Source organism: Benincasa hispida, chromosome 5, assembly GCF_027475165.1.
Source record: "Benincasa hispida cultivar pf3 chromosome 5, pf3_genome.v1.1, whole genome shotgun sequence".
NCBI lineage: Eukaryota > Viridiplantae > Streptophyta > Magnoliopsida > Cucurbitales > Cucurbitaceae > Benincasa > Benincasa hispida.
The window spans coordinates 2,417,480-2,489,568 of NC_143482.1; the positions used below are offsets into that span (position 1 = coordinate 2,417,480).

At 34.9% G+C, this 72,089-nt stretch overlaps 3 protein-coding genes and 1 long non-coding RNA gene across 8 annotated transcripts; all 4 read left to right on the forward strand.

The window, feature by feature from the left end:
• The first annotated feature begins 226 nt into the window (after positions 1–226).
• On the forward strand, positions 227–25,223 carry LOC120077917 (sterol 3-beta-glucosyltransferase UGT80A2-like). Of its 2 annotated transcripts, none has more exons than XM_039032020.2 (14): positions 227–760; positions 7,341–7,525; positions 10,241–10,480; positions 15,853–15,964; positions 16,685–16,855; positions 17,608–17,671; positions 17,861–17,918; positions 18,080–18,257; positions 18,434–18,564; positions 21,883–21,985; positions 22,141–22,217; positions 23,628–23,675; positions 23,775–23,924; positions 24,839–25,223. In XM_039032020.2, the coding sequence occupies exons 2-14, from the start codon at positions 7,376–7,378 to the stop codon at positions 25,004–25,006; spliced, it is 1,650 nt and encodes a 549-aa protein (XP_038887948.1). In that variant the 5' UTR covers positions 227–760; positions 7,341–7,375; the 3' UTR covers positions 25,007–25,223. The 2 variants fall into 2 exon arrangements, with proteins under 2 accessions (XP_038887948.1, XP_038887947.1); XM_039032019.2 differs by having other exon boundaries at positions 227–752.
• A 5,557-nt stretch (positions 25,224–30,780) lies between these two features.
• LOC150035838 (uncharacterized) lies at positions 30,781–32,651 on the forward strand. Its single transcript, XR_016529515.1, has 3 exons — positions 30,781–31,578; positions 31,733–31,820; positions 31,894–32,651. It is a non-coding gene; the product is annotated as an uncharacterized LOC150035838 (long non-coding RNA).
• A 22,902-nt stretch (positions 32,652–55,553) lies between these two features.
• On the forward strand, positions 55,554–61,173 carry RAP74 (transcription initiation factor IIF subunit alpha RAP74). 4 transcript variants are annotated; one of them, XM_039032115.2, is made up of 11 exons: positions 55,568–55,742; positions 55,863–56,134; positions 56,220–56,419; positions 56,511–56,749; positions 57,462–57,607; positions 57,787–58,163; positions 58,701–58,816; positions 59,349–59,483; positions 59,943–60,155; positions 60,270–60,467; positions 60,678–61,173. In XM_039032115.2, exons 4-11 carry the CDS (start codon positions 56,648–56,650, stop codon positions 60,774–60,776), a joined length of 1,386 nt encoding a protein of 461 aa, XP_038888043.1. In that variant the 5' UTR covers positions 55,568–55,742; positions 55,863–56,134; positions 56,220–56,419; positions 56,511–56,647; the 3' UTR covers positions 60,777–61,173. The 4 variants fall into 4 exon arrangements, with proteins under 4 accessions (XP_038888042.1, XP_038888043.1, XP_090169789.1 ...); XM_090313663.1 differs by having other exon boundaries at positions 56,591–56,749; XM_039032114.2 differs by lacking the exon at positions 55,863–56,134 and having other exon boundaries at positions 55,554–55,742; positions 56,591–56,749.
• Positions 61,174–63,128: 1,955 nt separating this feature from the next.
• LOC120078711 (uncharacterized) lies at positions 63,129–71,926 on the forward strand. The gene is given in 4 exon segments (XM_090313958.1): positions 63,129–63,525; positions 69,823–70,366; positions 70,453–70,499; positions 70,502–71,926. Coding segments are annotated over 4 exon segments (1,170 nt in total). The 3' UTR covers positions 70,684–71,926.
• The last annotated feature ends 163 nt before the right edge of the window (positions 71,927–72,089 follow it).

Consider the following 72,089-nt stretch of genomic DNA (forward strand, 5'->3'; position numbering starts at 1 on the left):
AAAGTGATATAACACAAGAAGTTTATGGACATAAATTAATATTATTTTAAAATTAAATAATAACCAAAGAGGTTCAAAATAGATCAAACATAACCTAAAGTCTCACAAATTTAAGAACATATGGATTAAATTGTTGCAAATGAGAGTAAATCGTAATTTACGTAAAAGATTGAGGGTGAAAAAGTGATTTTGATAAAATGAGAGGGCAAAGGCAAAAGGCAAAGGCGAAGGCAACCGAACCCGCCGCCAAGTCTCGCCGAGTCGCAACCGTCAAAGACAGCGGAAGACGACAGAAGAAAGAAAAAGTGAAAAAGAAAAGAAAGGGAAAAGAAATAACGTGCCACGTATCAAATCCGCCGTTACGGATTTACCACATCATTCCATTTCTTCCATCCACCACAGCTCCCAACTCGCCGATGAACAACGTGCCGTCACTCCTCTAAGAAAGAAAAGGCAAATCAAACCAACAACAACAACAGCAAAAAAGCGAGAAAGATTCGTCTTCTCAACTCAATTATTTCCTCAGAATCCAACTTTTTTTTTCTTCTGAATCGTTGGATCTGAATTTCCCTTGCTTCTTCCGGCGCCGATGGGGGAGACGGTCGACAAGCATCCGAGCTCCTCCTTGAGTTCCTCTGAAGTTGTTGGCATCGAGTTTGATGCGAGGAGGGAGAATGGTAGTGGTAGTACTGCCACTGATGCAATGGCGAGCAGGGAAGTTGGAATTGATGACGGTGGAGATTGCTCTCCAGGTTTGTAGGTTGTTGCTTTAACATTTTTTTTTTTTTTTTTACGGTTTCTATTTTGTTTGCTTTGTGTTGGCTTGCTAGGACTTTGCAGATGGATCTGTTTTGTTTTGTTTTTTTTTTGTTTTTGTTTTTTTTTGGTTAGGAGCACTTGATATGCTTTTTGATTGATGTTGGATGATAGACGGTAATCTTGGTAGAAAGGTTGGGGTGGGAGTGAACTTGGGGTTGACGGTAATCTTGGTAAAAGGTTGGGACGGGAGTGAACTTGGGGTTGTGTTTTGCGCTGTTACTTCATACGTATATTATTTTACGAATCTTTTTGGTATTGTCTCCTGTTTAATAGCGTCTGCTCCCATTGCTATTTCACTCTGATCCATTTACCATATTATTAGCCAACTGCCGCCATTATCTCTTGCCTTGATAATTGCTGAATGTTGCGACTGTGACCAGTTGCAATTGAACCTAAACGAGGATGAAGATCCTCTATCCCTGATTAAGATCAAGTGTTGATTCCGAATGGAGCCATCGAGAATTATAGGGTGAGGAAGAAGGAAAGGGTCATTCTCAAGATTGATTTTGAGAAAGTTTATGACTATGTGGACGGGGTTTCTTGGATAAGGTGTTGGCTTTTATATGCAATAAGGGTTTTAGGTTCAAGTGGAGAGTCTAGATTTGGAATAGCATTTGGTTGGCAAACTTTTCCATCTTCGTCAATGGAAGGCTCGGGGTGAAGATTCTGGTGATGAGAGGTTTTAGGCTAGGTGACCCTATTTCTCCCTTTTTGTTTAAATTGGTGGTGGATGTTCTTAGTTGGTTAATGTTACTGGAGAGGAGAAGGGGATGGTGGAGGGTTTTTATTGTGGGAGCCGATGGTGATCAGGTGTAGCACCTTCCATTTGTGCTGATTGGAGAGGAGTTTCGTAGCCATTCTTACCCTTTTGTAAATGTAGTTACGTGAATGAAATGATTCTATATCCATCCCCCCAAAAGGAAGAAAATTGCTTGATTTAGAAGGAATGCATCATTTTCAAGATAAGACTTCAAGAAGCTTATCTCTAATTGGATTTCCTTTTCTAACTGGATTTTATTCTGCCTGTGACTAGATGAGTTGGGATTTTTCTGACAAGATATCGTGAAAAAAAAAAAAAGGTTTTGGTTGCAAATGAAGAACATAGCTGGTGAATTGTTAGCGGTCAACTTGTTTATGGGAAGATTTATGCACATTTTGACACTTTTATTTGGCTTTTAATTTAATATTTTTGGTAGGACACTTTAGTAAAACTAAAATTTATAATTAATTAGGGTGTTTTCAAATATAACAATCAGAGACAAAATATTTACAAATATAGCAAAACCTCAAAATATTAATCTAGCCCAGGTAAATTGTGAAAAAAGCCCATGCACAATAGTAATCCACTCGTCCATCATGCTCCACGCATGTACCGACTTGTAAAAAACCTGATTCGCTCGTGCGACCCACGATTAATCGCCACAATGATAGATGTCTATCAGTGTCTATCTCACTGATAGAATGTCTATCATGTTTATCACTTATAGACAATAATAGACTACTATCACTGTCTATCTGTGAAGAAGGAGGAGGAGAAGCCTCATAATTTTTGTATTTAGGTAGTAGCCTAGCCAAGTAGAATGGAAGAATCTGAAGGCCATAGCAACGAGCTTCATGAACTTTTGGTTCTAGGTTCTCCATGGGTATTACTTGCTCTCCAATCCCAATTCTTAAACCAATTCATTTCCTTAAACCATCCCTTTCCAATCTCCCCCTTCTCCAATTCCTCTCTTCCTATGCTGAATCCACCCAAGCCTTGCTCATCCCTGGCGGCTGCCTCCAACTCACCTCCACTGTCTTCGATTGCCTCCCAGTGCTCAAGCTTGTCGTAACTACCAGCACCAGCTTCGATCACCTTGATTTGTCGGAATTATGACATTGTTAGATTTGCCGGAATTATGATGGTGTTAGGAGGTACCAATAATCTCTTGCCATGTTGATAATTATCTCAATTGCCTCTTGGAATCGCAAGCCGATCTCAGTTGCCTCTTGGAATCGATCTTTTTGTGAAGATATCATTCGATTTTTGGTGAGGAACAAAAGAAATCGGTGATGAAAAGGCCAGTTTGGGTATTAAAAAAATGCCCAGTTTGCATTAACGTGCCTAGTTTGAAAAATCTCCCCCTTTTTTCTTTATTTAAAAATACTTCCATATTTTTTGTCATTTAAAACAATTTCCCTAATTAATTCAAGTTCTTTATTATTTTATTATTATTATTATTATTTTACTAATGTAAACACCCTTCCCTTTATTTTCAATATTAACATACAGTTAGTGTTATTTTGTGAAGTCTTTGTATGCCTCTTGGGTTGGCCTACCTCACTACTCATACTAACATCAGATCTGATATCATGAACAATTGGAGAGGAGATAGTATCCTTAGTTTAAGAAGAGCCTAAAAATCTTTGGTTGAAGTAACATTTGATGTTAGAGGAGTGATCACTGTGAAAGGTTGTGAAAGAGGTTGCTGCAACTTCAGTGAGAAAGTGATGAGTCGAACACAAGTTTCTTCCCATATATTTGCATTAATCTCTGAATTTTCAGGAAAACCAGAATGGTCTTTCTTTCGAGTATAAGGTTGGAATGGGAGTGAACTAGCGATTGTGTTTTGCTCTGTTACTTCATATGCATCTTGTTTTACGAATCTTCTTGGTGTTGTACTCCTATTTAATAGCGTCTGCTCCCATTGCTATTTCACTTTGATCCATTTACTAAATTATTAGTCAAATGTGCCATTATCCTTGCCTTGATAATTACCGAATGGAGTGTAAAATGTTGCGACTGACGACCAGTTGAAACTGAAGTTGAACGAGGATGAAGATCCTCTATCCCTAATTAAGATCAAAGGTTGATTCCAAATGAAGCCATCGAGAATTATTATAGGGTGAGGAAGAAGGGGAGGGTCGTTCTCAAGATTGATTTCGAGAAAGGTTATGACTATATGGACAGGGTTTCTTGGTAAGGTGTGTCGACTTGACTCTTGTGCAATAAAGGTTTTGTGTTCAAGTGGAAAGTCTAGATTTGGAATAGCATTCGATCAACAAACTTTTCTTTGTCAATGGAAGGCTCAGAGGTCTAGGCGATCCTATTTCTCCCTTTCTGTTTAAATTGGAAGTGGACGTTCTTAGTACTTAATGTATACTTGAGTGGAGAAGGGGGTGGTGGAAGGTTCTTATTGTGGGAGCTGATGGAGATCAAGTGTCGCATCTTCAATTTGTGCTAATTGGGGAGGATTTTCATAGCCACTCTTATCCTTTTATAAATGTAGTTACATCCCCCCACCCCCACGACCACCACCACGAAGAAAATTACCTGATTGAGAAGAAATGCATCATTTTTAAGATTAGACTTTGAGAAGACCTGTGATTAGATGAGTTGGAATTCTTTGACAAGATATCATGAAAAGAGGCTTTGGTTGCAAATGAAGAATGTGGCTAGCAAATTGTTTGTGGTCACCGGTAACTAGTTTGTGGTTGGAAGATTTATGCACATTTTGACACTTCTATTTGGCTTTTAATTCAATTTTTTTGGTAGGACCTATTAAGTTAAAATTTGCATTTCATTCATTCTTCCTTTTCTTTTTCTTTTTTTTTAAAAATTTATTTATAAAATGTAAAAACATTTTATTTTCAATATTAACACAGTCTTTGTACGCCTCTTGGACAATTGGAGAGGATATAGCATCCTTAGTTGAAGAAGAAGAGCTTAAAAAATCTTTGGTTAAAGAAACATTTGATCCTGGAGGAGAGAGTGATCATTGAATGGGTGTATGAGATGAAAGGTTATGGAAGAGGTTACTGCAACTTCGGTGAGAAAGTGATAAGTCAAACACAAGTTTTTTCCTAACTTTGGTGTATGAGATGAAAGTTTGTGAAAGTGGTTGCTCCAGACATTTGGTATGATGTGTGCTTGTCATAAAGATGTTGGAGATACGATCGAGGAGTTCCTCCTCAATTCGCTGTTTGGGGAGAGGGGCCAATTTCTCTGGCTTGCTAGTGTTTGTGCTATCTTTTGGGTGATGTGGGGTGAGAGGAATAGCATGGTGTTTAAGAGGGGGGAGGGGGGAGATTGAGAGGGATGCTAGAGAAATTTGGCCCTCAATGGGTGTATGATATGAAAGGTTACGGAAGAGGTTGCTGCAACTTTGGTGGGAAAGTGATAAGTCAAACACAAGTTTTTTTCCCAACTTTGGTGTATGAGATGAAAGGTTGTGAAAGAGGTTGCTCCAGACGTTTGGTGTGATGTGTGCTTGTCTCAGAGATGTTGGAGATACGATGGAGAAGTTCCTCCTCAATTCACTGTTTGGGGAGAGGGGTCAGTTTCTCTGGCTTGCTAGTGTTTGTGCTATTTGTTGTGGGTGAGAGGAATAGTAGGGTGTTCCGGGGGGTTGAGAGGGATGCTAGAGAAATTTGGCCTCTGGTTCGTTTTCATGTTTCTTAGTGGGCTTTGATTTCGAAGGTTTTCTGTAATTTATCTTTGGACTTGATCTTGTATAGTTGGAGTCCCTTCTTGTAGGGGGAGTCCCTTTTTTGTGCGCTTTTTTTTTTTGTATGTCCGTATATGTTTTCATTTTTTCTCGAATGAAAGTAGTTGTTCTTATCCCCCCAAAAAAAGCACAATTTTCTTCCCAAATATCTGAATTAATCTCTGAATTTTTAGGAAAACAAGAATGGGGTTTCTTTTGAGTATGATGAGGAGGGTAAGCTTCAACAAATGTGTTTTTCATTTTAGAGGCATGAAGTGTAGGTTTGGAAACGTAAAAGACAACTAAGAAGACCGGGCATAATTTGAAGAAAGCTGTGTAGCCTGAAGGCCATCTTGAGAAAAGAGACGTCGATTTCTGCGACAGATCTTGCACAGGAATAGAATTAAAATCAACATCTTTGCCCTTAAATTTCTCAAATGGCAAAGTAAAGCCTTCATTTATCATAACTTGATTTATTCTTTGAAGATCCACCGAGTTTGTAAAATAAAAAATTGACAAATCCCCATGATCAGCTCGTGGAGGATCTAAAGGATATATATCCCCAAATGAAAAGAAAAATTACTGAATTTCCAATGTGTGATCTGAATCTCAATCTATGCTAGAATGAAGCTACAAATATTTTTCTTTTGGTCAACTATAGTAACTGTACAATCAATATAATTAAGAGTATGGGAAGAGATACTTGACCTAACCTCCAGAATGCTGGTCAGTTGCTTCAAAACAAGAACCTTCCCAATAAGGAAAAGGTAAGTTCTTGAAAGAAATCCAACTTCCATATCCCTTAGTTAACTTTGGATGAATGTTTATCTTGGGACCATTTCTCTATCTTTAGGTGAAAATTTCCAAGTTTCCTCCACTTGCCATCAAATTCCAATTAGAAAAAAAAAACCACCACTCAATTTCAATGACGCTTTGTAGCTTATTCCTTGGACCAAACAGATAATAAGATTTCAACTTTGAGATTTTCTCCAAGAATTGGTCTTCATCAGGGGTTTAGTAGAAATATTGGATTGAAAATAAACCTCTAAAGTACTATGACTGTTCAACTAAGAGTTGTTAGCTAGCGGTCTAGAAATCACCAAGATAGAACTGAATTTCATTTCCTCTACTCTTTGTTTCCTCACCCAAAAAGTAGAAGCATATGGTCTCTTCTTTTGTACCACTCCCGCATAATGGTTATGGATACAACAACTCATCTTTTCCATGGAAATTGAAAAGGCTAGGCGTGTTGCCTGCTGGTTGATGACAAAACAAAAGGGGGAGTAGGGAAAATAGTGGGTTAGGCGACAGGAAGAAAAGAAGGGGAAAAGGAAAAAGTAGGGGAGACAAATCTGATAAACCTGTGGCCGGCGACTGTACGGACAATGACGAAGTAGATGAGCGACGGATGATGGCGGTGTTTACAGTAGAATAAACGGTGATGCATGACTATTGAAACTAGCCCATCGAGTTGAAAAAAAACCTTTTGAGTGCAAAAATGGAGAAGATGAGATTGTGAACAGGATTGGCGGTGATGTGGCTATGTCTGATGACAACGAATGGACGACGATGATATGACTATGTCCGACGACAATGGCAGCTAGGGTTAGGTTGGAAGCTGTATTGGGAAGATCGCACTATCTGGGAGAGAATTTTTTCTTGTGCTTTGTTTATGTGTACCCTTATTTATTTCAATGAATCGAATATTAGAGTTATTATAGATATAGAAACGTCAATCTGTCAGTCGTCATGTTATTGATATAGCATTTCCCCATTCACTTCCTTTTGGATATAATTTTTTTACAAGGATACAGGACTTTTCATTGAGGAAATGCAAAGAGACTAATGCTCTAAAATACAAATAATAAAGTAGCAAAATTGATTAAACGACCAAGATGCACAACTTTCAGATACAGTTGTGCCTCTTATTTTTCTTCTTCTTATTGTAACTATGACATGTTCATCCAAATACCAACACTATGGGAGAAACTATGCTTTCAGGTTAAATTAAGAAGCAACAAACGACTGATATAGATGAATTTTCTCTTAATTCAGGTATCTCTGGCAAGACTCTTCTTAAAGTCAACACCATGCCAATACAGACATCAAATATTGACCAGTTGGAATCTGATTCGAGTCAGCATAAATTAGAAAGATCAAAGACTGAGGTGCAGAAACATAAGTTTCTTGCTGAAGAGGCAGCTAAAATTTTTGATGACAAGATTCCTGTTCATAGGAAGGTATAATACTGCGGAAACAAATTATTTTGCCTAAAGTAAGGTATAATGCAGTTTACAATTTAGTCATGCCAGGCTGCACCTAGATATTTTATATTGTTCTCTTTTTCATTCTTCTAATCACCAATCAAAAGTCCGAACATTTTATTTTTCCTGATTATTCTTTCTTAACACAATTTCATTTAGATTACTCTTTTTCAGGTAGATTGGAAGATATCTTTTTGGTGCAAACAATGTATTTTAATGGGAAATTTTCACCAATAGAAAAAATGTCAAATTATTTACAGAAATAGCAAAAAAGAAAACACTGATAGACACTGATAGGCTTCTACCAGCGTCTATCGGTGATAGATTTCTATTAGTTTCTATCACTGATAGACATTGATAGACTTCTATCAGCCTCTATCAAAGAAGATTAAAATTTTGCTATTTTGTGTAAATAGTTTCCCTTATTTTTCTATTTTTGAAAATCCCCAATTTTAATTACTGCTTCATAAACTGATCACTCCTTGATTAATGAATCTAACTGATCTCATTTAGATGCTTTATAAACTTTGCAGTATAATATACCTCCTATGCTTTGTATAGTCTTTTTTTGTCAAGAGAATTTCAAGGATCACTCCAAAAGAATTTAGGCTAAATTATAGAAAATACTCCCGAACTTAGTATTTTGTTTAAAAAACACCCCTGAACTTTTGAAAGCTTCAATTGTACCCTTAAACTTGAAAAAATTAAAAAAATAAAAAATAAATAAAAATATCATCATCCCATGTACTCTAAAAAGTTCCATTAATATCCTTAAAAATACATTTCCTGTTAGTATATGGACGGAAACTATTAGTGTCTCGTTTCAAAAATACCATTGAACTTTCAAATGTTGCATTAGTACTCTTAACCTTTGGAAAAAAAAGTTAAAAAAACCTTTATAGTTACCATTAATATATGGACAGAAATTGTTTATCAAATACCCCATTGCCTCCCTCTTCCATTTCCTCTATCTCTTCTACTTCAATCTATGGCCTAAGACTTCCTCATTTGTCATTTTTTTTCCTCCACTTTTTCAATACTCTCTTAATCCCCTTCTTTCGTTCACCAATCTTTAAAACTTCTCTCATTTCTCCTTTTTCCCCATCTTCTTAAATATCATAACTTTATGTAAACAATAAATTTCAATACTAGAGCAATCAAATTCTTTGAAGTTATCTTGAGTTGGGAAAGAACCAATTTGAAAACAACTCATATAGATACCCTCATTTTCATTTTTATATAGATACTTCCATTTCCCCCCTCAGCTGTCCAATTCTTACAACAATTTCCTCAACAGGACCCAAAATCCCTCAGAATTATAAAGTCTCAAAATCAAAATCTTCCCTCAAAATTCAGCAAAATGACGAATTGCCTAATACCAAATACAAAAATGATGAATTGCCAAATGCCAAATACAAAAGGTCAACAAAAGAATTTCATCTTCAATCATGGGGAACCTTTGACCACAATAAATTGACTAACTTGAACGGTAAAAAGGGTCAACAAAATTGCCATCTACAAATTTGGTAATGCACGTGTTTTCTTTCTTTTTCCCTTCAACTGGTTGTCTGCAAAATTATGACCCAAATTCTCAACCTGTCTCTTTTTGTGCATTAAATCCAAATGTATTAATTCACATTCAACTAGTAGATGGTTTGTTGTGCTTCAATGGCAGTGAGAAAAAGATGGTGCATCAATGGCATCGAGGAGGTTCAAATTTTGGATATCTACTTTTTTTGGCTACACGAGGGTGAGGGTGAGGGTGAGGGTGAGGGTAGGGGAGACAAAACAGAAATGAGAAGAAAACTAGAAATTGAAGAGAGAGGAGGGATGTTGGGGTGGCGAGAGGGGAACAAATGACTAGAGAAAGGGAAAAAGTAATGGGAGGAGAGAGGTGATGGGAGCGAGAAAATAGAATAAAAAAGCCACATAATAAAATTTTAATATAAAATTATTAAATTTTGCCTTCTTATTTCAAACGATAAAAGTCAGCAAAGCCTATTTGTCATGTCATATCTCTGTTAAGTTAACTAACCCTTTAGTCAAATGGGGGACGATTTAAAACTATTTGCCACCTTGAAACCTTACGGACTATTTTCATTAAAAAAGGGAAAAAAAGGAGTAGGTAGAAAATTTCCGCTTCATCCTTCTGAATATGCTTCTTATTGGACATCTTTTAAGGACAGAGAGATTTTGTGGACTTTCATCATCAAAGCCTATCTGACTCATTTGGAACGAGAGGAATCATCACATCTTTGAAGATAAAAAATCAGATTTCACACATCTTTTTAACATCTTTTGTATACATCTCTTCCTTGGTGTAAATTCACTTCCTATTTTTGTGATTAGAATCTTACATCTCTCATTCACAGTGGAATAGCGTTATGTAATCCTTCACAGCACATGTTGCCTGTTGTAATTTCATACTATTAATTTCTCATTAATTTTGTGATTACAATCTTACATCTCTCATTCACAGTGGAAGAACATATTGCCTTTTGTAATTTCATACTATTGATTTCTCATTAAAAAAGAAAAAAGACTAGATAGAAATTTCAAACCTAAGAAACCAAAAGTGTAAATTGTCAAAAGATTATTTTATATAAATTTTAGTAACAGACACTTTCATATTAATTGACGGAAAATTCCTAGAATAAGGTGTTCCTAAACTAGCTTTGTAAAACTGTACAGCTGAAGTTGTTAAACAGAATAGCTACAGTGAAAGATGATGGAACTGTGGAATTTGAAATTGCTGGAGACGTTGGAGCACCTCTTGGCATTGGACCAAAGGAAGTCTCTAATGATATAATTGAAGAAGAGCCTCTTGATGCGACAGACCTCCTGGATATTCCACCTTTGCAAATAGTCATGCTTATTGTCGGAACACGTGGAGATGTACAGCCATTTGTAGCAATTGGAAAACGCCTACAGGTGTGGAAACTTCTATGAATATCCCTTTAATTTTGTTTGCTAAACTAATTATTTTGAACTCTTTTGTATTAGTTTTCACCCCCGTCTCGGGCGTGGATGGGGGGTTTTCAGTCACCTCCGAGCTTTAGGTGGTTTCCATTTGCTATGTCTTACAATTGGATTTTAATGGCTAAATGTCGTAAAAGCTACCATTTGAGAATTATGGCTTAAAAGAAGAAGGACAAAAAGGCTTTGGGTTCGGTAGAACACTTAAGTCTTTCTTTGTATAGGCCTTTTGCAATTTCAACCTGTTGTCCATTATAGCTAACTAGGATGTGTTTCTGCTCTAACCTCTTCTAGCTTATGGGAGAGGAACCTTTGTTCTTTCACCAATTAATGACACTTGCAAAAAATGGATCTCTCATTTTCTTTCCAGTCTACTCTATCTGATTTTCTTCATTTTCTTTTTGGATCTCAGACGTTTGTAGCCCAAAGTTGAAAAGGAATCCTCTATTCTGCCTGAAACCTGTCCTCAAACTGGTTTTCCTCCGATATCCTTTTTGGTACCATGCACTGATAATAGTCGAATCACTCGCGCATAGTCCAAAAGAGGATCGGGCCTAACACCATTGATGAAACAATACAAAAAATTGAATTATACCAAGTTATTATATAATTTCTAGTATAATATTAAAAAAGCACAAATAAAAGGAATTCTAAGATGAAAGTCTTTGTCCTGGCCTTGCATCCTTGTGGCTATCCATTTTTTATTTGGTCAAGAAATCATTAACTTGCTTAATAATTTCCCGTAAGTGTGACCCTCCATTTTAGACCCTAGAGTTCCGCCCCAATGAGCCAATCGAAGGAAAAACCGATTGGGGCAAAAACTAAAGCGATCCTATCCATTTTTGGATTTTGCCTTGATATTGACCTATTGCACAAACCATCCGAAGGGGGACGCTCCCAGGGCACCTCGAGACCGTGCAAACCAATGAAAGAGACCATGGGACATGTCGACACACATCCCTCTTCCACTTACTATAAATACTCTCTCAATTCACCTTGATATTGACTCATGCAAACACCATCCAAAGGGGGATGCTCCCAGGGCGTCTCAAGGTCAAGCATGAATCTCACAGTGTGAATATTAAAGGAGAAACGTGAGAGAAAAATTTGACGTATCATATATATTTTTTCCTCCCACTGAGTATTTTAACAACTTAGGGTTTAATTTACTTAGGAAAAATATGACTAATTATTTTTACTAAGTGATTGTTTAAGTTTTCCAAAAGTAACATTTGCTTTAGAAAATTAAACAATTTTGATTAATATTCGTTACACTTTAACAAATGTTAATCAACAATTGCATGCTTGTAGCAGATCTATCTAATTCACCTTTCCAAGTAGGTTCTCAGGTAGGGGTGTGTCGTTTCCGTCATCTTAAGTACCCCAGCCTAGTCAGAACCCACCCTTAGACAAAAGGTCCCTTATATATATGTTTGCTACAAATTTAATCTTTTATTGAAATCAATTTAATCTTATTAAACCAATTAAAAAAGATTAATTTAATTTCTAATCTCATTAGAAATTTGTGAACTTAGGTCTATCTTAATCATATTTTAACACAATTTTAAAAAATGATTATAACCTAAGGTTTGCATGCAACTCTTAGTTATTGATTTTAATTCTAATTTCATTTAGTTATAACGATTATAAATAAATGAAACAATTAAAACATTCATTGCATGTTTGACATACTTCAATTAATCATAACATTTATAAATTAACCTAAGGTAACGTCATGCTTCATGTAATTTCCATTCATTACTAATATATATAACAATTATATAACTAGGTAATGAATCATACTATAGCATAATTTCCATACATACATTCAACCATATATTATAACAATTATAATATATATGATGCATGAAAATGCTATAATGCAGGCATACATATACTATAACATTTATACTATATGATACATGAGCATGCTTTATAATTTAAATCATGCACATACATATATTATAACACTTATAATATAAAATGATGCATGAATATAAATGCATAACCTATGGTGGGTTTTAAAACTATATGACATATAATATGACATATAATATAGAACATACATCATATGTATATTTAAAATAAACAGTTAATTGACCGGGATAGGACACCTAAAAGGAAAGTTAAAAGGCTAACTATTACAGCATAAGAGTCATTCGGTTCGAAACAGGTGAACTAGGCCTTGAACCGCTCGAACCGAACCGCCCTTCAACGAACTCTCTGCAGTGATCGTGTAGCAAACTTGTTGTGCGATCTTGTAGCAAATGCTACATGATCGTGTAGAACTACTTCGTCTTCTTCATCGAAGCAGTGCTCTGAAAAACGTCTTTGAAGCTTCCCGAGAACAGCATGAGCGACTCAAACAAAACAACAGATACAAACTCTATAACAAAAATTACGCCCAATACAGGGGCCTTTATAAACCAAATTTGTAAACGAAATAAAGCCTTAAATCTAAATATCCTATCCCGAAACATCCATCAATAAAACCACATTCATATTGAAACCACTCGTCGCATGAACTTTAAACAGAATGTAATAAAAACCCACCAACACTGTAAAAACGATTCAATAAAAAAAATGGAACTTGGGATCAAAAAACCAGCAACCTGGCTCTAATACCAATTGAAGGAACCCTATGAGGAGAGAACCTTGAGCGGAAGCAAGATCGTCCCAAATCCATTTTTCATTAAATGTAAGTTTTACAGTAAATCAAGAACAAGATATGCATTTACATAAATTATAATATGCATTAATAAAGGAAAACTTAGGGTCTTAAAAACTCTTACCTTTGAAGACTATTCTTTAAGAATCCCTCGAACAAGTCACGAACATATCTCCTTCTCCAAAAGGGACACCACCAAACGGAGCCTCTTGTATTCTCCTTAAGGATAGAGAATGGCAGGAGGTGTGGACTCTGCCTTAGGGTTTTGGAAGAGGGAAGGAGATGGAGAAGAGAGGGAAAAGAAGAACTCTTCTTCTCTTTTCGTTTTTTCCGAAGAGAACTATTCTCTCAGTGTTTCATGGAGGAAGATGAATGAGCACCATATCTCTCTCTTTAATTAATTAATATTAATTTAATAAAATTAAATTAATAATAATTATACATATAATAATAACCTTATTATATGTATATAGACTATATGTTATATCCCATATAACACATAATTTATAGTTACATATTATATCAAATACAATATAACCTATAGTTGTATTTTCTCTCATGCATACATGACATTTAATATAAATCACATTTATAGTAAACTCACTTATATGAATCTCATTTATATAAGTGATATTTGGATCATATCCAAATATTTAATTCCTCTCAACTTATTTATGGTATTTAATATAAATCGTATTTATATTAAATTTAATTACATGAATTTCATTCATATAATTAGTATTTGACTCATATTCAAATTCCTCTCATATTACTTTATATTATAATGTATCAAATACATTATATTAATTATATCACATATATAATTAATTAAATTAATTATATCATATATAATTAATTCTCTCAATTAATTTGAACACTTTAAATTAATCCGAAAATAATTCTCAATTAAATCCCTGTTGAGCTACAGAGGGGACCTTATGGACCTGTAAATTGAAGTTCCAACGATACTTGGATAATTAATTAAACTCTTTAATTAAATTACCCAACATCCGTTAATTGTTGGTCATTTCACTAAAGACCGACAACTACACTTTTCACACTACAAATAAATTTCTGTATCCATTGGATATAACCAATCAACAGTGCGATGACCCTTCACAAATTGCTCGTAAGTACAGTTGGGCCAAAATTATCGTTTTACCCCTGTAGTTACATCTAACTCCTTAAGTACCACTGATCCCTCCAATGAACAATAAGTCATAGTCCAACTATGACCAAGTCCCTCTCGGGCTAGGAGAGGGTGTGACCACTATGTTCAAGCCTCGGAATCAGCCTTTAAGGGAGCAATTTATCTACTTGCCCCTGCATCGGGGAACAAGTGAATTCCGTCTCGTGTAGCTGTGTTCTCAGCTCCCCAGTCAGACGAATCCCCAAAATGGTAGACTTATTGAGTTGGCAATATGTTCAATCTCATCCATACAAATTAAAGGACCGCCTTCATGAGCAGGAGTTCACAACTCACTCAGGATTCAGGTCATGTCACCTATGGTCATCCTAGTGAAATGTAAGTCTCTATTATTAACGGTGTTATATAAAGAGACCAATCATTTCATGGTCCGGTCTTATACGAACTCTTTGTATAGGATACTCCTGCTCATATGTCTCTATATGAATGATCATGATCAGATCATTTGTAGCACTTTACAACACTTGTAACACCTACAAAGCAAGTCGTATCCGTAGTGTCGTCAGGATAAGGTATCCAGTCTTATCCATCTACTACAGACTATTTAGGTTATTATTTAAACAAGATCCACTTGTATGTCTCTACATACTTGTTTAAATTACATAAAATAACCTAGGATCTTAGTTTATTGGATTGAGTATATGCTTATAAAATAATACTTATTTTATTAACAACAATATGTTTATACAAAATTTACAAACTACAAGATTACAAGGAGATTTAGGACACCAATCCCAACAATTGTAAGGTCTTGGATTGAAGCAAAGGGATTGGAACTTATAAAATTTCCAAATCACTCCCATGTTTAGTTGATATAAATGCCTACTACAAAAAGTAGGCTTCTCTAGGAAGCCTTCATAACCAGTTGCAAATAAGGTTATCTTTCTTGATTGATATTGCCAATATGTGACCTACCTATCTTCGGGATAAGAAACAAATGCCACCCTAAGGTGGCTTCTTCTGTCCAAATTTGGTCCCTCCTAGAAGTTTCTTATTTAAACAATTTTGTGGTAGTATTTCTTTCCTAATTTTGGCTGAATGATTGAGGGAGTTGATACTCAACTTTTTGGCGGTCACTTCTCTAAAGACAAAAAGAGTGTCTTTTTGGTGTTGTGGCATCTTTGCAATTTTTGGCTGGAACAAAATTGAAGATTTTTCCGAGTAGGGACTTCGTAAGAGGAATTTTGAGATCTCATTACTTTCGTAGGCTGATTGATAAGGCTTCTTTATCCATTTCATATATAATTACCATATTTCTTCTATCATAGTCAATTTGAGAAGTATTTAAAATTTCTGGTTTTTTTTTTTTTTGGGGGGGGGGGGGGGGGCTTCATTTCTTGACAGCAAAATTTGTTTCCTGTTAAAAATGATATAAAGAACGTGCAATCAATCATTTTTATATAATATATCTGTGGCAATATTTGTTCTCATGGGCAATTACAATGTTTGCAGGATTATGGTCATCGTGTTAGACTTGCCACTCATTCAAATTTCAAGGAGTTTGTTTTAACTGCGGGGCTGGAGTTTTTTGCTCTTGGTGGAGATCCTAAGATTCTTGCTGGCTGTAAGTTCAGCTCTATATTATTTACCGATCTATCTCATGCTTTAGTGTCTTCCTTGGCTCTGCATGGATAAATTATAGGTCATATAAATAAAATTCTGAACCATCACAAATGAGAGAATTGATTGGAGAATTACCAGCTTCTTATCCACGTCCCTCCATAGAAAAGACATCTCCTTCGAACCAAATGCATAAACAAGTATTGTTGATGCAACAGCTTCTTAATTCCACATCTTTGAATCGTAATCGAGTGACTAACTGTGAAAAAGAACCTTCCTGAAGATGAAACTGATGCCTGCTTTAATGAAAAATCTGATGAAAGCATACAGATTAGATATTCCATTATTTTTAACTGCTGAAAATATATTCACTATGGTACTCTTTCCAATTCTTTGGTTTTTTGTTTATCTTTTTCATTTCAATTTTTATCTTCACGGTTCATTTTTGATTCACAGATTTATGATCTTAGGAGCCCCTGGATTGTCTATAAACAATTATTTATTTGTATATGGTTTTTTTTTTAAGCTAAGTGATGTTTTTCCGTCATGAGTTGCCTTTGCTTCTGAGTGTAGGTATAATGTAAAGACAAATATTTTGCCGATAATAATTCAAATGATTGAATATTTATGTGATTTAGATTAACTTATTAACTTCTATTAAAGAATTAAAACAACTGTTTTCCACTTATAGTTCTGTGAGCTTTATATTACCCTTATGCAACAGACATGGTAAAAAACAAAGGTTTCTTGCCTTCGGGGCCTTCTGAAATACCAGTTCAAAGGAATCAAATGAAGGAAATCATTTATTCGCTACTTCCAGCTTGCAAAGAACCTGATCCTGAATCTGGTATTCCCTTCGACGCAGAAGCTATCATTGCCAACCCACCAGCTTACGGTAAGACACCTCTAACTATTTTTTCCCCGGTAAAAGGAACAAACAAAGAGCGAGGTTTTGTATCATGGACTATAGTAGAATTTTGTTGTATTGTGTAGCTCTGGTAGAACTGGTTTGTTGGTGCTTTTTGTTCGTCTGTTGTGTTACTTTAGACATTTTGTCCTTTTGGTTCATTGGCTTATCACCTGTACTAGATAGGTCATTAAGGTGTTTGGATATGATGATGGTGTTAAGGGGTGTTACCCAAGTGCACCTCCCGATCTCTAGATTTTGTTGCTCTTTATTGTATTTTGAGCATTTGTCTCATTTCATTGATGTTAATGAAGATACTTTTTCCTTTTTTAAAAAAAAAGAACACAAAGATTGAGGTTACATTGTTACTTCTGCCTTGAACAGCCAGGGTAATATTGCAATATATGAGCTCTGATTGTTCATCTTTTTAGATTCTTGTGACCATGACATTACTGTTTTGTATGATTTCTATTGAGTGAAGTTTCTAGGCGGCAGCAGGCCCCATCCCTGCGGTGATAATACCTTCTCTTCAATTCATTATTCTATTATCCTTTTGCTTATATTGGTGGAAAGTATTAGTCCTCTTTACTTCTCTCTCATCCTGGGCAGGGGAAGTTTGGAATCAGGTTGCACGTTGCAAGATGTCGGCCCTTTTTTCCTTTTCTAATTCTCACGAGACAATCTAATTTGTTATTTTTGTTAAGAAACTCTATACAATAACCTCTTCAATGCTTCTGTAGGGCATACTCATGTGGCTGAGGCACTTAAAATTCCAATTCACATTTTTTTCACAATGCCATGGACGTAAGTTTGTCCTATACAGTGTATCTCTTGTTTTTTGTGTTTTTGTGTTTTCTTTTTTTTTTTTTTTTTTTGGTCTTTGACAATCTGGAGACACTGTTATTGAGTTATATTGTTTGAATATATACCTACATTTGTGATTTATGCTTTGGATGTGAGTTTGAATCGTACACTATTTCCTCCTCTTGCCAGGCCAACAAGTGAATTTCCTCATCCTTTGTCCCGTGTCAAGCAACAAGCTGGCTATCGGGTAATTCTATTATGGCATTTCCTTCTGCCTTCACGTACGCACATATCATATCGACTTTTCTATTCTTCTTTTTTTAATTATTTATTTACTTATTATTTTCTTTTACTTTCATCAAATTTTGATCAAATCTAATTTGATTTTTGACTTTTTTTAATTTTCAGCTCTCATATCAAATTGTAGACTCCTTAATTTGGCTTGGGATACGGGACATGATTAATGATCTTAGGAAGAAAAGGCTGAAGCTACGACCTGTCACTTATTTAAGTGGTTCACATGCCTCTGAATCAAATGTGCCACATGGGTATATATGGAGTCCGCATCTTGTTCCCAAACCAAAAGGTCCGTTCTTGTAATAGTAAATCAATATTAACAAGTTACTCTTTTAAAAATTTACAATTCTTGTTTTTATGGTAATAAGACAGCATGCTTGCAAGTTCTGGAATTTTTCCATCTACAAAAGAATATAGAATTATAGAATCTTATGATTCTAGCTTTAAAACTTGGGTTTCTTTCAGATTGGGGACCTAAGGTGGATGTGGTTGGATTTTGCTTCCTTGATCTTGCATCAAATTATGAACCTCCCGAGTCGCTTGTAAATTGGCTTAATGCTGGTGACAGGCCTATTTATATCGGTTTTGGTAGCCTTGTGAGTTTTTCATATTATTCGCTCCATTTAATTTGATATTTCTGCTTAGTAAAGTTTCTCCTTTCTCTGCATCAAAAGTCCCCTTTTATTGGGGCTGGTGGGAGGGATATAAAGAGGTTGTAAATTTTTATTTTATTTTATTTGGCTGTGAAATGAAACTCCCATTAAGAATCAATTGTACAGAAGTTCAAATAGATATTCTTCCATGTGATGTCCAGGCCGATTAGGTAAAAATAGTGATGATGATTGCAAATCATTTATTCATCTGGTGCCCTCTTCTTGGAAGATCCTTTTATTCCTTTCTTGCCTAATGTTCCGTATTGCAATGTCATTTGTCCTACTCTTCTTTCCTTTTTCTAACCTATCTTTGTGTAAAAGAGATTGTTTTTTGTAACTTCTTTGGAATGGGGCTGTGAGGGAACTAATGGGGGTTTATAGGTAGGAGTAGTATTGTATTATTAAGGGCCTTAGGGTAATTAGCTAGGGTGTTTGTGTATTGGTGATAAACAGAGGGAGGGGGATTGAGTATAAATCCATTAGAATGTTGGACAGAAATTGAGATCTAGAAGGGGTGTGACAGTGACTTGAAATAGGGTGGGCAATGTCTGGGTCCCCATCTTTGTTCTAGATCACCACAACATGGTTCTGTCCTAATTTTGTCCAATATTCTATTGGATCTCTGCTCTAATTGTGTAGTTTTGAAACATTTATTAAATGTCAAGGATGGGTGATAATGCAACTTTTGAAATAGTAGGGATATCTTTCATAATTTAGCCTTCTATTTTTTTTTTATTATTTTTTTTTGGAAAAGGAAACAAATATAATGAAAAGAGACTAATGCTCCAAAATATAGAAATAGAATATCCAGTTAGAAGACAAATAGAAGAGAGAATACAACTGATGAAGAGTACAAGCCACATAAAACGAAAAGGCTACAACTAAGAAGCAGAAAAAACTTAGAAAAGGAAGCTAAGAGACGAACTGAATAAAAAAAAAATTTGACCAACTAAGCGGAACATCAATACAAATTTGACCAACTTATGAGAGGAAACAAGGCCTCAAGGAAAATGAGAGTTTAAGAATCTTTAATGGGGTGTTTGGAGCAAGGAGTAGAATAGTGAGCTCCAAGGAGTTATGAGCTTTGGGGATTTGTGAACTTCTGGGCCCATAGTGTAAGGAGTTGATAAGGTATAAAATTGATGTTTTTAAGTAGTGGGATCCACAAACTTCTTGGGCCAAGCAAGGAGTGGGGTTCACAACTCTTACTTTTGAACTTTTTGAGCCAAACACACTAACAGACGAAAATATCACCTGAACAATCCATAATTTGACATAATTTAGCCTTCTATTAATCATCTAAACTTGAAAAATACAAGTTTAGTGGGGCTACATTTTATTGATCATCTAAACTTTTTTTTAAAAGGTGCAGGCACTGGGATTCGAACCTGTGCACTAGAGGTAGGAGGACGGCTGCGTGGACCACTGGGATTAATCATCTAAACTTTGAAACATACAAGTTGTGTTGGTCTATTTATAGTCTTTGGCCAAGTCCCCTATCCTACTAGGATTTGGGATTTCTAAGTTCGTTCAATGTCTAAAATAAGTGAAGAAAGATATGAAGCAAAACTTGGCCACATCATTGGCTATAGTCACATCACTAAAATATCCCTAACTAAACAAAACCTAGAAGGGTGAAATTGGATAACAATCTGAATTACATTAAAAATTCTTATCTAAGAATGTAGTCTCTCACATGTAGACAGACAATTAATGGAGTTTAATATCCCAAGCCGCCTTGTAATTTTGTTGGACTCTCATCATTCCATTTGAAAGCCTCGTCATTTCTAGCATGTTTATCCGTTTCTTGATCTTCTTTGTGATGTTTGGCTTGAAACCATTCCTAGATAATTCATATCAGCCTTGAATACAGACTTTATTTTCATTCCACATGATAATTAAGTCTACAGTGAGTCCAACTATTGAAGGGAGAATCAACCTTTTTTCCTTGAGCTCCATAAAGACATATCACTTAACTACCTTCTATGAACATTCTTTAAGGTTTGACTCATGAAGAATTACCGCGCCTGAATTGGCTTCTCTAATTATATTTTTTATCCTTTTTCCTGCACACCATCAAACTACATGCCTTTCAGGGCACTCTTCGTAAACAATCTTCAGGTCCTTCAATCCTGTTTAAGAACTCCCTAAAATATCTGTTTCTTCTTCTTTTTCATTCACTTTTCCTCTAAATGTTTTCTGATAAGAGCATTGGAAGATTGATATTGCTTGCATTCCTTCATTCAATCTGTTCCCGCAGAGTTTTCTCTTCTTTTGTGGAACAACGCATTCAGAATTCTAGGGATCACACCACTGCTTTCCTGCTCACTTCTATTAAAGGCTCCACTTTTTGAATCCCCTGGTCAATTGTCTCCCTCATATCTCCTAACTCATTTGGGTGGCCTAAAGCTCTCAACTGTGGAACATTGTTTTCTTTTCTATTTGAACAAGAAATTAAAACTATCAACTGTGGAACATCATTTTCTTTTATCTTTGAACAAAACGAAAAGGACAAAGTGTTCAAAGATACAAACTCTCAGAAGGATACAAACCCCCAGGAGTGGAAAAGAAAACCAACACAAATACATAGATGCCTAAGAAGAATAAATAAAAGCATTTTAATTGATACAAATGTCTGAAGGAGAAAAGACTGAAAACATGAGGAAAGTAGCACCAACTAGAAGCCTTGAAGCACTCCATCCATGATTTGTTATTAACTTCAAAACTCTTTGGTTCCACCTGAACCATAATTAAGGTAAAATTGATTCAACTCCATGATCTGTAAAAGATGTGTTGGGGAAGGATGGTCCATGATGAGCCTGAAATAAATTACTTCTGAAATGCTTCGAGAAAACCCAACCGTTTTTTTAGAAAACTTCACCATTTTTTGGATTTACTGAAACTTACTTCTCATTTGAATATTTGCTACTGCTACCAGGATCTGGCTGCTCTGCCTGGGCTCTTGCCTAAGGTTTTGCAGCAAGCACCATGCCCTCCTTCCTTCAAACAGAAAATTCACTCCATATTTCAAATTGACTTCCCTTTCCTGATTACAAACTCAATTCTATTCACTGTTTGAGTGCATAGACGTTATCTTGATATCCTGCTCATCTCTGACATATACTTTTCAGTTTCAATTGTCAGTAGCATCTAGAAACTTCTTATGCATATTCAAATTGTTTTTTAATCTGGTTCTCAAGAAACAGCTTTCTAGGTTAATGGTTTTCTCACGTTCTTTACCTAGTTTTCATTGTATGTCAGCCTGTTCAAGAACCTGAAAAGATGACCCAAATAATTGTAAAAGCGCTGGAAAGTACCGGGCAGAGGGGCATCATCAACAAAGGCTGGGGCGGTCTTGGAAATTGTAAGTTCCTGAATTTCTGTCTCAGTATGTCCTGGTGACGTCAATATGATTGTAACTATTCCTACCTATTCGCTCCCCTCCCTGAACTTTTGCTGCCCGTAATTATTGCTTCTGGGAGATTTAATTTATTTAGCCTAAATTTTATTTCTTTCCAGTGAAAGAACCGAAGGACTTTGTATATTTATTGGACAATTGCCCTCATGATTGGCTTTTCTTACAGTGCAAGGCCGTGGTGAGTATGTATAGTTGGTTTATATAACTGGTTCTTTTTATATCAGAACATTATTATTTCTTTGTACAAATAAGGGATCTGTATAAAGTAAGGTTCAAAGATACATCTTCTTCACCTGAAGGAAGTGGAGATAACTAATAAGCTCGCTGCTTTCTTTGTATTCTTGTTTCCTGTTTCTTCTATTTGCTTTTGTTTCTTCTCTTTTCTTTTCTTTTTATATTAAAATATATTCTTGGCCCTGTTTTTGGGTGAGATTTTATTTTCTTGAGAATAATAGATCTCGATGGGATTAGTGGATTAATTAATTTTTAGAAATAGCATCAGTATGGTTAAGAACTAATTGGTGTTGCTTTTATCTCAAACAAGTTTAAACAGAGGGTCTGAAGTCTTAGTTGTCTCTTATATATATAAGAGAAAGGCTAAATACCATTTTGGTCTTAGATTCCCAATACTTTGATTGTTATTTTATTCTCAATACTTTGTAAGTGTCAGCCCTGAACTTTCTATGAATCTCAAAAATAGCCTCCACCCTGGCTTTGATGTTAGTTTGAACTTCGAGGTTAAAATTTAGCTGACTTGACCAAAAAGGTTCTCTCTTCTTTAGATCTCTCTTCCCTCCTTCCCTTGCTTCCACCCCTCATTCTTTTGTCAATTGCAAGACCAACAAGACAGATAGCTCATTGATGATATCCCATTTGGGAGCATAACTTGTGTGTGTGTGTTCTTTCTTGTCATCCAAAAAAGTCACTTACAATAGTGAACTTGGCCCAAAATTTTGGAGATGGAAGAATACAGATATAGCGAGGTACGATCAGATTTCTAGAGGCATGGGGTAGTAATTTGAGAAAATGCAGATTTATATGTGGTTTCTAAAGGTCTGAAAATATATAATTTAACTAATAACATTTTGAAAAAAAAAAATGGAACTTTGTTGTATTAATTAATGGAGACAATGTTAATAGGTCAGGGAGATGGGGCATCCTCACAAACCCATAATCTAAAATGGATTTTACCCCCATTTCTGATAGGAAACAAAATAAGATGAAATGTTACAAAGGTAGGGATAACCAGTCCCAAGCTATAGAGACTTACGAGAGCCAAAATTTTCCGAAAGATCATTTAAGGTGGATACTAATAAACTATGGCTTCAAATATCTTCTAATTAATTAGTAAGGTAAAACTGAATTTTGAACTTGATTTTCAAGTATCAAAAGGTGCAGAAATACTTCCGCAGTTTTTCAATATTTTCCTCTTGAATGGTTATTTAAGCAAATTAACCAACTTCCTCTAACTGAAGGCTGGATATCTTATGCTATGGCTATTACTATTAGCATTGACTATGTTTTGCTGGTTCTTTTACCTGTTTCCTGCATCTGAAAGGGTTTCCCCCTACATTGGCCTTGTTCGCAGGTGCATCATGGAGGTGCTGGAACAACAGCTGCTGGACTCAAAGCTGCTGTAATGGCTTCACATTGTAAAACTTCTCTTTTTAGTACTACGTGATTGATTATTGCTAACTTTCATCTCTCTCTCTCTCTCTCTCTCTCTCCATTATAGTGCCCAACGACGATTATTCCTTTCTTTGGAGATCAACCATTTTGGGGTGAGCGGGTACATGCTAGAGGAGTTGGTCCTGCACCCATCCCCGTTGAAGAGTTCTCATTTAACAAGTTGGTGGAGGCCATAAACTTCATGTTAGATCCAAAGGTAATCTTTCTGCAAGTTGAACAAGGCTTGAACATATTATGCTTATTAAAATTATTGGGGAAAAAGGAGAATAAAATATGTGCACCATTTCATCAAGTTATTTGGTTCAAGCAAAATTAAAACCCCCTCCCCCCTCCCATAAATCGGAATTCATTGAATATAATTACTTTTAAGATTCATTTTGTGGATTCTCATTCCTTTTATATTTAATAATCAATCTATTAGACATATTAGTGAAGAAGCTGGCTATGATGTTAGAGTTGGCTAGAAGGGTTGGATGGGGGGAGATTTCGGGATTAGTTTACGAACAGAATTCCCTTTCGGGTGTTTGGTAATCACTGTAGTTTTCTTAATACTTTAATATAATATCATTCATGTTTTTGTTTTTTAATTTCAAGATTGAGTTCCTATCAAGCCTTGAAAAGAAAAAGTTATTAGTTGAGTGGTCGGTGGTCCATTTGAGGAATCCTAATAGATATCTTTCTAAGGAGCAAGACCGAAATTTCCAATACAGACTGGTCTGAAATTTGAACGTCTGTTCTTTTAGTATTCAATTTTCCGTACTTCTACACTAGAGATTATGATGATTTTTTGTTTGTGACCATAATGGGAGGTCTAGGAAGTACATTTGGATGTGCATGTGCTATATGTACAATTGATGACCGGCTAGGAAAGAAGTTAACTACGAGATTGATATCTCCTTAATTGTTGCATATGAAGGGCATACAATTGCCCTTACCAAATAATCATAGATTTGAGGGAATCCTATAGTGAAAAAGAAAAAGATATTATTACTATGTTGTTTGGTATGAGGTGGAGAAACTCATCCATCCGAAGGGGAAAAAGTAATTCTACCTGTAATTAATATGCAATACAGAAAGAATGGGATATTATGAACTTATGTTTCATTCCAGGTAAAGCAGTCTGCTCTCGAGCTTGCCAAGGCCATGGAGAACGAGGATGGAGTAGAAGGAGCCGTAAAAGCCTTCTTCAAGCATTATCGTCCAAGAAAGACCGAACAGGAGTCCGAGCCAGAGGACTCAACCGTTTTCTCTATACGTAGATGCTTTGGTTGTTCTTGATTCTATACTGGGGAAGATATCCTCGATGCGACTTTCTATTAACAGATATGGCATGTCCCTGCTGTGAAACATGGGCAAATGTCCTGAGCAGTGAATATGTCATGAGGTAAATGTTTATAATGTTGATAATCTATATCTAGCCTAAGAATGATGCTTTACATTTTTATTTGTTGCTCATCAGTATTCTTTCTAAGCAATTCATGTGTAGTTTCATTCATCCCTTTCTGATTTCCAAATGTATAATTTTTGAGCTCTCTATTGTGATTGTGAAGTAAATATGTGCAGGGTTGTTAGGCGATTTGTTTTGATATATTATTTTTAATGTTTCCAGAACAAGGTATTGATTAATACAGGCTAAAATTTGTGTTTATTGGCCTATATTCGGGATTTTTTTTTTGGTAGATGTCAGAGAGTTTCAAATTATGTATAAGTCCCTCATACTTTGAAAATCGATCCAATCGTGTTTAGGTACCACGTCTAAGGTTCTTAAAGTGGCGGGGGGGTGTACAATATTCAAAATGACCTCCACTCCCTTAGTTAATTTTGTCGTTATGAGGTGGATTTCGCACAATATGAATATTAGGTCTCTCCCATTCTCTTTGCAGTCAATTAGGCTATATGATCTTTACTTGATGCATCTATAGCTATTTGCTTGACGTCTTCCACAATAATGAATTACGTGTTTTTCAAAGTATTCTGAAATGTTGGTTCGGTGATCCATGTCATGTTAGATGAGCAAGATATGTGGAAGATGGGGGCTTACCTCCCCGTCCCCTTTTGCCTATACCATGATGTTCATGGGGTACTTATCTCTACTTGTAATGTTCAGTAATTTTTTCTTTGCAATGAAAAGATACAAAAAAGTCATAAGTTTAGGCCAATTTAAGTAAATGCAATTGCATTCATACTTTACTTTGTCAATACTATTATTGAAGTGATGTTGAATAAAAAAAAAAATATATTTAAAATGAATAAGCTGTTGAAGCCATTCACCGCGCCCTTGGGAATACAAAAATGGAATGTTGAGGTACATTTTAATTCATATATATTTTTTTTAAATATTGTTATTTTAATAATTATTAACAAAATAGAGTTGGTGGATAATATTGACAAAAATAAGTTTTTTAATCGTATACCTGGTACACGATTTAAATAATCGTGTATCTAGTACACGATTAGAACTAAATCGTATACCCGGTAAACGAGTTCCTGTGATCTAGCACGCGCAGATTGCCAATGTGGTAGTCATGCAGCGTTGACTAAGGTAATCGTGGACTAGGTCCACGATTACTCTAAATCGTGTACTGGGTACACAACTTAGTGGTCTTTTAAATGTCGCAACCTCTTCTTCCCCCATCTGAGACTTTTTCTCCTTTCTTCCTCTCCACTACTGTCGGTCGCCAAATCCACTGTCCATCGTCTTCACGATTACCTTTTCCTCCTCTCTTGTTGCTGTCGTCATGAGTCGATCTACCATCTGCTGTCTTCAATCTTTGTCGTCGTCCGTCTTAGGTAAAGTTTTTTTTTAAATTTTTTTTTCAATATATGTATTTGTTTATATAAATAAAGATTGTTTCATATATATATCATTTTGTTTTCATTTAGGCTGATTTAAATGTATCATGGATATACTATTTTATTTTTATTTGGACTGATTTAAATGTATAGTTTATGGATTTTAGATTTGGGTTGATTTAAATGTATAATCTTTAGATCTTATATGTTGAACTTGGATTTTGTTGGGTTGATTTTGTTGGCTATTTTTGGATATTTTTGTTGGGCTATTTGTTGGGTTGATTTAAGAAAATATTTGAATTTCTTAAAAAGGAAGAAATAATTTTTTTTTGTCGTATTAACATATTTTTTGTCAATTATAACAGTTGAAAAAATCATAATAAATATGTCGATGTGTCATGAAGATTTAGTCATTCTTGAATGTGGAAATGAAGGAGATGGTGATATTCATGTTGAACTTGATGAATTATTTGGAAACGATAGAAGTGGGGAACATGATCTTGAGTTGGTAACGTCGGATATGTTCACCCAAATAGATTAGGAAATTAGTAATTCAACATATGAACGAGGGTCAACTTTGGAGGAAAGGAGTATATGTGTAGATAATTCTAGTTTAATATAGCAAGGAATGTTATTTAATACTAAAGAAGATTTACAATTTACAATTTGCTGTAAAAAATACTGTGTGACAGAACACTATGTGATTATTGTAGTGGAATCAAATCAAGATATTTGGTGTGTGAGATGCAAACAGTGGAATGATGGTTGTGATTGGAGGTTACGGGCATGTCGGCGTAAGACTCATGGGATGTTCGAAATCACCGAACTTGAAGGGGAACTGTTAGGAATAATTTATGGACACGTTTTGTTTTGTTTTATTTTTATCATTTAAGGACGGATGAGTTTGAACATGAAATCATGCGTTAGACATAACTGATGCGTTTGCTTCCATGCGTCTGAGGTCATGCGTCGGAATGATGATGCGTTAATCTTAGCATGCAATAATCGCGTATTCCTATCACAAGTTTTCTTATGCTTGCGCCAAGTATAACACAAACGCAAGTTTCTCGGGTAATCCGAGGTCGAACACGGGGACTTGTCACTCAATAATATTTGTGAGGTGATGCGTTTAAGGCGATAAATAAGAATAACAATAAAACGAAAAAGGTTTAAAATGATTCACACTACTCTACTCCTAACTAAACAGATTGAGCAATAGAAGACTTGCAATGAGAATATTTACTATCTTAAATCACCCAAGTAATCCCAGCTCGTTGCACTAACGCATCACACCTCTGGGTGGGTCAGCCACATGACTATATCTCTATAGTGCATGGTTGCGTCGAGCATAAGATTGTACCTATCTCTAGGAACAATACGAACCTTGCTTAGTGCGTTCCATCCCTTACCTTCTCAGGCAGTTAGACGCGGCTACTTAACTTATAGACAAGCAATGCAACATCCCATAGACAGACGCTGCCACAGCCTTTCACCAAGCAAAGAGGATTAATTCACTATACTCTCATAACGCACACCTCTTGGTGGGTTGCTACATGCATCCTATCTCTAGGCTACATGATTAAGCATGCGATTGACTTTGATAAATAAACGCTGAAGATAAACTATGTTAGAGATGAAGATGATGAAGAATACGGTAATGAAGGAGTTAAGATTTGCATTGATCACAAAATATCTTAATATCTCAAGCTAAAATGTAATACAATACAGAGATTAGAAGGGAGATGAAGGACTCTGCGTCGAGGCTGCCGGTAGTGCCATGGTAGAATGGTGGAGATGTCTCTCTCGAGCTCTATCTCCAGCGAATGCTCCGATCGTCACTCGGTTTGGATTGTGGAGATGAAGAATTCTCACTGAAAATCTCTTTCAACTCTCATCTGTGATCACAAACTTCTGCCTTGAGGCGGAAGCTCGGATGTCTCAAAATAATGGTCTTAAGTTCTATTTATAGAACTTAGACGCCGACAGCTGTAATGATGGAGGTATGGCTCACTACTGCTTTTGTCGCGGTATGGGCGTTATCACATCGTCTTATCTTGTTGATACTCCCAAGATATATGTCCGAGCTGAATTTAGCTGAAGTTATCAACGCGTTCTACCCATCTTGCGATCTTCTATTATGGCTGTCACTCCGTGGCCGCAATCTCTATTTGTTAACCGCATTTTCCATGCGTTGGACACATGCGATTATTGCAACTTCCATGCGTTGGACGCATGGGGTTGCTGTCTGCGTTCGCCTTTTGCAGTCGCCTGGCTTCAGCACAAGCATTTGTTTGTGATTGCTTATTACAAACGCATGCGTTTGATTCCGCAATAGCTATAAAAATAGACACTTTGGCACAGAATAATGCATAATATTGTGTCATTGAGGTTTTAGGTGCTTATTGACGCAAAACTCAATTTTTCACAAATTTTAAGTATTATCACTGCGTTTTCTACCTGTTAGCCCTCATAATTCTAAATAAAAGGCTTATAATAACTGGCATTTCTGCTAGTTATCAGGAACACTCATGTTTGTTTTTAGAAGTGACACATGATCATTCACAGCTTGATTCAAATTTTATGAGTATAGAAATCCAAAATTTGGTTAGAGCTAATCTTGGGGTACTTGTGGCCTTACTCCAAGAAGAAATTAAAAAAAAAATGGCTATAATGTTAATTATAGACGGGTATGGCAAGCCAAGAGAAAAACGTCGATTGTTATGTTTGGTATTGAGAGAAATCATACTCAGAGCTTCCATAATGGTTGAGTGCTCTTGTTCATTAGAATCCAGAAACACAATCGAATTGGTATTTCCTTTTGTCTAATGTGCTAGGTACGACTATTTTTTGTCGAGTTTTCTGGTCATTCGGTCCTGCAAGAGAAGGGTCAAATATTATAGACCATTCATCCAGATCAATGGAACTCATCTCTACGGAAAGTATAAGGGAAAATTATTGACCGCCTTATTTATTGATGCAAACGGGCATATATTTCCCCTTGCTGCTATTGTTGAAGATGAAAATTCGTCCAGTTGGTCATGGTTTTTGTGGACATTGTGTGAATATGTTACCCAAAGAGATGGTATTTACTTGATTTTTTATAGACATAAGGGCATTCTTGCTACAATTAATAATGAGGAAATTGGTTGGAGTGAACCTAGAGTGTACCATCAATATTGTCTTCGCCATGTTACCAATAATTTTAATACGAAATATAAATCAAAGTAATTAAAAGATTTGGTGTTTAAGGCAGGAAATCAACACCTAAGGTGCAAGTTCATTCGGTGCATGAAAGAATTGAAACAATTGAGCTCTGAATACCTTGAATATTTTTCTAATATTGATTTGGAAAAATGGACCCAATCACATGACGGTGGGTACCGCTGTGGGTGGATGACAAGCAATGCAGCTGAATGCATGAATGGTGTTTTTAAAGGTGCTAGAATGTTACCAATTACTTCTTCGGCTAGGATAACATTTTATTGCACAATACTGTATTTTGAATGTCGAAGATAAGAGATTAGTGAAACACTCAATCGCGGGGACATGTATACAGAATATGCCCTGAGAAAACTTAAGAGGTGGGAAAAACGAGCATCTGCACACACAATGACATCTATTGACAGAGAAACTCAAACTTTTAAAGTACAAACTGACATAAGTATGATTTCTCCCTATAGAGGATAACATACAAGTTTTGAGCTTGAAAGAAGGAACTTGTTCTTGTAATAAGTGGCAGTCATTCAAGATTCCATACTCTTATGTAATTGCAGTTTATAATTACATGTGTTTGACATACATACCTCTTATTGATGAATGCTACAAATTTTCCCATTTCAAGCGATGTTATAAAGGTCACTTCCATCCAATAGAACACTCTAATTATTGGCCAGAATTATCATTTACAGAAGTTCGTCCGAATGCGGACTTACTAAAAGAACAGGGTCGACTAAAAAGTACGCGCATTCATAATGAAATGAATTGGAAAGAGGCAAGTCAAGAAGTTCGATGTACAATTTGCAAGAGAGAAGGAAATAACAGACGTACTTGTCCACAACGTACATTAGGTGCTTCCTCTTCGGGCCGTTAAATTTTTTATGTAATTGTATCTTTTATGTACTTGTATTTTTTTTTATGTAATTGTATCTTTTATATACTTATATTTTTTGTGTAATTGTATATTTTATGTACTTGAATTTTTTTTTATGTAATTGTATCTTTTATGTACTTATATTTTTTTTATGTAATTGTAATTTTTATGTAATGAATTTATTTTATCTAATTCATTCTTAGGAAATAGATTTTGTTATGTGATCAATTTTGTTATGTAATGTAATTTGAACTTCTTAGATAATGGAGTTTGGTCCTTCTAATCCCATACAACTATATCAAAAAAATATGCATCGTTCACAATCGATATGGGATAGTTCTTCTACCGTAGTTTTGGGTTGTCAGAGAAGAGAGACATCTGCACAACATACTATCTCATTTAATCAACTTATTATTCCTTACGTTGAACAAACATGTTTTCTTGGAGTTGCACAGATCAGATTTATCCAACTTGATTGACACCTCATTATTACTTTAGTTGAGCGTTGGAGACCAGAAACTCACACATTTCACTTGTCTTATGGGGAATGTACGATTACATTGCAAGATGTTACCTTTGGGTTACGAATGGATGGAGAACCATTGACAGGTTCATTACAATATGATTGGAAGAATGTTTATGACGAGCTCTTAGGCGTTCTACCAGATGATCTAAAAGGCTCAAGATTGAGTATCCCATGGTTGGCGTCCCAGTTTCCAGAACTACCTCCCGATGCCAACGACATCAGCGTACGTAGGTATGCACGAGCATACATTATGTAGCTTGTTGGAGGATTTTTTGTTCGCTAACAAGTTGAACACTCTAGTACATCTCATGTTTCTCCCGTTACTGTCTGATTTCGAGCTTACTGGCACGTACTCGTGGGGGTGGAACCTGTCTTGCATGGCTTTATAGAACTTTGTCAGGCTACCAATGCACAAGCGTGAGGCCACTGATACTACTACAGGTATGGGCTTATTATAGATTTCCAATTATAGCACAAGTCCAATTATAGGTCCCAGGTCATCGTCCACTTAGTGCCAGGTATTATTTCATTTATATATTTATTTCGTTATCATTTTATGTAAGAATATAAATTATTGTATTTTTTATAATTTTAGATGGAATGATGTATTAACTGCCTCTGAACAGTCAACAAATATGTTGCTAGTATACCGAAAAATATTTGACAGACTGACGCACAATCAGGTAACAAATGTATATATAAATGAATATTTAAAACATTTTGGGTGTATAATTATCTTCTTTTTTTTTTTTTCAGATTAATTGGATGTCATACACACAAGGTATTTAGTCATCACTACCTGATTACTGCCGTGATGGTGGAGACATCTGGTTGATAGTTAGCTCTCTTATATGCTTCCATATAGTAGAGTGACATCATCGAGATCGTGTGTTGAGACAGTTTGGTCTGCGACAAGTGATACCTTCGTTGTGCTATACACTCTCAGCACTACACCAAATTGATTTGAGAGGTAAGTACGACCAAGACTAGCGTCGAATTCACGCGGAATATATATCCTACTGGCATGCACGACATGATCGTTGTGCATAGGGAGAAATAACAAATGAGTCAGTTGTATCAGATGACTACTTTCTCTAGTACGATTCAATCACGAGACAATTTATTACACCTGATGGCTCTTACTATTACTGCATGGTAAGAGATTTAAAATCAGACATTTCCCAAATATATGATATGAATTGTTTAATATTTATTTTTTTCATCGTACAAAATAATTTTATCAGAGATGTACAACAATATTCAGTATAATACAATTTACCAGAGTCGGGCTCAATGTGTCACTAAACATTGATCAACATAGAAAGTATTATTCAACACACAAGACGACTCAATGTTGCTGACACTGATCAAAGACGTATTCGTCGTAGCCGACAACGACAAAGCTAATTTAGAGGCACACGAAGACAATCCCATGTGGGGTAAAGGCCAGGGGGTCGTTTTTAAATTTTATGTAAACTTCTATTTTCAAATCAAAGAATTAATTGTAAATCTTCTTTAATATCATGACATTTTTTTTAATATGAGTGCAGAATAATTATGTTTTCATTGTCGATTAAATATATAATTAAGTTTAATAATGAAGGAATTTGTTAGTTAAAACTTAGAAAAAAACACTTTAGTCGATTTAAAAAAAAAAAGAAAAAAATCGTGGACCTGGTCCACGAGTTCCTCTTCGACAGGTCCACCAACTGAGCCGACATAGTGTAATAAATTACCTCGTGATGTAATATTAATTAGATAGAGTGTATCATTGAGTTTTGAATATAGGATCTTTTGTTTGGTCACTATTTGCCATATTTGCAAAAGTTTGAAAAGTTTTCCCTATTAGAGACGTGTATTCCATTTTTAGGTATGGTGGAAATAGTTTTCAATGTTATATGATTTATTTTTTTGTTAAATGGTAAATTTAGTGTATCTTTAGGGGTGATTTTAAAATCGTCAAAATCACTTTTGTCATATATAAATTACTCTAAAACATGTTTCTAATTACTCATAATATTAAATTTTATACTTTTAAATGCAATTTTCATGTCATCAAAATTAACTTTCAAGTATTAAAACACATGTTTCATAGTGATTTTGAAAACGACAAAAGTGATCTTAACCAGTTTAGAATCACTCACAAACATGCTCTTATTCTAATTCCTTTAACTTTAAAAATTATGTAATATGTCTATAAATTTTCAATTTTGTGTTTATTAGGTTTTTTTTTTTTTTTTTTTAATTTATAAAAAAAGAAAAAAAGTGTAATAGATCTAAAGACTTTTAACTTTATCTAAAGAAGATTCTTGATATATTCAAAAACAAATTTCATATTTACTCATGTTTTAGATCTAAGATTTTAAATTTTTAACTTTGTGTTAGTAGATAATTGATGACCTATTTGACACAAAATTGAATTTTTATGAAAATATTGGATAGTATAATGAGAGTTAAGGACTTGTTAAACTGTCTCAATTTTAAGGATCAAAATGCTACAAACATGAAAATTAGAGACTTATGAGATGCAATAATATCGAAATCTAATTGATTATGATCTTGACTCATTCTTGCATAAATACAAGAATGAGGGTTTATTGTATTGTGCAATTTCAAATTTGCCGTGTTTTTTTAAGGCAAAATGCATGAAGTCGCCACATATAGCCATTGCTCTATCTCTTACATTCGCAGCCCAAACTTTCTTATTTGACTTGCTCACCTTGAAATGTTTCATGACGTAGAATGAAATAATTTTTCAAAGCATTTTTTAATCGAATTTTGATTTAAAAATCATCCAACCACCAATATAAGAATAACTTCTTTATCTAAACTCGAATCGTGTATATCATTGATTGGTATCTATTGCCTATTCATTGAAATAGGAATACCATTGATTGGCATCCATGTGCTATGAACACCATAAAGCTGAGGTGGTTGTTCCAAATCACTGTTATCATCATCTGTTTTATTATCTTCTTCGTTTATAATAATAGTTGGATCCAAATTCTCAACTTCCAAATGCTCTAGCTCTTGATATACATTATTGATTTCAACTTTCGAAGTATTTTTCAATTCGCTTGAAAAATAAGAAGCGTGACTTATAAGGGTAATACATGGGTCGTCTTTATGCTTTTCCCAACCATCCACTAAAAGTTAAATAAAATATTTCAAAAAATAAATAAAAATAATGTGCCACATGTTAAATGTCTTACCATGTTAACTTTCAAAGTATTTTTCAGTCCTCTTGGAAGAAACTCCTACACGGTCACTTAGCTATTACAATTAGACGATCGTCTTCTCAAAACCTATACGATCGCCTACCTTTTTTACTATACAATCGTATACCAAGTGCTACACAATCGCTGAGCTTTACTACACGATTGCCTAGTGGAAGTACACAATGAGCGGCACATTGCGATGGCCTCTCCACGACAACGTCTTCCGAACTCTCACTCTCGAGAGCTCTCTTTCCTCACTACACGATTTGCTTAGCTATTACAAGATGCTACGTCACTCATCTGGGAGCAGCTGTTGGTCATCTGGTAAATGAATGAATATTATCTAATTATTTTCAATTTAAATTTATTTTAAATATTATCTAATTGTTTTATAATTCACAGAGATCGAATAACAGTATACTCCGATGTTGCGAATGATCTGAACCAGGTTCTTGCTATATGTAGTGACAACCAAAACTATGTGGAGGAGATACATTATATATACGATATACCTATTGTTCCTCCACCAGCTCCTAGACGTAGAGAACCAATTCGGGAAGAGGATGAGTTTGATGAGGTTGCCCATAATGTGGAAGAGTTGTCCTTTGTGATGTGATGGTGCCAGCGTTTGGTTCAGGATATTATGACTCAGAGGCTGGTCCTTCGTCTTCATACGTGCATGAACATGGTCAAGGTCGTGGAGAACATAATGAATATTTATATTATGAAGCCTGCAGAGGTACCAGAGCAACATCAAGAAGAAAGCAACCTCAAGTTCGAAGTCGACAACGACAACCATCTCGAAATCGACGACGTCTGTATTGTGGGACACATTGATTTTTGTAATTATTTTATATAACTGAGATATTTTAATTTACACTTTTTTATTTTTATGAGATATTACTTTTTTTTAATTTGTTCTTTTTAGAGTTAAGTGAAATAAAATAATAAAATAATAAAATATTTTTAGAAATTGTTTTTATAAAATGGAAAATTAAAAAAAAAAAAGTAAAGGAGGTCGAATTTTCAACACTTGACATATTAAAAAAATAAAAAAAAAACCATATTTATAAAATAGAATGTTGAAAATTCGACCAACCACGACATATTAAAAAAAAACCAACCATATTTTTGTAAATTGTTTCAAAACAACAATATTTTTATAAATTGTTTTTAAAACTACACTATTATTTTAATTTTCCCCACACATCTCTATCCGTACAATATTGTCAATTCAAAAAGGCACATCAGCCAACCAACAACAAAAAAAAGTTATTTGAAAGAGCATAAAGGGCAAGATTATGAGCCACTCTATTACATCTTCTTGGAGCATAACTGAGCAACTGTCTCAGCATAAATGACACCAAAGGGAGAAAAGGGCAAAATTCATTGAGTAGAACTTCTTAATAACCACCTCAGCATCGGATTCTATCCAAACGTCAGAGCATCCCAAGCCTTCAACCAGATGCAATCTGACCATGATACCCATAACCTCCCCAGGTTCCACGGGAAAACCTTCCGGCCGGCAAAGAGCTTGGGCGACAACAATCTCCCCTTTGGCATTCTGAATCACATCTCCATAACCATTGCCCAGTTTATTCGGACTGCAAGCCACATCCACGTTTAACTTGAGCCTTCCTCTCGCCGGTCAGATCTAAGAGCTGGGAAATATGTCGTCGTTTTGTTGCTCCACGATAGATCAGATCGGCACACAGCTACCAGAACCAACCCGGTGGCCGATTCTTCCACTGGCCTCTCAAATTTCAGCGATGTAACACTCAATCCACTCAGCTTTTTTTTTCTCAATCGGAGCTATTGGCATAGTAACATTAAGTTTGTTTCTATCCTCCCAAATGACCCAGCAGACAATTCAAAGTCTCATAAATTTTCAGTATTCAACTTCTCAGCGATGCTAACAAGCAGATCACACATTGGAATTTTCGACGTTCTTTCCTTCTAGATATCGGTAAGCAACGCTGCCACAACTTCGCTGCTCTTTTACAATTAAACAAAATGTGTTTTTCAGTTTCCTACTTAGCCCCACAGCACACCGGAATTCCTTAACAGCCTTTCTTTTTGTCAAGTTGACGTTGGTCGGCAATATCGAATGCAAAACTTTCCATAAGAATATTTTAATTTTCGTTGGGTGAAAAGAGAATCAAATTTTCTTCCACCAAACCTCATTATAGCTGCTCAGTGAAGGTGAAGGACATTCTGGTTGAATAGAAATCCTATATGCACTTGGTGTAGTGAATGAACCATTTTTTTATGTAATGCCATGTCCAAAAATCTAGAAATACCCCCACTTCTACGAATAAGCAGAAAAATAATAGAGAAATTTTTTTTAAAAAAAAAAACTATAAACTAGAAACAGGAGAATTTACATTGAAAACTCCCAACTTGGAGGAAAACCACGACAAGAAATTCACTATGTGAAAATTTGTTACAATCACACAGAATAATTCTCTCCCCGATCCCAATTACAAGAGTACTCTCTCAAAGTTTTTGATTACTCACACCTTTTTTCCACTCTCCAACCAGAGAATATGAAAGAAATTTAATTAGAGTTACCACAGGACGGAGGCGTAAGCTCCTTTTATAGACTTTGAGTCCATCCCCATTCTTCAATTTAATCGATATAGGACAAGCTACACTTCTAATATTTTGCTAAAACCCAACAAATTTCACCTTGGCCAAGATATTTAAAAAATCTACAGCTTTTGCAACATCCATTTCCATTGTCTTCACCGACAATCATAATTCTCAATTTAGAGAACTATAACCCACTTCACCATTGAGAGTAGACCGCTTGGAATACCACCTCCCAAGATCTTCCTTTTTCATTACATGTCGATAAACTTTGTTGATATTTATGGTACAACTTTCACCTACTTGGCTCACCTAGAAGTCCTTCAGCCATCAACATAACTTCCACCACACACCTTGCATAAATCGGCAAGTCAATGCCCGTATGCAAACTTGTAGAACTGCTAACATCACATCCTCTATCATGGTAAAGTAGACACACCACGAGGATGATTGTCGTCTTCTTCAGAGGAAGTCACTATCTCCCCTGACGATAAAGACACCGTCAGCATTCGATCCAGAGTACTTTGAAGAACCTATTATGTTTTTCATGTACTCAGACTGCCCGTATACCCAACAACCTATCTTCTGCTCAAAGACTATCTTCTTTGAACCTCTGTTGGAACCACTTTTGGATTGCACTAGAACATCATCACCACTTAACTTGAACTTGTGTAACCTAACACATCTACTCCACTCGTGAAAAATCAATAAATAGTGAACAACTCACACTATTAAAAAAAAAACATTGCAATCCGTTTCAAGAATTCTTTTCTAATGTGGAAGGTTAAACAATGTTCAACCACAGAGCATACCCAGACCTTCAAGAAACTATAAACCTAACTCTTTGATACCACTTGTTGGGAAATACCTCACAATTCTACTGTAGGAATAAACAAAAAAATAATAAAAAAAATTAAAAGAAAGCAATAAAACTGGAAACACAAGAATTTACGTAGAAAACTCCCAATTCAAAGAAAAACCACGACCCACCAAAAAGAAATCCACTTTGTGCAAATTTGTTACAATCACACAGAATAATTCTCTCAACGATCCCAATTACAAAAGCACTGTCTCAAAGCATTTGACTACTCACACCTTTTTCCTACTCACCAACTAGAAAATACGAAAGGAATTTAATTAGAGTTAGCACACTAAGCTTAAAATATTTCTAACTAGGACAATTTGAAACTAGAGGCATAAACTCCTTTTATAGGCTTGGAGTCCATCCCATTCTTCAATTTAATCGATGTGGGATAAATTGCACTTCTAATATTTTGCCAAAATCCAACAACTTCAACATCTTCTTCCCTTAACCATTCTCTCACTTCACAAACATTCCACATACCATCAGAAATAACATTCACCACCTTCATATTCTCCATACTTGGGATTATTGGGGAAATGGGTTTGAAAGTGTGTTCTCTATGAATCCAAGGGTGACAAAAAATCAATGTGACTTCCCCATTACTAATACGACGTCTAATGCCTTTGAGAAGAAGAGTCCACCCCCACATGATGCTCCTTCATACATATAAAGGATAACTACTCGTTGATGCCTCTAAAAACTCAACGTTGTGGAAATATTTTCCTTTCAAATATCTAGTGACTAAGGAATAGGAGTTTTGCAACAATCTCCAAGCTTGTTTAGCTAACAAAGCTTGGTTAAAACCTACCAAATCTCTGAAACTGAGTCTACCTTCCAATTTAAGCTTACAGAGAGATTCCCAACATAATCAGTGGATCTTTTGTCTTTCATTTGAAGAACCCCACCCAAATCGAGCCATGTATTAGGCAATTTCATCTATTATTAGTAGAAGTTAAAATTGTGTCAAAAGCACCCTTTAGGCAACTTCAAGCATGACATTGCATATGTAGGAAGCACTTAAGCCACCACGTTAATTAATACTTCAAACACGACATTTGTTCTTTTTTTTATAGATGGGTAGGAAGGCTCAGATATTTACCTAGGTCTTGAACCACCCTGACTCCAAAATGTCTCTATATTTTTTTCATTAACCAAGCTCCATTGATTTTGATAGAACAGTGCAATAAAACAATCGGGGCCATAAGCCTTTAAGGGATCCATTTGAAACAAAGTTGCCTTCACATTTTCTTCATTAAATTCACCAAGAAAAAGGAAGTTCATCTCCTCTGTCACTCTATGATGAATGCCCATAATTCCTGACTGAATTTTGTCATCACAAGGACTACTAGATTTTAAAAGGCTGAATTTTGCAACTTCTCAAGTTTCTTTTCTAACTATAAATAGCTCTAAAACCGGGGCCCTGCTTATCATCCATGGCCCTTAGAATATTTTCCCTCAACACGCTTACCTCCTTTGTATAATTTCTATGATTATATCTTGCCCAATCTCGGAGGTTATTTCTGCAGCTTTAGATGGACCACAAAAGTATAGTCCCATATTGATCATCGACTTGCCCCACCATCTCATGCTCTGCCAAATTTGTTGGATAATAGCCTCATAATTCTCATCTAAAGCCATGTTTCTTCAAACTGGAAAGCTTTTATCCTTCTTTTTTCCATTTCCCCATTCTCCCCATGACATCCATCAAAACAGATTGGCCTATGGTCAAAAGAAAGCCATGGTAAATGAAGAACTTTCAAGTTAGGAAAACAATCCCTTAACTCCTCATTGCCGAAAAATCTATCCAACCTTTTTAGAATAGGGCTTCAGTGTTGGGTTTTATGTCCTAAAACTCGTAGATAGTAAATGTAACTTTTGACTGTTCATTTATAAATGATTATTGATGTTTTTTCAATAAAGCGTTATTGTTTATATTATGTTAATCATGCCTAAATAGCTTTAATCCAATAAACTAACATCTTGGGTGGTTGTATGAGTCTCGAGCTGTATGTGGAAACATACGGGGATCACTGTTCAAGATACAACTTAAAGGGTTTATAGTATAGAGATAAGGTTGGGTATCTTATCCTGTAACACTATGGATACGACCTACTTTGTATTTGATACAAACACAATGATTCAACATATTCGTATAGGAGACATGTGAGTGGGGGTATCCCATGCAATGAGTTTGCATGAGACCAGACCACGAAATAGTAACCCCTAACTATAACACTGTTGATTAGTTAGGATTCTATTTCACTAGGATGACCTAGGCAACTTAGTCTCAATCTTGAGTGAGTTATGAACTTCTATTCACGAGGGATTCTCCTTTGATTTGTATGGGTGAGAGTGGTTGGTTCGCTGACTCAATAGGCCTACCATTTTGGGGGCAAAACCAAGTGGATAGCTGGGAATGTAATTTCATAAAATGGAATTCACTATTTCCTGCTTTAGGAAAGTAGATGAGTGTTCCCTTAAATGGTGTTTCTGGGTCTTGAACATAGGGTCCTGCACTCTCGTTGGTCTGAGAGGGATCTCTGTTTGTTGGTTAGACCATAAACAAGTTGTTCATTAGAGGAACATTGGTACTTAAGGATGTAGAAGTAACCCAGGGGTAAAACGATAATTTGACCCAACTGATATTACGAACACTCGTGAAGGACTAACTTGCTGTTATTGGTCTATATCCGTGGACACACTAATATTTCTACCGTAAGAATAGTGCAACTGTGAGTCTATAATAAAGTGTACCCACAATCAACGAATATTGATTAACCCGATTAATGAGTTTAGCCAATTAATCTCATATCATTGGAGCTTCTGATCTGTAGGTCTATTAGGTCCCACTGGTAGCTCAAAAAAGGGCATTGAGAAAATAAAAGTAATTTGAATTGTTCAAATCAACTAAGGAAAAATAATATAATGTATGTTGATACATTATAATATAAAGTTTATAATTTAATTAAACTTTATGATATAAATTTATTTTTGAATTTGATTTAAAAATTAATTTATGAGAGAATTATATATTTGAAGGATTTCAAATATTAAATGTAATATGAATTAATTTCATATTAAAACTATAGGTTAAAAATAACGCGCATAGGATGCACATTAAAACTATAGAATATATAAGAGAAAAATAATTGAATGTGATTCAATTATAAGGTTAAATTAAATATGTGATATTTAATTTAATGATTAATCAATTGGAGAATTAATTATTTAATTAAATATGATTTGATTGAATTCATTGAATTGAAACTATAGGTTATGTGAGAGGGATGTATTAGAATATGATTCTAATACACATTTAATTAAATATAGGAGATATTTAATTATTATTGATTAATTTGATTAATTAATAATGATTTAATTTGATTTTTTAATAAATTAAATTTGATTAAATTTATTTAGTTAAATTAAATATATTTATTATTATTTAATTAACTAAAATAAATTAAATTAGATTTGTTTATTTTAATTAATAATTATAATAATAAATGAAGTTAAATAAAAAAAATAAAAATAAAATTAGGTAACTCCCCACGTTGGGGAGTTACGTTTTTTATGGGGAGAGGAGTCTTCTCCCTGATTTTCTCTCATTCCCTCTAACTCTCATGCTGGATGTATGGTTTTAACGAGAAAAAAAAAAACAAATCTCTCTTAGTTAGTACATAGTTCTCTCTGAAACTGGTTTTTTTCTCCCAAACGAAGAAGATGGGATCCCACTATCCCACCTTAAAAAACCTAATAGAGGATACCAGTGAATACTTTTTTGGGAGTGTCATTGATATCCAACACAAATTTTTCAACAAGGTATGATTTCCTCTCTTTATTTTGTTGAAAATTTATGTTTAGCCTAGTTTTATTTTCCAATGCTATTTTGTTTGATATTAAATTAGAGTTAGATTTGAGTTTTTCCGTTGCGCGGGCTTTAATCCCTGCATTCGAGTGGTCCATTTGTTAGACCATGTAAAAGGCCTTCCAAAAAACCCAAGTCTTTCATGGTAAAATCTGAGCAGGGGAACTCATCTAACCTTCACATGTCTTCGACAGTGATTTTATAATTTCAGGGAAGGAAGATGACCTGCAAATCGGGGGAAAAAAAATACCGGTGTTGTTCCTGTCACAGAATCTCCAATGCTTAAGTTAGTATTTAACGAAGAGTCAGGGCAAACTAGAGATGGAGAGAAGTACTTACCTTGAGATGTATCTATTTTTCCTTATTTATAGGGTGGTGGATTGTGGATCCTTAACATAAAAAGGATTAGAAAGTGTTGATCCTTAAACCTAAAAAGGAATAGGAAGAGCAGAAAGGGTTAGGAGAAGTCGATTCGGGTTGTCTTCAGGGGGCAGAGATTATGGCCCACGGGAAATGGGCCTCCGAGGGCTGAGAGACGCTCACCGGGCTGAGGCCGAGGCGGGCAAGTTGGGCCATTTGCCCAACTTCCTAAGCCTCTCGATTTTTTCCTCCCTTAGTTCGTTTGGCCCATTTCACATGCTTTCCTAATCCTAAATGTGGTAATCATTCTCCCTAAACTAGGAATCTCTGGTCCAAGTTTATCCATAGTCGTTAGCCCTCACTCCCTAGTTGGGACTTTAGAGATCAAATTTCTAAATTTGTTCTTTGACCTATCCTTGCTTGGGAATTCTATTCACCTGATAGCCTCAGCCCTATACGATGAGCACCTCAAAGTTCTAGGCTATCTGGTTTTATTTTTCAAAAATTAACTTTTCTCTTTTTGTTTATGATTCTTCTAAATAAGCATGTTAGGCTCATCAACCTAACTTCCAACTTTTCTCTTTAAGAAGACTCTGGATTCTTAATTCCTATATTATCCTTGGAATGACTTCATCAAGCCCGTTGAGGCTGATTTTAGGCTTTCCTTGGTTTAAAGACTCTAGGGTTCTTAATCCATTGATTATCCTGGGAATGACCTTATCAAGCCCTCCGAGGCTTGATTTTAAGCTTTCTTTGGTTCAAAGGCTCTTAAGTTCTTAGTTCCTAGGTTATTCTAGGAATGACCTGAACAAGCCTATTGAGGTTTAATTTTAGGCTTTCATTGGTTTAAAGGCTCCAAGGTTCTTAGTCTCTAGATTATCTTGGGACGACTTTATCAAGCCCCCTTGAAACTTGATTTTAGACTTTCCTTGGTTCAAAAGCTCCAGGGTTCTTAGTACCTATATTATTATTATTATTACATATTTTTTTTAAATGTCTTCATCAAGCCCCTGAGGCTTGATTAAGGCTTTCCCATTTTTTTATTATTTTTATTTGTTATTATTGTTTGATTTATATTTTACACAAATTTTATTTCCTTGTATTGTTTATCGTCGTGGTGGCAAGTCTTCATCATTGAAGGTGACGTGAAGATCTTTGACTATCGCATGGGTCCCGATCAGGCTTGACCTCTAAGGTGGAGACACTGCTCAGCGTTGGCTTCTGGCGCGTCTGGCATTGCACAACGTGGGTATGGTGCGCTAGTGTGCCTTGGCCTTGGAGCTTATCTTTTTTTTTTTTTTTAATTCAAATTTCAAAATTCGAACCCATTCCCTCCCCCCCTCCCCCCCTTCCTCTTATTCTCTGTAAATAAGGGTTTGGAATGAACTCATTTCTTCACTTCCTCCCCTTCTTTTTCTCTTCTTTATAAGGTTGGTCATTTTTCCTTTTCTTGAGATGTCCTCTAGTTATAGTCTCGGTGATAATAGTGATGAATCCTATAAGTGGGGTGGGAAAGTGAGGATTATTCCTATTGTGAGGTGTCGGTTTCTTCTGGCTAGTTTGATGATAAATCGTATGTATCAATTAAGGTTTTACAATTCTTGGTGACTGGTGCTTAGCTTGAGTTTCTTTGGTACGAGCATGGTATTCCCTTGGTTCCTGTGCCAGATGAGACTATCGATGGCCCTCCTATGGGGAAGTTGCTTTATATTTTGCTATGTTTCGATTTGGAGTTTGTCTTATTCTTTCTCTCTGCTTTCAAAGTTTCCTATCTACTATTTAACTGGCTCTTGCTTCAATTTTGCCAATGAATGGAGCCAACTCATATGTTGTTATTTTCTTTGGAAAATATTTTGTGATGAATCGCCTCTAACTGCACAAACTTTTTTTTTATCACTTTTTAAAATTAATCATAATCCAAAATTTGGTGATTTCTTATATTATATCATGGCTCGGGATAAAGCTTTGTTTGGGGTCCTACTTCAGTAAAAATTAGAAAAACCATTGGTTTTATGCTAGCGGTGACTGGCTTGCTAGAAATGAAAATGGATTATTCTATGCGGTTCCAATGAGTTTTCGAGAATATAGTAAATGTTCCTTCTCCATTTCTCATTTGAGGCCGCCTTCTATTGAAATATTCTAACCTTATTTTCTTTCTTTCTTTCTTTCTTTTTTTTTTTTAATAGTTCCTCGTGAATTTCAACTTTCTAGAGTGACTAAATATTTTTCCAACGATGTTCGTGATAGAGTATATATACATGCAGCAGAAGAAATCAGAATTAATAAGCACTCTAATTACACTTAATTTGAGTTTAAAAACATGCATGAAAATTTTTTCAAGGAGAAGCATTTCAGAATACATTACCTTTGATGAGCCACTGAAATTCTTGTTCCTCTCCATGAATTTAACCTCCAATTCAACAATCGACCACCAAGAAGATCTTCTCTACTATCCTCTAACTTGGATTGTGTGGTGGAAACACTAAATTGAGGTCAATTGGGTTAAGAAGGAAGAGGGTTTGGGAGAGAGTCAGTTAATCTCAAAATTTTCAGCAGCATGGTCATCTTCAAAGCTGAGATTCAACTTATTTAACAAGATTAGCCATGCAAGCACTTAATTAGAAAATTCCACTCAAACTGGAATTTCTAATTTAATTTTCAATTTTTTATTTAATGTAATTTTCACTAAAATTAAATAAAATAAAAAATCAAATCTAAATTTGATTTTCAAAAATTGAAAAAATATATTTAAATAATTAATTAAAAAAATTTAATTAATTAAATAAATTTAATTAATTAAATAAATAATAATTTAATATCAAATTTTAAATTAATCAAACACCTAATTTATACATGAATCCTATTCATGTTAATCAATATTTAAATGTTTTAATCTCTCCAATTTACGTTTGATTTCAATAAATTAAACGTTTAATTATATCAAATATAATTAACCAAACCCTAAATTGAATTTGAACTTTTCAAATTCATAACCCTAATTTCGATTTTGAATGTTTCAAAAACATTTAATTCACTAATCCAATGAGTAATTTCACAAGGGAGTAGAGGGACCTTTACAGATCATGACCTCTAACGATTTGAGATTAATTGATTAAACTCTTTAGACCTGAATTAATTAATATACGTTAACTATCGAGACACACCACTATAGCTCGATAGTTGCACTCTTCTCACGGTAGATATATTTCTATCCACTTTAACCATAATCAGTAAGTTGACTCTTCACAGGTTGTTCGTATTTACAACTAAGTCAAAATTATCGATTTGCCCCCATTAATACATCTTGCTTCTTAAGCTCCCACCGGTCCTCTATTGAATAATTAGTTTATAGTCCACCTAATAAACTATATCTCTCTCCACCATGAGAGGGTGGGTCCCCTTTGTTTAAAACCAAGAGTCAGTACTTAAGGGAACAACCTATCTGCTAACCCTAAATCGGGTAGGAGTGAACTCCATCTTGCAAGACTATGTCCCCAGTTATCTATCCAGTCTTACCCTAAAATGGGAGGCTTATTGAGTAGTGCTATTGAACTACTCTCACTTATGTAGATCAAAAGATAATTCTAAATAACAGGAGTTCATAGTTAGCTCAAGATTAAGATCGAGTTACACTAGGTCATTGAATTTGAAATAGTCAGTTTTAACAGTAAATGGTCGTTATAATGAAAAGTAACTATTTCGTGGTCCAGTATTATGAAAACATCCTTTGCATAGGATGCCTCCACTCGCATGTCTCCACATGAATGATTTGGGATCACATAATTTGTATCAGTATACAAAGTGGGTCGCATCCAATAGTGTTGCCAGGATGAGGTACCCAATCTCATTGTAGACCACTTTGGCTATATACTAAAACTTGATCTACTTTTATGTCTCCACATAAAGTTAAAGTATTCATATTATAGCCATGGATTCATTTATTGAATTTTCATAACAGATGCAATATCAATAACATTTTATTGAATGAACAACTCAATAATACTTTTATTGATGAATAGAATATGTTTCCAATATTTATGAACTGCGAGTTTTAGGACATTTCCAATAGTTTGAAAGTTAGACACTGATTCCAAATACAGCTTAGCATACATCATAGAAGATAACCTGTCATCTCTCGGCTTTGCCTCCCTTGCTTCCCAAGGTGCGATCCGTAGAAAAAATTTCTTCCTCCTTCCTATTTAGATCGACCTTGGCTAGCGAGGCCGACCCACACATTTTTTTTACCACTCTCTATTATTTTTAGATATGAGTATCAGATCTGGATCCTTTTTTAAAAACGAGAAGCAAACGAATGTAGAAAAAAATCAAAAGATGGATCGAGTTCTTCAAGGGCCTGACTGGATGTAGGAACTCAAGAAACTATCCGGGATGAGGCATTTTATCCTCACCTCCCTCAAAATACTAATCCATTTGTAGAGGGGCTTCAAAGGTCCTCTCGGTTAAAAAGCATCCCTAACTCATAAGAGATAAGGGGAGTGTAGAAATGTATCAGCAAAAGTGGGAGCAACAAGGATCATTTAAGCACTCTAATTCATTAATTTTGGCAAAATTTAAAGCATGCTCTTACAAAAAACACGTGAGTTTCATGACATACCTTTGTAGAACCTCTTTAAAGCTTGATCTCCAGCTGTAATCTTCTCTGAATCTTATTGCAGATCACCTCAAGATCTTTCCCACTATTCTCTTGGTGCTCTAGATTGAGTTGTGGGACTCAAAACAAACTTGAATCAAGGGATGATGGAGAATTGCTCACAGCAACAATCTTGTTGAAGAACACTTTCTTCAACACGAATTTTCTCTAAAATTCTCTCTTGATTGCATACCCGAAATTCACTTCAAACTCTTCAATATATTGCAGACCATCATGCAAGGAAGAGAGTTACATGAGTTGCAGCTCATGCTTGGAGTAACATAAGGCAATGGTGATGGATTTTGTGTGAGCAAGTAGAAGATGGATAATGGAAAAACTTGTTTTTCCATTTGTGTATTATTTTCCCAATTTTCTAATTTTATCACAAAATCAAAACTTGATTTTTTAAAATCCATTTTGATTTTAAAATTGAAAATTTTAATTTTATAAAATTAATTTCATAAATTAATCTTTAAATAAAACTTAATTAATTTAATATCAAATATTAAATTAATTTTCACACATCCATCTTTATATATTTAAATCATATTTAAATATAAATTCTCCTATTCCGTTTAATTTTCAAATTAAACACGTAATTATATCTCATATAATTACTAATTCCCTTAATTCTAATTTGAACATTTCAAATTAACTTATCACAGTATTCTAGAGCTAGTCCAATTACAAGCTAGTAGGGGGACCTCGCAGACCTACAGATCATGGGCTCCAACGATCCAAGATTAATTGGCTAAACTCATTAGGCTAGATTAATCCTCATTCGTTAACTAATGAGTCACTCTACTAAAGCCCATAGTTGCATTTCCTTCACTGTAGATATATTATGTCCACATGATTTAACCATAATCAGCAAGTCGACCCTTCACAGGTTGTTTGTAATAACGGGTGGGTCAAATATCTATTTTACCCCCGAGATTACGTCTTATTCCTTAAGTTTCTATTAATTCTCTAATGAACAACTGGTTTGTGATTCAATCACTAAACCAAACTCTCTCAGTCTAGTGAGAGGGTGGGACCCCTTGTTCAAGACCTGGATTCAGTACTTGAGAGAACAACCTTTCTTCTATCCCTAAATCAGGTAGGCGTGAACTCCGTCTTGCACCCTATGTCTCCAGCTATCTATTAGATCTTACCCCTGAAATGGGAGGTTTATTGAGCCGACGCTGTTGAGCCAACCCTCACTATGCAAATCTAAGGATAATCCCAAATAAACAGGAGTTCATAGTTAGCTCAGAATTAAGATCGAGTCACCTAGGTCATCTAGGTGAAATAGTCAGTCTTATACAGTAAACAACTTTATAAAGTAAGAGTGACTTATTTCTTGGTTCGATCTTATGTAAACTCATTGCATAGGATACCCCCACTCCTCATGTCATAATATGTACGAATTAGGATCATATCGTATGTAGCACTTTACAACTCTTTGTAACAACTTCAGAGTAGGCCGCATCCAATAGTGTTACCAGAACAAGGTACCCAACCTTATTCATGTACTATAGATCATTTTGACTATTTACTCGAACCTGATTCACTCTTATGTCTCCACATAAAGTTCAAGTACTCATGTAATAGTCATGAGTCTTAATTTATTGAATTTAGACTTTCATACAATTTATAAAATCAATAATAAGTTTATTGATTATAGAAAATGTTTATCATTTTACAAACTACGAGTTTTAAGACATAGAACCCAACAATACTCTCACTTGGACTAAAACTTCAGTGGATCAATATATACAATGTTGAGTTTACATGGAGAGAATAAAATGTACAAATACAATAAACTAGGTCATTACAATACCCAAAAAATTCTCCCACTAGTCCTAGTGATACAAAACTCGTAGTCCTAGTCCTATTAGGTGACCATCGAATACTTTAGCCGAGAAGGCCTTTGTAGATGGATCAACTAAGTTGTCTTATGAAGCAATCTGGGTGACAATTACGTCTTCTTGGTATACAATCTCTCTGATGAGATGTTATTTCTACTCGATATGCTTTCCTCTTTTATGGCTTCGTGGTTCCTTTGAATTTTCAAATGCACCACTGTTGTCACAATAGAGAGTGACAGGAAAATGTATATTTGAAACTACTTCCAGATCTGTCAAGAACTTTCTGAGCCATACTGCTTCTTTTGTTACTTCACTTGCAACTACATACTCAGCTTCCATTGTGGAGTCAGTAATACAACTTTGCTTGATGCTTTTCCACACAACTGCTCCTTCGTTTAGAGTGAATACTGACCCCGAAGTTGATTTCCTCGAATCAATATCGGTCTAAAAGTCAGAATCAGTGTATCTAGTAAAGATCAGATCCTTAGCACCATAGACGAGCATATAATCTCTCGTTCTCCAAAGATACTTGAGAATGTTTTTAACAACAGTCTAATGATCATATCCAGGATTGAACTGAAATCTGCTGACTATTCCTACGGCATAGCATATATCGGGACGAGTACACAACATTGCATACATTAAACTCCATACTGCTGATGCATATGGAATTCAATTCATCTCCTCAACCTCTTGAGGTGTCTTAGGACTCTGTTCCTTAGACAAGTGAATTCCATGTCTGAAAGGTAAAAATCCTTTCTTGGAATTTTACATTTTATACCGATATAACATCTTGTCTATATAAGATGCTTGAGATAATGCTAATGTTTTGTGATTGCAATTCCGAACTATTTGGATTCCAAGAACATACTGTGCTTCTCCCAAATCTTTCATTTGGAATTGCATAGCCAACCATCTCTTAACATCAGCTAGATATTCTACCTCATTCCCAATGAGTAGAATAACATAAACATACAAAACCAGAAAAGCGACAGTTTTGTTAACGATTTTCTTGTATACACAGGGCTCGTCAATATTTTGTTCAAAGCCATAAGATTTGATCGCAGTGTCAAATCTCATATTCCAGGATCTAGAAGCTTGTTTCAATCCATAAATGAATCAATTAAGTTTACAAACCTTTTGCTCTTGACCTTGCTGTATAAACCCTTCTAGTTGATACATATAGATACTCTCTTCAAGATAGCCATTCAAAAAAGTTGTCTTGACATCCATTTTTCATATTTCATAAAATGTGGCTATAGACAAGAGTATTCTAATAAACTTTATCATGGCAACTGGAGAGAAGGTTTCTTCATAATCTACCCCATCTCTTTGGGTAAACCCTTTTGCCACAAGTCTAGCTTTGTAGGTTTGTACCTTACTAGCTTGGTCTTGTTTTCTCTTGTAGATCCATTTGCAACCGATGGGTTTTACCCCTTCAGGTTAATCTACAAGATCCCAGATAGAATTGAAATACATAGATTCCATCTCAAAGTCCATGACTTTAATCCATTGGTCTTTATCCACATCATTCATTGCTTGGTTAAAAGACAATGGATCCTCTAAACCATCATCTGGTATGATGACTTGAGTTTCAGTTAAACCCATGTACCAGTCAGGCTGTTGCACAACCCTCCTACTACGACAAGGCATTTTCAACTCTTGAGAAGGATGTGAAGTCCCAGTTTCATCAACAACTCTTGTTGATGGACCTGCTCTTTCAACAACTCTTGTTGAAACATTTGTTGTTTCTCTAGACATTTCTTCTATTACTAACTTACCGCGAGGTTGATGATTCTTTACATAGTCTTCCTCCAGGAAGGTTTCATTTGTCAATACAAATACCTTATCTTCCTGAGGATCATAAAAGAAACCACCTTTTGTTTCTTTTGGGTAGTCTACATCACAAGCGTTCGTACAAACTGTTTACAAACTATAGAACACGAGACTTTAGGGCATCAACCCCAACATCGTGTTCTGTAGTTTGTAAACACAGTTTGTACGAACGCTTATGATGTATAATATATGATATTTTCTTTACTATTTGTCTTTGAACATTTGATGTTTTATTTGCTTTACCACAAACCAACAAACTAAAATCCCTTATTGTCATTATGTAACTTAAACATGTATGTGGTGACATACAAGTGAATCATGTCTTAAGTGATAACCAAAATGGTCTGTAGTATATGGATATAGGAGGGAAACCTTATCCCGGTAACGCTACGGATGCGGCCCGCTTTGTAGAATAGTTACAAGTATTGTAACTTTCTATAGATGGTTTGATCCTGATCATTCATGTGGGGACGTGCGAGCGGGGGCATCCTATACAAAGAGTTTATATAAGACCTGACCACAAAGTGTTAACGTCTCGTTATATAACGCTGTTCATGATAGAGACTTCACTTCATTAAGATGACCATAGGTAACATGACCTCAATCCTGAGTGAGTTGGGAACTTCTGCCTTTGAGGGCAGTCATTTGATTTGCATAGGTGCGAGTGGCCAGGTCGCCGACTCAAACCTACCACTTTGGGGATTCGTCTGATTTGGGAGCTGGGAACTCAGCTACACAAGATGGAATTCACTCATTCCTCAAAGTAGGGGTAAGTAGATAGATTGCTACCTTAAGAGTTGATTTTGAGGCTTGAACGATGTGGTGCCACACACCTTCTCATGGTCCGAGAGGTGTCCACACATAGTAGGACTATGTTGTATTGTTCATTAGAGGGATCGGTGGTACTTAAGGAGTTAGATGTAATTATAGGGACAAAATGGTAAATTGGCCCAGCTGTACTTACGAGCATCTGTGAAGGGTTATCGTACTGTTGATTCGTTATATTCAATGGACACAAAAATATATCTGTGGTGAGAAGAGTTCAGCTGTCGGTCTTTGGTGGAATGTCTAGAAGTTACCGGATGGTGGATCACGTGGCTAAAGAGTTTAGTCAGCTATTCACATACCATTGGAGCTTCGAGCCATAGGTCCATAAGGTCCCTTAGCAGCTCAATGGATTCAAGTTGAAAATCAGTTTGGGTCAGTTTGAAATGTTTTAATTGACAAGAGGGAGTTCGATTATATATGATATGATTGAACTGGTTAATTATATATGATATGATTGACTTTATGTATGAGATACATTAATTGGAGGAAAATAGATATAAATATAATTTATATCTAGTGGATGAGAAAACACTGTTGTTGATATATGATATTAAACTATAGGTTAATGAATATAATATGATTATATTTATTATTTTATTTTGACAATTATAGGATAATTGTGCACACCGTTTTCTCTATAACTGTGCGTTAATGGGAAGTTCCAATCGATTTTTGTAACTGAAGAATAAAATAAAAATTATTTTCATTTTGCAAAAGATCACGGTTATTTGCTCACAAAGTGTTTGCTGCCTATCGCTTAGTAAAATAAGGGACTATACGATAGCTCGAAATTACTACACGATCACTAACACGCGCGCGCATCTTCTAAACGACCGCCTACGTTTCTCTAAATGATCGTCTAGCACTCGAGCATTTACTAAACGATCGTATAGACGATTGCTGCCTTTTTACTACACGATCGTGTACTTCATCTAAACGATTAAGCATTTTGTCTATACGATAGACTAAGCATTCTCCCACTTGCTTGATCGTTGTATATGATCCCCATATCCTCTTCCCCTCTACCAAATCCGAACAGAGCCCACTCCTTGGATTCTCACACCGAGAATACTAAGGGTTCCAAGTGATGGTGTCGTCCCCATCTTCCTTTTGTTCGTGTGGAGACCGTTCGTGGTAGATGACCAGTGTTGTTGTTGAACGATAGTTTGACGTTTCAACAAGAGCGAAAGGAGTCTGTTCGCTTGGAGAGAATGAGCTTTGCTATGAAGAAAGAGTCTTCAACTGGTAAGTTTGCTTGTTCTCTTGTTTGTTATTCGTAAAGCATGCCGGTAATTTTACAGTATGATGCATATCTGTTTGTTTGAATGCAAATGTGGTAATTCTGTCACAATGTCTTTAGAAAGATCCGTTTTCGCTTAGAGGTACTCTTGTATAAAAGTTCCTTCAGACATGACTTAAATCTTGAATGAGTTGTGAACTCTTGCCTATGAAGGTGGTTCTTTAATTTGTATGGGTGAGAGTGACCATATCGCCGGCTCAATAAACCTACCATTTTGGGAATTCGTCTGATTGGGGAACTAAGAACACACCTACACAAGACGAAATTCACTTCTTCTCTAATGTCAGGGTAAGTAAATAAATTGCTCCCTTAATGGCTAATTTTAAGGCTTGAACAATTTGGCGCCACACACTCTCTTGGGCCGAAAGGAATTTGGTTACAGTTGAACTATGACTTATTATTCACTAGAGAGTTCAATGGCACTTAAGGAATTAGATGTAACTATAGGGGCAAAGTGGTAATTTTGGCCTAGTTGTACTTACGAACAATTTGTAAAGGGTTATTCCACTATTGACTGGTTATATCCAATGGGCATAGAAATATATTTGTAGTGCGAAGAGTGCAACTGTCGGTCTTGAGTGGAGTGATCGACAGTTTGTGGATGTTAAGTAATTTAATTAAAGAGTTTAATTAAGTATCCAAGTACGATTGGAGCTTCAATGTACAAGCTCATAAGGTCCCTTCTATAGCTCAACAAGGATTATTGAGAATTAATTTTGGATTAATTTGAATTGTTCAAATTAATCCAAAATTAATTCTCAATAATCCTTGTTGAGCTATAGAAGGGACGAGAGATTAATTATATATGATATAATTAATATAATGTATTTGATATAATATAAAGTTTATTTTGAGAGGAATTAAATATTTGAATATGATTCAAATACTAATTATATGGATTAGATTCATATAACTAAATTTGATTTATATTAAATATCATGATTGATTGAGAGAATTCAAACTATAGATTATATTGTATTTGATACAATATAAAAACTATAGGTTATATGTTATATTTGATATAACATATAGTTTAATATATATTATATGAGAAGTTGGTTATCATATCATATATATATATATATATATATATATATATATAATATTTATTAAAATAAAATTTTAAATTTAATTTAGGAGGAAGTTATAACTCCGTCCCCTATTTTCTCTTCTCAATCAATCCTAGAAGGGGAGTTTTGGTTTTTATATTATTCTTCTTTTTCTTCACAGTAGTTTTCTACACAAAGGGTCTGTGTGATCTTCTTAGAAGCATTCTCCCATAAAAATTCCCGTCTTGCAGGTTTTTTTTTTGGAGATAGAAGTGTTCGTAATCAGATCGAGAAGAATTTTTTGTGAAGATTAATTTATTCTTCAAGGATTAAGCATAAATCTAAACTTTTCTTCTTCCTTTCACTAGCATGCTATAAAAATTGTGATTATGCATAATTTATGTTCTCTGTATTTTAATTATGTGAAAATAAAAATTTGGGAACGATCCTGCTTCCGCGTTGGACCTCACAGTCCTTTAGAACAAAGACCCTTTTGCTCCAATCAAATTTTTTTGGTCTCATCATGGCCTTCGATGTCAGGAAGTTCTTTCTTTGTCACTTCTTTTTGGATTTTTTGAAGCTTTTCATGCACACCCAATATGCTCAACATACAAGCTAGATTATGACGTGACAATTTGTGATTGGTCTAAAATTTCTCATTCAACATTAGCTTTTAAAAACTTATTTCTGTTTTTCAAATTTGGCTAAGATATTTAATAAAGATGCAAATCCGGAAGTAAATAGGCATAATTTTAAAAAATAAAAATAAATAAATGGGCCATGTTCGCACGAGATTTCAAGAGAAATTTATTTCGTGGAACTTGAATTTTGTATTTGTATTAATTTTGTGGAAATCAAGTACAATCTCTAATACATAATATTTTGATGCTACTATAATCTATAATCTTTAGGTTGGTTGATCTTCTTGAACAATCGGCTTTTGGGCTCGTTGATCTTCTTGGATGATCGGCCTTCGGGCTTGTTGATCTTCTTGGATGATCGGCCTTTGGGCTTGTTGATCTTCTTGGAGGATTAGTGTTCGCACCACACTTTCGGAGAAACTTGTTTCGTGGAGTTGAACTTGAGTTGGTGTTGATGTTGAGGTTGATTTGATGCGATGTTGTTCGATCTTGATCCTCTGATTCTCTCTCGGTTGGATGAATGTGCTTGACTTGAAGAAGAAAAGCACTTGAAGTAGAAGTCTTGGAGTCTTGGAAAAGTTTTTGTGTCTTCAAAGGTCTTCTGTCTTCAAGGATTGCAGCTTGAGAAGTCTTGAGAGTCTTCTGCTTGTTGATTATAGAAAATGCTGACCTAGAACTTCTTTATTTATAGAGTTCTCAGGTGAGCTTCATGAACTTGGACTTGGTTGACCCATGAGCCTTACTCTTGGGCCCAATTAGTTGGATTTGGGTTTGATTTGAAAATTCAACATGTTTTTGGGTTTAGAGACTTTAATCCAAATAATAATAATATTAAATTGGACCAAGTTAATTTTATCCAATTCAATTGTCATGATGAAACCACGTGGCATTAGATTTGTCTTCAACTTCAATTTGGGGCACATGTCAACTCCTAATTGGTCATAAATTTGACTATTTCGGAATTACATCATTAATTTAGCAAATGACGTGGTGGTTCGTGGTTGGTTCAAAATTTCTCCCGCTAACTATTTTGTTTTTTAAAATTAAGCCTATGGACATTACTTCCCCCTCCAAATTTCTTCACTTTGTTATCCACTTTTCACTAATGGTTTAAAAAACTAAGTTAAATTTATTTTAAGAATAAAAAAAATAGCTTTCAAACAATTATTTTTGTTTTTGGAATTTGGCTAAGAATTTAATAATCATACTCAAGAAAGATGCAAATTATTGTAGAGAAATATGGATGAAATATGTTTAATTTTAAAAAATTAAAAACAAAATGGTTATCAAAGGTTGAAATAACTACCAAAGGGACTTAATTTATACCATTTAAAATTGAAGAGTATAAATTGATATTTGTTGATAAAAATAAAACAAAGAAAGCCCTAAATGTCATCTTGATCTTCCTGCCTTTTCCCATCTTCTAAGGTTTCAACCACTCTCTCTCTCTCCTTGATCTCAGCTTTTCTCACCTCCACGCAGCTACCACCTTCTCCGGCCTACCGCTCCGCCTCCGCCCTCCTCCACGCCGGCCGTCGCGAGCAGCAAAGGTAAAGTCTCTATAACTTTTCGGTTTCTTTCTCCCTCTCACTCGCGTCTTCTCACTCCCACACCTGCTACGCCGCGGCCCATCGATTGACCTTTGTCGTTCTCGACGAATTCACCCTCAGCCGGATCCGTGACTACGACACGAGATTCAGCAGCGAACGTCTTCTTCAGCGTTTTTACCTGCGCTTGCGAACGCTGCACCAACAGCAATTTCCGGCGACAGTACAACACGTGTTTTGTGTTCGAATTGGTGACCCTAGAAAGACAATCCTAACACAAAATAGTCTCCAATCAGATGGTATCACTTGTTAGGGTTTAGCACAAAATATGTGGAGGATCGTTTTCAATAACTGATTGCCTTAGCAACCAAACGTAGGGGAGAGTCTGTTGTCTGGTGAGAATAGCAAGCCGCCCAAAGACATAGATATAAAAATATGGGATTCTGTGGTGATTTATGTTTTTGTTTTTGGGTGTTGTAGATTTTTGTGGCTGAATTAAGGGGTGGGAGATGTCGTTCGATCTGATGCTGAAGCCGTCGTGCAGTGGATGTGGATCCACGACGGAGTTGTATGGAAGCAATTGCAAGCACATGACGTTGTGCTTGACCTGTGGCAAAACTATGGCTGAGAACAAGGGCAAATGTTATGACTGTGGGGCTACTGTAACTCGCTTAATAAGAGTTCGTTCTTCACCTGTCTTTCTTAAAGAGCATGATGATTTGAATGTGTTAAACTTGTACTTATGTGATTAGGGCTTCTTATTTATGACAGATTTAAGAATTTTCATAATAGCGTGGATTGAGTACTGTCTGCCTTCTCTTTCTGAGAGTGCATGATGAACTATATTTTAGGAATACAATGTTCGAGCAAGTGCAAGTAGCGACAAGAACTACTTCATTGGTAGGTTCATGAGCGGGCTGCCGAACTTTTCGAAGAAGAGAAATGCTGAGAATAAATGGTCTCTTTACAAGGATGGTCTACAAGGGCGCCAACTTACAGATGCCCTTCGGGTAATTAGTTGACTTCAATTTTGCTTCCTTTATTAAATTTGTCTTGGATAATTGATTGTTTTGGAAGCTTAGATTAGATACTGGTGACTGGATATCTAATTTTCTTTTTAGAAGTTATAACTGTTGAGAGTAACGAGGGAAAAAGTAATTGATGCTACCCTTCAGCAAAATGAAAAGGGAACGCACATGCTTTAATGCAGATGAATGGTCCGGTCCCTTGGAGTCTCGTACACTTTTTTTTGTCACTTCTTGGGCTTTCTGCCACAGCAGAGTTTATAAAGTTATACTCTTTGTATTAGTTTGAACTTTTCTATTTTCTTACGAGTTATATATAAGTTGGACTATGCAATTATATATTTTGTGTTGAATATTGTTTTTTGAAGAGGTATTGTAATTAAAGTGTGGGGTGGGGGAATCGAATCTCAAACCACGAGGTTGATGGTATGAACATTATGTCAGTTGAGTTATGCTTTTGTTGGCTTTGTGTTAACCATAACTCAGCTTTGACCTTGGAGATGCATTTGGTTAATATCTTGTTGCATTTATTTTTTTATTGTTTCTCTTCAAGTTAGTTGTTTTGTGGCTTATTGCTTACCTTTATTTATTTATTTTCTTTCTTTCTTTCTTTCTTTTTTTTTTTTTTTTAAAAGGAAATGGTTATTTGCACTCTTGTTCTGCTTGACCTTGATTACTTATTATTCTGTTAACATAGGAAAAATACAAGAATAGACCCTGGCTCTTGGAAGATGAAACGGGCCAATTTCAATTCCAAGGTCATCTTGAGGGCTCACAATCAGCAACATATTACTTGCTTGTATTGCAAGGAAAGGAATTTACTGCCATTCCTGCAGGTTCTTGGTATGGTTTATCTTTGAGTTAGTTTGCCAAGAATCAAGTTATGGTCCTTTATTTGTTTGGCATAGTCTTCTTCATACATGGTTATTACATGTTCCTATTCTCGAAGGCTTCTATATTGTCCAGATGAAAATTTTAAAGTCACTCATGGTGGTAGCAGAATGACTGACCTCAATTTTCAGGTACAACTTCAACAAAGTGGCACAGTATAAGCAACTTACATTGGAGGAGGCCGAAGAAAAAATGAAGAATCGAAAGAAGACAGCAGATGGATATGAAAGATGGATGATGAAAGCTGCAAGTAATGGTCCTGCTGCATTTGGTGAAGTTGAGAAGTTTGATGACAAAGAAGGTGTTGGTACTAGTGGTAGGGGACGGAGAAAACCTACTGGTGATGAGAATGAAGGCAATGTCTCGGATAGGGGAGAAGAAGACGAAGAAGAAGAGGCACAAAGAAAGAACAGATTGGGACTCAATAAAAAGGGTGGTGGCGATGATGATGATGAGGAAGGTCCTAGGGGTGGTGACCATGACTTGGATGATGATGATATTGAGAAAGGTTAAATCTTTTCCCTTTAGAAAACAAATATTTTTGGGTCAAGTGCTTTACCACGCCATTGTCATCTCTATAGAGCGTCACTTGCCATGTGTTGATTGTTTACGGGCTAGGCCATCACCATCATATGGGAACCAAATGCATCAAATGAGTGGTTTTGATTTGGGAATAGCATTAGATTAGCAAGCGTTAACCGTTATGGGTTGGCCTAGTGGTAAATAAATGACTTGAGTTTGAAAAAGGGGTAATAGGGAATATGTTCAATCTATGGTGGCCATTTGTTGATTGTTTACGGGCTAGGCCATCACCATCATATGGGAACCAAATGCATCAAATGAATGGTTTAGATTTGGGGATAGCATTAGATTAGCAATGCTTTTGTTCTTGAGGAAGATTCAAATTTTCACTAGGCTTTTTTAATAATGTGTTTGGCAAGGAAACACTTTCTTGTATCCATGCATGTGAAATTGGGCTATTAATTCATTTGATGAGCATTGAGGCATTGTTCCTCTATGTTAACCTGTCTGTCCAACTTTCTAGGAGACGATTGGGAGCACGAAGAGATTTTTACTGATGACGATGAAACTACTGCTCCGGATCGTGAAGAAAGGGAGGATTTAGCCCCCGAAGTTCCTGCACCTCCAGAAATCAAGCAGGTTGGCTAGCCCTTTGGAAAAGAAAAACTTTCACTGATACATATCACTTCATCCATTTACTAGAAACAATTCTATATATTTAACAGTGGAAGTAACTGGATATATTTTTCTCCAAAGGTTTTGGAAAAGGTGGTAAGAAATGAAAGATTAGAATGTTTTGTAAAAAGAAAAAGAAAAATGAAAAGAAAAGACAAGCTAATGCAGGATGGGTGATGGAAAATAGGAAAGGTGGAGAGGAGATTATGAATGACCATGATTTTGTTTCTGAAAGTAGTCCACCATCCCTCTGAGTCTGTCCACCAGTTACATGCAGATACGTATGGGGTGTGATTAAATAAAAACAGTGTATTGATATCTGTTGACCTTTAAAATCACCTCGAATTCTGGTTGACAATTTGGATTGTCTGAAGCTTTCTTTTGAATATATAGTGTAGCCTTTCAAGTAAAAAAAATATCACATATCAGATACGAATGGCTTGTTGGTAGTATGACTAAGCTTACTAGTTCAGTAAATTATTGTCTCACTTTGCAGGACGAAGACGATGAGGATGAAGAAAATGAAGGGGAGGGGGGGCTGAGCAAATCTGGGAAAGAGTTGAAGAAACTGCTTAGGCGTACTGGGGGGCTTAATGATTCAGATGGAGAGGATGATGACGATGATGACGATGTAAGAGGCTCTTGTCATTTCTCGACTAACTGCATGATCCAAGATTTTAAATTATAGTGACCTACGAGCAGTCTTTTGAATGGATTTTGTATGAAGTGCATATGCAGTCTGAAGAAACATTTTTTGAATGTGTTATGCTGTTTGCAAATGCCTTTTTTTGTATATAGTAGATGACAGAATCTTGAGCAAAGGATGTCATTAGCGAACCACCATCTTGGGTTGGCCTAGTAATAAGGCTATGTAAATGATAAAAGGCTAGAGAGGTTGAATTCAAGCTGTACTGGCTACTATTTAGAATTTAATATTTTACGAGTTGCTTTATCAACCGAACGTAGTGGAATCAAACGGTTGTTCCATGAAAATAGTCAGTGCCCCCACCCATTTACATATAACTCTGCTTATTGTGATACTGTCTACATTTTTATCCTATTAAGTGGTTTGTACCTTTTATGTATTCAGGTGGATGAGGACACTGGTGGCACTCCCGTCTTACCTTCGAAGCAGAAGGATACAGTTAAAGAAGAAGCTGCAGCAAACAGTCCCTCAAAACCAACACCTTCTGGATCTGCTAAGGGGACCCCTTCAACTGCAAAGACGGCAAAGGGGAAAAGGAAAAATGGCGAGGATGTGAAACCATCCAGTGCACCTCCAAAGAAAATGAAAACAGAGACAGTATGTCATGACATCTCATGTTTTTAAGCGCTGAAAAATTACTTTTATTTGTATTAGAAGGATATGCGGCCAAGCTATTCTTTGTTGTAAACTAATGTTTCTTGGTATGTTCAGGAATCCAAGTCTACAGATGAAGTATCTACTTCTAAAAGTACAGCCTCAAAAGGTGCCCCGGCATTGGTCAAAACTGAACCAGCATCGCATTCTGGACCTGTTACTGAGGAAGAAATTAGGGCTGTCTTGCGGCAAAGGACACCTGTAACTACACAGGATCTTGTCGCAAAATTCAAAGCAAGATTACGAACTCCAGAGGTATTGTTGTTATGTCTTCATGGCACGTTTTTACATAAATTGTTCTTACTTTCGACTTTTTGGTTGAGAAGTGGGCAGTTTCAGGTGTTATTTCATTCGCCTTGCAATTGAAATGTGGCTAGCTTAAAACATGAAAAGATAATATTCAGGAACTTGATGAACCATGAACATCGACAATTCTCTGATGCCTTATAATATCACATTATGCAGGACAAGAATGCTTTTGCTGAAATCCTTAGGAGAATTTCAAGGATTCAAAAGACAAATGGGGGACCGAGTTACGTGGTATTGAGAAAACCTGAAGACTAGAAGAATTAAGTTAATGTTTCATCTTTGTGATGTAGCTGATTCATGATTCCTTACTGGTTGGTGTGTTATGGCTGTCGAATACAATGTTTGTGTTGAAACTCTACACTGCAAAAGCTTAAGGGGCCTCCTCGTTCACATGTGATGAACTCGATATGTTACACTTTTATCTAGGCAAAGGCAAAGGATAAATTTGTGGCTTTGAAAGAGGCATTTGCTGTTGGAATTTTAAGTTGTAAGAGATATAGGTATACGTTGAGAAAGAAACCAAAAAATCTTCAGACCCTTTTGTCATATTGATTGTCATATTAATTTTGGCATTTTCTCAAAGACGTTTCTAAAATAATGCATGGAGTAAAGTAATGTTAAAATAAATAGAGTGCTCTTGGTTTTGTTGGAAGTGTTTGGTGAAGAAATTTTATATAAAATATGTTCCCTATCTTATTCACGTGGTTTGATTTTAGTTTATGGTGAGGATTAACGTAAGTATGATGGGCAAATCATTTTGGTTGCAAAATCTAATGTAATGTTATATTTGTCCATAAATGTAATTTGTTATAATCCAAAGTTTCATAGGTGAAATTACAAGCTTCTTTTGTGTAATAGGTTTTAGAATTTTTAATAGGTTAAATTTTTAATTTTGCTTCAAGTTGTAACTTTGTGTCTAATATATGAAATTAAATTCGTGTCTAATAAGACTCTAATCTTTCATGTTTTATACAATATATGAGTGAATTTGAAGAAAAAGTTGAAAAATCTATTACATACGAAATTGAAAGTTTAAAGATCTAATAGACATTAAGTTGAAAGTCTAAGAACTCATTGGATATCTAGAGATCTATCCATACGAATGTAAAAGTAACTTCAGAGATAAATTAATATCTTGACTAATATCATATTACAAAGCTTTACGTGGCCACTAAGGCCACTAAGAAGACAGAGAAGATCAAAACATTTAAAGAAGTTCAAAAGTACAAGACACAAATCTTGTGTTTATGAATGAAGTTTGAATGTTTAGTGTTGAAATCTTGGTTTAGTTGTTGAGTTCTATAATATTGAAGTGAAGAGAGAGAAAGAGAAAGACACGTGTAAGAATAAGATAGGAGAAAGAAGGGGAAAAAAGGAGTAATGTCCTATTGGAGGAATGATATGGGAGGTTGATATCTGCAATATGAGCATGCAAGGAATGGGAGAAAAGTGACAAAGTTGCATCAGATTGGCGGTGGGGAACACACCCATTGCCCTTTTTTACTCCCATAACCATTTATAGAAAAACCCCAATAATTAAAAAAAAAAAAAAAACACTTCACATCAAAATCAGCCCTGTTTTCGATAATCGGGAATTGGAACTTTGCATTAGGACACCCACGCTTGAACCCAAGATAGGTCAAAAGAATTTCTAAAGGTTCGAACTTGAGACTTCTAAGCCAATATGACCAAGAGCGTTATTCACTCAATGAACCAAAAAGGCTGGCTTAATACTATGAACACAAAACAACTTACTCCTCACTTGCGTACCCAAGTTGAGTGTTTTGAACCACTGACTAAAAACAAAATGCTTACAAAAATTGCATGTTCATAATTTTATTTTCTTGATAACGGGGAATCAAAACTTTGCACTAGGGGCACCTGCGCTTGAATCCAATATAGGTAAAAAATTTACTAAAGGTTCGAACTTGAGACTTGTAAGTTAATATGACCAAGAGAGCCAAGCCGTCTTTCAGTGAACCAACATGGTTGGCTTAATACTATGAACATAAAACAACTTACTCTTAGTTGCAGACCCAAGTTGAGTGTTTTGAGCCACTGACTAAAAACAAACAAATCTGACTTCTTTCTCTCTTTTGCCAAATCTAACTGATATATAGATTTTTATATATATATATATATATATATGTATCACATAACTTTATCTTCAAAATCCCATCTCTCTTTTTTTGTTTTTAAGAGAGCTAAGTTTGGAATCAAAAGAGAGACAGAGAGGCAATGGAGGGATTGGGAAATGGAATCTCTGTCTCTCTCTCTTATCTCTTCTGTTCCCAAGCCCATGCATCCATCTTTGCCACCAAAGCACTTCAATTAATAATTATTTTGCAAGAGAGGAAAGCACTTGTTTGCACATTTTCCAACTCTCTTTTTAGAATTTACCTTCTGAACTCTTTTTTTTATCCCCCCCCCCATTTTTTTTGTTCAGCAAAAAAGTCAGCTCCCCATAACTTAAAACCTCTCCTTCTCTAGCTCTCTCTTGCTGCAACCTTCTTATACTCAACAAAAACTTCCCATTTCCCTTTATTCTCTCACTTCTTTTCTTTCAAAGGTTTCTTCTAAAATTCCTTTCTTTTTGTTTCAGCCAATATGGAATATGAAGAGAAGCTTTCTCAAGTAGCTGAAACCAACAACAATATTGTTGAAATGGAAGAAACCCCAACAAGAGTTTTCCCCTGTTTGTTCTGTTCAAGAAAATTCCAAAGCTCTCAAGCTTTAGGAGGCCATCAAAATGCTCATAAGAAAGAGAGGACTGCTGCGAGAAAGGCGAAGCGAATATCAGATTACTCGACCAATTTCTCGTCGCCACCGTCGCCGTTCCCGGCCCCGCCGTCATTGGTTTTTCCAGCTAGCCATCAGCAACATCATCCAGGACTATTGCCACAGCCAGTTTACATTGCTACTCATGGGACTAATCTTCATTGTTTTCCCAATAACCAACAACTGTTGTATGAAAACATGGTTTATTGTGGTGGGGTTTGTACAAGTAATAGATATCATCAATGTGGGGCAGATGAAGAAAATTTGTTGAATTGGGAGAGAAGTATAAAGAAGGATCTTAGTAGGATAAATCATGATAAGGAAAAAGAACAAAAACTTGATCTTTCTCTCCATTTATAGAAGCCTTTGAGTTTACAAAGCCTTGTAGTGGGAGTAAGCATTTTTTTTTTCCTTTCTTTTTTTCCCCCTCATTAGAGTTGGATTTTACAAAGTTTTGATGATGAATAATCAAGTAGTTCTTTTTCTCTACTATATTATGTTGGTTATATTTTTGGAGGCATTTTAAAAAATTTTCATTGTTCCTAAGTTTCTTCATAACTTGTCGAACAGTTCAATGCTCAAAACATACATTTTGTCCCTATGTTTTGGCTTTGGTAGGTAAGCTGATTCCTATTGTCACATCACATCAATTAAGTCAAAATTTATCTAATTAATATATTATAAAAATGTACTAGGATTTAATGAATAGTATTAAAGGCTCTAGTAAAAAAAAAAAAGAAAAAAGAAATATATCTTTCTATTTCCTAGGTTTGGAGTCTATTATCCATTTCGTCTCTAAATTTTAAAATACTATATATTTTAGTTCGTTTTCAACTTGGTTTTAATTTAGTTTTTAAGTTTCAAAATGTTATAATTTTAATATAGAGATTTGAGTTTAATTTCAATTGAATTACTTGGTTTCAAGATTCACACTTTTCCTCAATTTTTCATTAAATACTTTCAATTATTGACATTAATGACTATTAATTAATTTAAATTATTGGGAAGAAAATTTAAAATTTAAAATTTTATTAATGAAACATAATGGATTATAACTATCTTAATTCTTTTAAATTAATTAATAGACATTAACATTAAAGACAGTGAGTATTTAGTGAAAAACCAAGATTAAAAGTGTAAATCTTAAAATCTAGAGATCAAATTGAATACAAAACTCAGATTTCATGGATAAAATTGTAATATTTTGAAACATTTTGAAACCTAGAGAGTAAATTGAAATCAAACTCAAAACTTGAAGATCAAGGAGTTGTTTGGCCCCCTAAGTTGAGTTGGGGTGAGTGGGCAACTCACCTACTCTTTGGCCCATCGGTAAAGGAAAATGTGGGTTTAGCAATTGAAGGGATTTGAATCCCCGTGGAAGTGTGTGATTACTTTCTTTGATTTCCTGAAACAATAAAAATATAAAAACTAAAAGAAGAAAATTAAATATCATACCTTTACCGATCTATAATTGCAGCAAAAACTTCTACTCGAATCGGTAATCTTCTCCTTGAAATTTTCTTTTTCTACAAGGCTACAATGACTGTGGCAAGGATCCATTTTGTGAGAACCGCTCTAAAAAGATGAGGGGGAATGAGGAAGGAAAGTTTTCAGAGAATTCTTCCCTAAAAATTGGGAGAATTTTTCTTGGGAGAAATCTCTATAGCTTACCGTTTTATCTTCTCTCAAATCGCCATCATCCTCTCACGCGCTTTCTAATTCCCCTAATTTATTCCTCTCACGCACTTCAATAATGTCTTTCTCTCTCTCACGCATCTCTTCACATTAGTCCTCTTATCTATCTCGTCTTCTCTCTTCTTTCACTCGTCTGGTTCGTCCTGCTTCATCTCTCTGTTTCTTTTCTTCATATTTCTTACTGTCTCTTGCTCGTTTGGGATGTTGATTATGTTTTTTTTTCTCTTGCTGTCCATTAATAATCTCTCTTTTCACTTGTTTGTCTGCTTCTCTAGGGCAATGTTTATGTTTCTTTTTTCTTTTTGTTTGCTTTAGATATACTAGATATATATATATTTTTTTTAGATCTGAATATTTTTCTTCTTCTGTTTTTGTTCTTTCGTTTAGATCTACATTTTTGGAGTTACTTTTGTGTTCTTGAATCTGCCTTCTAGCATTTGGCCTCCTAATATTATATTATTCCTTGCATGTTAGATTTGTTATGAAATTTGCATGGTATATCTACTTTGGCCACAGTTTTCTGAAGTTTTTTTTTTTACTAATATTTTTCAATTTGGTAAGTAGCATTTGGTCCCCTAAGTTGAAATTATCAGTGAATATGCATGTTAGATCTATTGAGTCTTAGAGGTTTTTCATTCGACTTTTTGGTTTCGATTTCCTATGTAGGGTTCATGGTTTTTGCGTTTTTGTTATTTTTTCCCTTCTTTTACTCTGTGTTCATGCCTTTTGTTGGTTCAACCCATTGTTTTCCTTCCATTTTATTTTTTAGGTCTCTTCTTGTCACTTCAATAATAAATCATGTATCTTCCTTTGCTTTTTCCCGCTCTTCCCTCAACTTTAGTTTGCAATTAAATTCTTGGTAGGAGCTACTAACCATGTTATTTCAATCCACTCACAAAATGTTTGTTTTATATCCTTTTTCATAGGACGATGATGTAGTTCGTTTTTTAATGTCACTTATATTCCAAAATTCGTTTCAAATATATGAGTTGGATTGAAAATTTATGTTTTCTCACTTTATTTTCAGTTTATTGATTTTTTGATATTTGCTTCCGTTTTATGGATTGATGTATGATATTTTTTTATCCATCTTAATTACTTCATACATTGAAATTCATGTTGAATTCTAGAAATGTTTCTTATCTTGATTTTGTTTATTGGAGTTGGATTTCTTCATGAACCAAAACATATTTGAGACCCCTTTTATTTATTTATTATTTTTTTTTTGTGATATATTATGTTGTTTTTAATGCAATCATTCAATAATGTTTATGTTATTATTTTATGCACAACCACCCAATTGATACTAAGTTAACCCTACCTGGTTTAGGTAATACTACTGAGTTAATCCACTTTGGTTTGTGTTTAATGAATTCACTCTTTAAATTAATTGAGGTTAAATGCACCCAACATTCTTTACCAACCATTCCTTACTATCCTTCTATTTATATACGTGTTGTTCCTCCACTTATTCTTGAGAAATCTTCACTGCCTTCTCTCATAGACTATATTGGTGAGTCCCTATTCCTAACTTATCTTTGGTAACTTTTTTTGTTTTCCACTTGTGACTTCAATGTTTTTACATTCATATAAGGATGGTTCTTAAAAGAAACACTATGTTAGAAAAGGTATGTTTCATTCCATTCTTTTATAATAAATTAGCCCTTTCTGTGATGCAATTCCATATTTTTTTTTAGATCACATCTCTACCCTACCTCCATTTAGTCTTGATGATTCGACCTCTAATTCATTCCAAATCTAATCACAAGGTATGTTGTAGTATGTTTAATTTTAATTTTATTTGCATCTAGCTTCATTCTAATCAAACTATACTTTATTCGCATTCTTGTACGGTCCAGACTAATTGTACAATTCATTCAACAATTAGTTTAAGGTTTGTTAGTTTTACCTTCAGAGTAAATTTTTTATAATCCAAAATTTATTTAAATATTGGAAATAATTTGTGATGTATTGAGGATTATTCGTTGCTATACATTCATTTTTACATACATAGACATTATCGTGGAGATTAACATTCAAGTAGATTTTTTTTTTCATTATGAAACTGTTTTACATTTGTATTTCATGTGCTTTTAAGTTTGAGCGTACATGTACATTAATTATACTATCGAAGTATTGAAGATGAACATACAGTCCATTTTTTTTGTTTGTTTTTTCAAGAATGCTGTCTTTTCTTTTTTAATTTACAAAAGTAAACCAATAAAAATATGTTCAATTGGAAACAATGTGAAATGACATATTTCCAAATCTTGAAAGAAAAACAGGTTTTAAACTATTTTATTTGAAGTGTCAATTTAGACTTAATCATAAAAACTAATCATAAAGAATGTTTGAACAAAAAAATATGTTTGCGAAGAACGAGTTTGCATAAAAAAAAATCATTGCGTTGTATTAATGTAAAAAGTAAATAATCAAATGTTTGAAAAAAATAAATTTCACAGATGGGTAAAAAAATACGGGTTTGTTGTAGATTTGACAAAATAAATTTAAAAAATTAGATTTATAGACAAGATTTATTACTTTTGCAAAAATAGCAAAAAAAAAAAAGTTGAATTAAAAAAATAGAGTTTTCTAACTTAACTCAACTCAACTCAGTATCCTAAACATAGGCATTTCAACTCAACTTAACTCAACCACAAAAATAGATAATTTAACTCCACAGATAATTTGACTTTCTAAACAATAATTACCAACCTAACTCAACTCTATGTGCCCCTAAATGTGTAACGTTTTGAATCCTAGGGACCAAATGAATACCAAGCCCAAAATCTGGGGATCAAAAAGATATTTTTCCTATATCAATATTCTTTCAATAATTGTAATACTATTCGTGACTTTTTATAAATGGTTTAAAATTGGAGTTGAAGTTTGCCAGAATGTTAGACGGAAATCGATAATTGAAACGGTGCAACAGTGACTTGGAACGAACATTGTTGGAATGAACATTGTGACCCGATCATTGCCACCCATTCCAAGTTATCGAAAATCTCAATTTTCATCCAAAGATCTAATAGATTTTTGTTCCATGAATAGTTTTGAAATAATTTCTAAAAGAACAATGGACTGAACTGTATAGACACGTATATGGGTCATATTGGAGTTGGGCAAAATTTTCTATTTTGGTCCAACTTTAAACGGTTGAATCAAGAAAATGGATTGTGTTTGTATATCCAAAGATCCAATAGAAACTTACTCCAACTGCATTTTCCTTTCCCCCTAAATTATCAAACATTCCAAAGTTAAAAATTACATTGTCCCATGATTTGTTCCAGTAGGTTAGCAGTTTTTAATTGTCTCACCCATCAATTAAGTCAAAGTTTTCATGCATTAATCATAGTGTAAAAATATAAATGAAACCCTTTAACGCATCCATTTTCATTTTTTGAGTTCATCAAATGTGAAGATAAGGATTAGACGACTTTCAAATTCGAGAAAGATAATGTGACTTATGTTCGAGAATCAAATAAATAGTACTAAATAAATAATTTAAAAATGAGGATCAGATTGGAAACATTGAGAGGTTGGGCCAACAGTATATATTTTGCTTAAACCTTCAAGCTTGGAATCAAGAAAATTGGTTGGATTGTACCTCCAAAGATCTCATATCCCATTCGAGTGTATGGTTAAGAGGAAAGCCCATTCTATTTCAGTCTTTCGACTTGATTCATCTTCATTTTAGACTTTTTTTCGTGGAATTGGAGTGCATGACAGATTTTAGGATTTGGTTTTGAAAATTGGCAAAACAGACAAATAATAAGATTTATGACAACTCACATGATATGTACATAGACATGAATTTCCAAATCTTTGTTTTGCTCTTGTCTAGTTCATAGCTTTTATTATTAATGAAACTACGAAGCTTAAAATCATTAACAATGATGGGATTTGTATACAAGGTAATTGCCGATGTCTTAGTTCTCCACTTTTCCTCTAATGGATTCATTTGAAAAATTAAAAATAAATGCCTTCCTCAAAATAACCGCTCTTCCTAATTTTTCTCAGTAGTTATGGTTTCAGATTTAGTTATTAATTTAGATTTTGTTTAATCAATTTTTGAATTAATCTCACGAATTAAATATCCTAATTTTTCTACCAACTTTATTTTTTAAATATCCAAAACTATATCAAATTTCATTTTATCTAATCAAAATTTTCAAATTTTCAAATGTTTGAATTGTTTTTCATTATTTTATACATATTTTTAATAAATTAACCGGATATTTTCCCCTATTTTTGAAAGTTTAAAATGTTTTGCATATGTTATTAGATTCAATTATACATATTTCATATTTAATCACTATTTTATTTAAAGTTTTACCGTATTATATTATTTTAACGATTTGAAAAAAAGAATAACCATCACTATCGTAAAACAACTTTTTGTGTTGACACAAAGTGACTATTGATTTTTGGTTTCTTTTGGTTTTCTTCTCAATCTATTGTTTTTGCTATGACTTTAAACAAATTAGACTTCTTTTTTTACGGTCGATGGGATGAAAATTCTCATTACCATGATTTTCGAGCTTTTGAAGCGCATAATCCGTCAAATTCATCCTTCTAATAATTTGTGGAATTTCCCTCTGGTGAGTTAACTATATCTCATTTGACAATGTATCGGGTTGGTTCCGCCAATTCGAATCTCATTAGGATCGTTGTAGAGATATTTTGTCGTTGATGTTAGTTTTATTAGAATCCCCCCTTATATATAATGGTTGACCATATCTCATTTGTTGCCTCGAATACTGGAATTACATTGTATTTGAATAATGAATTAGCAGAAAATGATCATTCTTTCCAATCTCCTAAGGCAACATTGAAATCGATGATTTTCAAGATTTTGAGTCATTTCAATCTGACATTCCCATTAAAGTAGGTTCACTTTTCATGAGCAAGTCTGTATTGAAGAAAGCAGTTTATTTGCTTGCTCTTAAAAACAGTTTTGAACTTACTACTACTAGGTCAAACAAAACTTCATTTAAAATTCGTTGCAAGGATCTGTCTTGTAGTTGGTATCTAAGTGCATTTGTATATAAGGGGAGTGTTGTGTGGATGGTTCGAAAATTCATCTATATCCATCAATGTTCTATTGACATTGTTAAAGATGGTCATCAGCAAGCAACATTTTGGATTGTTGCTGAGTGTACAAAGTTCTTTTTTAAAATGAATGACAAAGTTCCATGTTGGCCTTGTGATGTTGTAAGCTATATGAGAAGATAACATGGTGTAAATATGAGTTATGATAAAGCTTGGAGCTGTCGTGAGATTGCTCTCCATTCCATCAGGGGAACTTCTGAGTCCTCATATGCTGTTTTATCAACATTTTCAACTGCACTAATTGAAAAAAAATCATGGTAGTTTTCTTGTTTATATTTAGTTTAAGCAATTATATATAGTTTATTGTCTTTTATAATCAGCCTGAATATTTATTCCTTACAAGAACATATACATCACAAGAATCTGATGATGAAGGTAGGTTTAAGTATTATTCATGGCCCTTGCTGCTTACATAGATGCATGGAAATTTTATTTTCCTATTATGTCTGTTGATGGTGCTAGTCTAAAAAATAAACTTTTAGGGACATTATCGTCTGCTTGCACACCTGATGACAATTCGCAGATTGTACCTCTTGCATTTGCTATTGTTGATTATGAGAATGATGCATCATGATCTTGTTTTTTCATAATCTTAAAGTTGTTTTTGGGGGTTCTAACGACCATGTTATTGTGTCTGATGGTCATAAAAGTATAGCCAAGGGTGTTAGTTCTTTCTATAATTTTGTTGAACATGGGTTGTGTGCATTTCATTTATATAAGAACCTTAAAAAGAATCATAAGTCCTGTCCATTTGAGGATACTTTCTATATGTGTGCAAGAGCATATACAATTGTGGAATTTGAGTATTACTTGAGGTAGTTGGACGGGCTTGCTTTGTCTGTTAGACTTAAATTAGAGGATGTTGGAAAATCCAAATGGGCTAGGGCATTTTGTCGAAGGAAAAGATATTCTTTGATATCAACCAATAAATCTAAATGTATGAATACAATTTTGAAAGACGTTGCGAATTACTTGTTATTGATCTATTTGACTATATCTGTAGTTTGGTTCAAAATGGTTTTACAAACGTCGTAGTCATTGGAGTTTCTAACGTTCAGAATTGTCCTCGTATATAGGGGGCATCACTCGATCAACCTTAAGTGACAGTAGGTCAATGGATGTAAGTGTTGTTTTATTTGTATAGTATATGTATAAAATTGAGCCTATTATTAATAGTTAACACTATAAGTTTATCGCCTTTTTTTTTTTTTTTTTTTTTTTTTTTTTTTTTTTTAGTTATACCCTACTAACCAGTATGAATTTGAAGTGCATGATCGCACCAACTAATTTGTTGTGAACATTCTAAATCATACTTGCTCATGTCGGCATTGGGACCTAGACATGATCCCGTGCTCTGAGCATGTATTGCATCGTCTCGTAGGAATCTTCAACTGCAATCATATACACATGATTTCTATCATGTTCCAATCTAGTTATGTTACACGGAAGGAAACGCGACCTATTGGTAATGTTGAACAATTTACCGCAATTCACGCCGTTGGCAATGATTCAGTTTTTCCTCCTAATGTCAAATGTCCGACTGGGAGACCTAAGAAAAAATAGTCATGTCTTGTTTAGAAAACAAAGCTAGAATTCATTGTAGTTGGTGTGGTAAGAAGGGTCATAATTGTAGGTCTTGTAAGGATTCCATACGTCATTAAATGCATTTATTAGTTTGTTCTTGAATAGTCTTATATTTTTGAGTATTATATTTCTTTCCTTAGCATTTTGTTTACCGTTCAAATATTATAGATATTATTTTATGAAAGATTTATTTAATGTTCAAAGTTACTGACTTTTATGAAAGGAAATGTCATTTGCATTGATATTGCGGTTTATTATCTAACTTACTGTTGGTTATAATTATACTCAATGTATATATACATCTAAGTAATATGATTGTATATGGAATTGAAAGTAAAATATTATCAACTTATGTTGGTTGTTCAGTCATTTGTATTATTGAGGATGAAGAATTGA

Bases quoted from the DNA above. Each gene is read 5' to 3' on its own strand.
- RAP74 (XM_039032114.2), top strand. From the start codon at position 56,249: ATGTCGTTCGATCTGATGCTGAAGCCGTCGTGCAGTGGATGTGGATCC. The intron at 56,750-57,461 runs GTAATTAGTTGA...CTGTTAACATAG, and splicing joins AACTTACAGATGCCCTTCGG to GAAAAATACAAGAATAGACC. The intron at 59,484-59,942 runs GTAAGAGGCTCT...TTATGTATTCAG, and splicing joins ATGATGACGATGATGACGAT to GTGGATGAGGACACTGGTGG.
- LOC120077917 (XM_039032019.2), top strand. From the start codon at position 590: ATGGGGGAGACGGTCGACAAGCATCCGAGCTCCTCCTTGAGTTCCTCT. The intron at 17,919-18,079 runs GTAATTCTATTA...TTTAATTTTCAG, and splicing joins AGCAACAAGCTGGCTATCGG to CTCTCATATCAAATTGTAGA. The intron at 23,676-23,774 runs GTAATGGCTTCA...TCTCCATTATAG, and splicing joins CTGCTGGACTCAAAGCTGCT to TGCCCAACGACGATTATTCC.